The sequence below is a fragment of the Pelodiscus sinensis genome, chromosome 9 (assembly GCF_049634645.1).
Source record: "Pelodiscus sinensis isolate JC-2024 chromosome 9, ASM4963464v1, whole genome shotgun sequence".
NCBI classification, from domain to species: domain Eukaryota; kingdom Metazoa; phylum Chordata; order Testudines; family Trionychidae; genus Pelodiscus; species Pelodiscus sinensis.
The window spans coordinates 23,361,580-23,433,668 of record NC_134719.1 but is presented as its reverse complement, the minus strand read 5'-3'; the positions used below and the strand labels follow the sequence as shown (position 1 = coordinate 23,433,668).

The 72,089-nt window shown below is 40.6% G+C and overlaps 2 protein-coding genes across 10 annotated transcripts; one reads left to right on the top strand and one right to left on the bottom strand.

Moving 5' to 3' along the window:
* Positions 1 to 30,731: 30,731 nt before the first annotated feature.
* On the bottom strand, positions 30,732 to 46,071 carry TYW3 (tRNA-yW synthesizing protein 3 homolog). Of its 2 annotated transcripts, XM_075936271.1 has the most exons (6): positions 45,857 to 46,071; positions 41,625 to 41,705; positions 34,443 to 34,541; positions 33,198 to 33,269; positions 32,828 to 32,961; positions 30,732 to 31,317 (listed from the first exon to the last, which is right to left on the bottom strand). In XM_075936271.1, the coding sequence occupies exons 1-6, from the start codon at positions 46,028 to 46,030 to the stop codon at positions 31,110 to 31,112; spliced, it is 768 nt and encodes a 255-aa protein (XP_075792386.1). In that variant the 5' UTR covers positions 46,031 to 46,071; the 3' UTR covers positions 30,732 to 31,109. The 2 variants fall into 2 exon arrangements, with proteins under 2 accessions (XP_075792386.1, XP_075792387.1); XM_075936272.1 differs by lacking the exon at positions 34,443 to 34,541.
* CRYZ (crystallin zeta) lies at positions 45,520 to 61,463 on the top strand. Of its 8 annotated transcripts, none has more exons than XM_075936264.1 (11): positions 46,179 to 46,261; positions 48,379 to 48,577; positions 50,299 to 50,376; positions 51,894 to 52,010; positions 52,346 to 52,498; positions 55,397 to 55,560; positions 56,586 to 56,637; positions 58,734 to 58,883; positions 59,598 to 59,699; positions 59,799 to 59,894; positions 60,139 to 61,463. In XM_075936264.1, the coding sequence occupies exons 4-11, from the start codon at positions 51,900 to 51,902 to the stop codon at positions 60,298 to 60,300; spliced, it is 990 nt and encodes a 329-aa protein (XP_075792379.1). In that variant the 5' UTR covers positions 46,179 to 46,261; positions 48,379 to 48,577; positions 50,299 to 50,376; positions 51,894 to 51,899; the 3' UTR covers positions 60,301 to 61,463. The 8 variants fall into 8 exon arrangements, with proteins under 8 accessions (XP_075792383.1, XP_075792377.1, XP_075792379.1 ...); XM_075936263.1 differs by having other exon boundaries at positions 50,288 to 50,376; XM_075936267.1 differs by lacking the exon at positions 50,299 to 50,376.
* The last annotated feature ends 10,626 nt before the right edge of the window (positions 61,464 to 72,089 follow it).

Sequence of the window (72,089 nt, the reverse complement as noted above, 5' to 3'; positions counted from 1 at the left end):
GAGTGAGATTCAAAGTAGGAGAAAGCATTCAGAGGAAAAGGTGGAGGCCCCAGCTGCTCCAGGACTGAGATGCACACCTGATTTTCATCTAAGACTGGGTCCCATTGAATTCACAAGAAGTTTCAGTGATCTGTATTTCTCCATCAGTCATCTATTCCTCTGTTACTGCTAGGCTTGATGATAGAAACATGGTCTACTTCCAAATAGCACCTTGCCCTCTTGGGTTTTAGTAGCAATTCAAGTTACTGGTCATGATCTATAAAGATCTGAATGGCCTGGGAGCCTGGTTATCTGAGAGATTGACTCTCATCCTACAATTCCTGCTAGCAATTAAGGCTGACTGAGAAGTGCCTTTTTTTTTTTGCATTGCATTGTACCTGGGTATGCCCAATGAACGCATTGGCCCTTTAAAGGAGACTGTGGGAGAAGCATAGTTCAGTCCTGGTTAAGCATGGAACGAAGGAATTCTGGGGATGTAGTTCAGAGGAATTGAAGAATGGTGTGTTCCAGAATTGTGTGACTAAGGAGGTCAAGTGATAGCAGGATTAGCTAATGCAAGCTGTATGTTCAGTCTGAGCAAGATTAAGGTGGGAGCAAGACCTAGGATTTTTGGTTTATTTCTGTAATGGCCCCTGAAAAGAAATTGAGGATAAGACCCTAAGACAGGGAATGAGAGCAGGAGGGCTTAGCAGAGGCTACCTAGGAAGGGGCTGGGAAAAATACTGAAGAGCTATTTGTTTACTCTAGGTATTGTTGGTTGTCCTGGAAGAGGAACATTTATTGTGTAGCTTGAGGGGAAACAGAGTCATGGTCACACCTGATACTGTAAGAATCTGTTATTCAAGTACCTAAGTTTGGTGTCTGATGATGGGTCTTTCTCTTTCTGCAATTTCTTTCTCTTGTCAGGTCATTGGTGTTGGTGTATGTTGACCTCTACAAGTGTTAAGTTGTTTTGCCTAAAATTGAACTATGTTTGGTTTGGGTTAGTATTTTAATCACTGAACTTCCTTGTTGGCATGATGATAGTTAAGTTCAGTTGTGCTTTGTACAGTTTTCAAAGGGAACAGCTAAGTTAACAGCATGGAACATGAGAGTTGTAGACGCAAGGGAAAATTGGATGACTCCAGTCTCTGTGTTTATTTTTTCACTGTGAGATGCCCATACTTCTCACTACCACCATATTGCACTGCTGCCAGGTCCACTGACTTCCTTATCATCATTCTCATTCAAGATGAAGAACATCATGCTGATGTGTTTAAAACTATCTGCAGCATTCTTAAAGTGCACTGGGACTTGGATCTCTGAGTTACAATGTCAACATCTCCATTGTTTTAGTTTTGTTTAGCAAGCAGAGTTTTCAGAATCCAGATGAGTCAGGTCTGCTTCTGCCTTTGTTATGTATTCTCCAGTGAAGCCTTTCTTGCCCGTGTCTTCATGTTCTTTTTGTTCTTCCCGTGTTTATTTTGAGTCTGTTTCTGAAGCTACCATAGATATGGTTCTGAGGCTTCTTCTGCAGCTGCTCAGACAGTGGCTTTGATGTCATCATTATGATTCTATACTGTCGGTGGTTCAGTGATAATACTTGGTTGATTTATGGATGGATTATAAAGATCAGCTCAAATGGCAGCTGGTGCCTGTCTCTACCCTTTGCACTGATTAATCCGGTTCTTTTTATTTCAGACCATGGTATTTTGTTCTGTCACACTTACGAACCTGAAGTTTGGAGCAGATACCTCATTATTTTTCAGTGATGAGTACTTTTTCTGACACTCCTGGCACATTGCTATGGTGTCTGCTTTCTTACTTTGATTTGTACGTAACATTCATCCTTCCTTGTGTGCCCTTTGAATGATCTTAATTGTTCTTTGTTTTATTTTCAGATTTTTATAAATGTGACCATTAGGCTATTGCCAAGGAAAGATTTTATTTTGCAGAGTTTGTATTTTTGGCCCCTGCCATTTACAGTTATGTCTCCCACCAAACACTATCCTAATTTTACCTGTGGCTTACACAAAAGTATTAACTACTTTCTTTCACTCTGTATGTATAACTTGGACAGGAGCATCAAATGTGAAGGTAGTTCTTGGTCAATTTGTGGGTTTTATTTGTGCAGTCGTGATTGTGCTGTGTCACACCTAAATAACTGTAGTAATCTCCCTTTTATTAATGGGAAAACACCTTTTCCTTTGAAAAGAAGTCAGAGAGATAAGAATAAGTTTTTTTTAATTAAATCATTCATTACTTATGATTAAGCTGCTCAGGATAGGCAGCTAGGCACTTGTGCAAAACCCAGTTGGCCCACAAATATCTTTAAAAATCTGGTCCTTAAACACTCTTGAAAATGTGACTCTTAAAGTTTTATTGATGCAGGATTCCTTATGTATAGAGATAGCTCATGAAGAAGGATGATCTCCAGTGTTAGATGTTTTGATATTCATTGTTTAAAGGTGTCCCCAAAAGTTACCATGGCTTCACATTTCCAGTTCATGTAAATAAACATCAGTGCACATTTGACATCAAATCCAAGTTATTCTGCTACAGTCTCACTGGCTTAACTGGATTGGTCCATTGTACTACAGAAAAATATGTCCCTAGTGATTAAATTGATTTTGTGCAGGGTTTTGGTCAACCATGTAGTTGCCAGTGAGTCAAAGCTTCAGTTAATGAAAGCCAGTTAATGAAAATGGTGTGTGTCAAAATCCGCAGTGATTTCTAATTTAGAGTTATGCCTGAATGAGGACTGCAGGATTTGGTCTTTCAGTTACAGATGAGGCTCATACACCAAGGAAATCATCCAGAGCAGATTGTCAGAGTGGTAGAGCAATATGAACGACATTCATTATTTAATGAATTAACTGGACAGCATTAGCAAATCTAGTTTTCAGTCAGATTTTAGTCCATACATTTGTTTTAAGCTTGCAAAGTAAGATATTGGTAACAAGGATTTGTATTACTGTATTTGAATTACATGCACCATTGCAAATGTTGACTGATTGTAACCCACCACTAAGTGTTTTTGCAACTTAATTTGAAATACAGTAGGATTATAGTGGAAAATTAGGTAATCAACCTTCTGGGAAGCCTTTGCATGTCAACATGTTTAAGGGACCATATTACCTTATCATAAAGTGGTAAAACTTCAGCAATTGATTTCTATGCTGCCGCACTGATATCTCTTCATACCTGCAAGAGGTCTATGAACACACTCCAGAGGGGATACTTCCTGTAACTTGTTCAATCTTCACCCCCTCACCACCACATAACTCCTATTGATTTCAGTGAGAAGGTATGCAACTAAGGCTTCTAATTTCAGCCCTTGTATTATTTCTCAGGTCAATATATGCAATTTTACAAACATGTCCAGGCAGGATGTGTGTTATAACCATTCCAGCTGATGCTGCAAAGATAGAATCTTCCAAATCTTTTGCTAGATTACCAAAACTGTTTCAAACAATACTAAGTCCTACAATAATTTACCCTACTCTTTATATGGCCTCCAGAAGAACAGAAGCTAGTGCAGGTCTGCTGATTGAGCTAGCGGAAGGCAACAACAGGTTAGAGAGAACAAGCACCTCGAAGCAAACCTCAAAGCTTAATTATTAGGCAATTTGTTTTTGCTGCCTGGTTGTTACACTTGGCATACCTTTCATATATCTGATATTTTGAACCTTCTCATTGAATTGCTCTTGCCCTTTAACTTAGACTTGGAAGTACTTGGGTTATTTTTCAAGCCAGCATTGTCCCCATCTGGCATCACTAAACCCTACTACATATTACCCCAGAAGTTTGCATGGTGCTGTACAGATATATAGGATAGCAGGTCCATCCTCCATGAACATATTGAAGCCCTCTGTTATTCAGGGTCACATTTTGTTAGATATTTTGCAGACCTCCATATCAGCAGTGGTTGTGGATCTTATTTGTCAAGGACAGAAGATGCCAAAAAAGAGACCTTTTGTACTGACATTTCACCAGTTTGTTACACTGTCAAAATACCGCCCCCTCACACTGGTATAACTTTAAAATATTGCAGAAAAGAAATATACCTTAATAACCAATAATATCTTACGGAATATGAAAAGACCTAAGTTGTAACTACTCACTACAATGACCTAAAACATGGGCCTATTATATCTAGTTATTAAAACAATTTTTCTCTTTAAAATTAGTACTGCATATTGTAATCTGCTGCAGTTGTATATGTTCTGTTTGAGGTCACTCCAAACCTAAGTCTTTGGGGCTCTGACTCATCATTCAAATGTGTACTACAAGCCCCTCATGGTAAATGGAGAATATAATTTACCTTATGACTTGTTTAAAATATCACATCACTTGACGGATGCTATTGCAGCTAAATTCTCTGCTGAATATATTGCAATAATCACATCCCCTAAAATGTGTGTCCATACTTACTTGTGCCACGGAAATGGATGAGAGTTGGATTGTTGAGCAGGATTGGACCTCTTTTCACAGTTTCAGTTGCTACCGCCTGAGTGCTCCAGCTGGTGTCGGAATACCACTTCTGCTGCAGTCTTTTAAACTGAGTGCTCAAAAGCCCCCTACCGTTTTTCTTTTCCTGTCATAGTCAGAGATCCCCACCCCTGCCTGTCTGTGTAAGGAGTCTGTGCTCAACATCAGGGACTTACACATGCAACTGCACCTGGGGAAGGGGCCAGGTAACATCCCATTTACACTCCAGTGGGACAATGCTCAACTCCTGGACTGAAGATAAAGATGACTCTAGATCTCCTTTGTGCCTAGTGATTCTGGGCTAGATGAGGGACAAAACTAGGCCCTGGCTCAGGTTAGAGCAGCCACAGAGCTGCTCTAACCTGTGGTGACTAGAATGGCCCCCTAAGGACAAGTATCAGAGGGGTAGCCGTGTTAGTCTGAATCTGCAAAAGCGGCGAGGAGTCCTGTGGCACCTTATAGACTAACAGATGTGTTGGAGCATAAGCTTTTGTGGGCAAAGACCCACTTCCTCAGATGCATGTAGTGGAAATTTCCAGAGGTAGGTATAAATATGCAGGCCAGAATCAGGCTGGAGATGACAAGGTGATCCAATCAGGGAGGATGGGGCCCACTTCTAGTAGCTGATCTGGAGGTGTGAATTCCAAGAGAGGAGAAGCTGCTTTTGTAGTTAGCAAGCCATTCAGTCTTTGTTTAATCCAGAGTTGATTGTGTCAAACTTGAAGATGAACTGTAGCTCAGCAGTTTCTCTTTGAAGGCTGGTCCTGAAGTTTTTTTGCTGTGGGATGGCTACCTTGAGATCTGCAATTGTGTGTCCAGGGAGATTGAAGTGTTCCCCTACAGGTTTTTGTATGTTGCTGTTCCTAATATCAGATTTGTGTCCATTGATTCTTTTACGTAGGGACTGTCCAGTTTGGCCGATGAATATAGCAGTGGGGCATTGTTGGCACATGATGGCATATATTACGTTAGTAGATGTGCAGACGAATGAACTAGTGACAGTATGGCTGATCTGGTTAGGTCCTGTGATGGTGTTGCTGGTATATATATGTGGGCAAAGCTGGCACCGAGGTTTGTTGCATGGATTGGTTCCTGAGTTAGAGTTATTATGGTGTGGTATGTAGTTGCTGGTGAGAATATGCTTCAGGTTGGTGGGTCGTCTGTGGGCAAGGACTGTGGGCAAGGACCCAAGGCCTGTGAAAGTGAGGGATCATTGTCCAGGATGGGTTGTAGATCACTAATGATGCGTTGGAGACATTTTAGCTGAGGACTGACTTCACTTCTCTACAGAGGAAAAAGGACTGTAAGCTGTCTAAAATCCTACCTACCACATGGGGCCACAACAGTGGTACCCCTGACTCACCCAGCAATATCGTCAGTGTTTCCACCTACACACTCAGCCCGGCAGAAGAGTCTGTTTTATCTCGGGGACTCTCTTTTTGCCCTGCCACCCCCACTAACATGATACAGTTCTGTGGTGATCTGGAAGCCTACTTTCACCGTCTCCGTCTCAAGGAATACTTCCAACACAACACTGAACAGTGCACTGACACACAGATACCTTCCCACCAACAGCACAAGAAGAAGAACTCCACATGGACTCCTCCTGAGGGCTGAAATGACAGTCTGGACCTCTACGTAGAATGCTTCCGCCGACGTGCACAGGCAGAAATTGTGGAAAAACAGCATCGCTTGCCTGGCAACCTCAGTCGTGCAGAATGCAATGCCATCCATAGCCTCCGGAACAACTCTGACATTATAATCAAAGAGGCTGACAAAGGAGGTGCTGTTGTCATCATGGACAGGCCTGACTACCTAAAGGAGGCAGCCAGACAACTCTCCAATACCAAATTCTACAGGCCTCTTTCCTCAGATCCCACTAAGGAATACACTAAGAAACTGCACCATCTACTCAGGACACTCCCTACACAAGCACAGGAACAAATCGACACACCCTTAGAGCCCCGACCAGGGTTGTTCTATCTATTACCCAAGATCCACAAACCTGGAAATCCCGGACGCCTCATCATCTCGGATATTGGCACTCTCACTGAAGGACTGTCTGGCTATGTGGACTCTCCACTCAGACCCTACACCACCAGCACTCCCAGTTACCTTCGTGACACTACGGATTTCCTAAGAAAACTACAATGCATTGGTGATCTTCCAGAAAACACCATCCTAGCCTCCATGGATGTAGAGGGTCTCTACACAAATATCCCACATGCAGATGGAGTACAAGCTGTCAGGAACAGTATTTCTGATGATGCCACAGCACAACTGGTGGCTGAACTCTGTGAATTCATCCCCACACACAACTATTTCAGATTTGGTGACAATATATACCTCCAGACCAGTGTCACTGCTATGGGCACCCGCATGGCCCCACAATACGCCAACATTTTTATGGCTGACCTGGAACAATGCTTCCTCAGCTCTCGTCCACTTACGCCCCTTCTCTACTTACGCGACATTGATGACATCTTCATCATCTGGACGCATGGGAAGGAGACTCTGGAAGAATTTCACCATGATTTCAACAGCTTCCACCCCACCATCAACCTCAGCATGGACCAGTCTACACGGGAGGTCCATTTCTTGGACACCATGGTGCAAATAAGTGATGCTCACAACAATACCACCCTATACCGAAAGCCTACTGATCGCTATGCTTACCTGCATGTCTCCAGCTTTCATCCTGGACACACCACACGATCCATTGTTTACAGCCAAGCACTGAGGTACAACTGCATATGCTCCAACCCCTCAGACAGAGACCTACACCTACAAGATCTTCAACAAGCATTCTGTAAACTCCGATACCCACACGAGGAAGTGAGGAGACAGATTGACAGAGCCAGACATGTACCCAGAATCCTACTGCTACGGGACAAGCCCAAGAAAGAAACCAACAGAATACCATTGGCCATCACCTACAGTCTTCAGCTAAAACCTCTCCAACGCATCATTAGTGATCTACAACCCATCCTGGACAATGATCCCTCACTTTCACAGGCCTCGGGAGGCAGGCCAGTCCTTGCCCACAGACAACCCATCAACCTGAAGCATATTCTCACCAGCAACTACACACCGCACCATAATAACTCTAACTCAGGAACCAATCCATGCAACAAACCTCGGTGCCAACTCTGCCCACATATATACACCAGCAACACCATCACAGGACCTAACCAGATCAGCCATACTGTCACTGGTTCATTCTTCTGCACATCTACTAACGTAATATATGCCATCATGTGCCAACAATGCCCCACTGCTATATTCATTGGCCAAACTGGACAGTCCCTACATAAAAGAATCAATGGACACAAATCTGATATTAGGAACAGCAACATACAAAAACCTGTAGGGGATCACTTCAATCTCCCTGGACACACAATTGCAGATATCAAGGTAGCCATCCCGCAACAAAAAAACTTCAGGACCAGACTTCAAAGAGAAACTGCTGAGCTACAGTTCATCTTCAAGTTTGACACAATCAACTCAGGATTAAACAAAGACTGTGAATGGCTCGCTAACTACAAAAGCAGCTTCTCCTCTCTTGGAATTCACACCTCCAGATCAGCTACTAGAAGTGGGCCCCATCCTCCCTGATTGGATCCACCTTGTCATCTCCAGCCTGATTCTGGCCTGCATATTTATACCTGCCTCTGAAAATTTCCACTACATGCATCTGACGAAGTGGGTCTTTGCTCACGAAAGCTTATGCTCCTACACTTCAGTTAGTCTATAAGGTGCCACAGGACTCCTTGCCGCCCCTAAGGACAGTCACCCACTGAAGACCAAATGAGTATACTCCAGTCAAGCCTGCCCCTGCCATGCTCCCTCCCTGTGCTGAAACACCTCCACTCTGCTTCTAGAGGTTGCTAGCATGCCTCCTGAACTAAGGGTAGAGAGATGCTAGGGATACCCATTTGAGTTACCTACTCCAGAGAAATCTTTATCGGTCTCAGTTGGTTTAATGGCCCTTGACACTAGCATAGGGTGATGAGACTCACTAAAGTGAAGTCTGACATCACTGGGAAAATTTCTGATATTAGGTTTTAAGCACACATTCTACAGTCCTATTGGAAGACTTCCCAAGTATAGAGTACTGGAAACAAATGTTCTGTGACCTCAGTAAATGGGAATGAGCCAATCTGGCCATCTCATAGAATATATACATACCTTCATCTCTTGCAGTTCTCTTACATACTGGATGAGCAAACAGACATCTCTGTTGTACAATTTCTTTTCAGTATTATGAATCTCTGGTGTCTGGTTTGTATTTTATTACTGTGTATCATTTCCAGATCCAGATTTCCAAGTTTTTTGGTAACTCTCCTCTTCCATAAAGTTGTAATTATCAAGTATGTATGGACTACATTAGATATTTTTTCCATGTGGGTTTTAAACTCTGGAAAGCTCTGCCATTGTTTAATATTCTCATTGTTCTATGGCACATTAATTACATTGTTACAAATTATTTATGGGTAAACATTTTTCAATGTTAACAGTCTCCAGCACAACAGAACCCTCCGAGTTCACACTAACAATTGGGAGACCTACTGTAAATATTTGTGGTACATGCCTTTTCCACCAGCCCTCAAAGATAATTAAGATAAATATTCGAGACTAATTAGCAATGAACACAATGAACAAACCAGGGCTAATGGGTTGCAATAGTTTTCTGATCACATACTTAGCAAGTGTGGTTGGTTTTGTTTATTGTTTGATATTCATGCTTGTGACCAGGTGCCATTAGCAGCACCCTGATCACTGACATTGCTGCAGCTTGGAGAAGGCTGCAAGCCCAGCTGAGGGCAATTTATACACTTTCTATTTCTGTTAGAGGATTAAGAGCTTCGCTGTTCTAGCAGGGTAGTCAGGGGACAATATAAGAGGAGAAAAGAGGACACGAGGAACTTGGAAGGAATTTGGGAGGAATGGGGGAGGAGAGAGGAGTGAGGGCTGCTGGGAAGTCTATCCTTGCTGAAGTCTGCATTGCAGGGTATTACTGTATAATCGAGGAATAAATGCATACCGTGGCAAAAGATGCACTGTCCGGTGTGCGTTTGTGACTGTGAAGCTATCTGAACTAGCCAGGCAGAGAGGTACGCTGGATAATGATGGAGGCTCCCTGTGACAGTGCAGTATGGTGGTTTTTTTGGTATCTTGTGTAGAATAGGAAAGTCTTAGGGTCCCCTGTAGCACATTCAGCTATTAAATCTGTGCTGAGAAATGGAGAGAAAAATGCAAACTCATGAAACTCCCCTATGTCTGCTTCTAAAAAGCCTGGGAGCAACTCCAAGACTATGGCAGATTGGGAGGATTTTACAGAGGTTGTTTGAGTGACTCTTTGGACCCCTAAAGTTTAAGGAAATGGGGGAATCCCAAAGGTGAAGACCTCATTTATTTATAGATCAAATAGATAATCCGCCTCTTCCTGACACCAACACCTCTTCCCAGTGGTGTCGGGGTCGGAGGTGTCTTCTCATTTCAGTACTGATCCTGTAGCTGCTTAATGGGATTTTCACATGTGTGCATGCTGCTGAATCTGGTCTAGATTTTTCCTCTCTTACTAGGCAGTGGCAATGCTTTGTATTAAAGCTGGGCGGGGACCAGAACGCCAGTTCTGTGGGAAATTCTAACCATTTGGATTTTGGTTTTGTTCCAAATCACAAAGTTTTGACACAGAAGGAGATGAGTTCCTGCGAAACACTTGTAGTTTAGAAAAACCTGCATTTTTCTATGGAAAAACGATTCCATCTAAACTTTTGTTAGGTAGCTCTACTGAACTTGTGAGGGGAGGAAGCGGGAGAGAGAGGATGATGGTGGATTGTCTGTTAAATGTACTTAATTAAAAGGACAAACAGTAGTTTAATAAGAACTCTTTTTAACTAGATGAGACAAAGAAAAGGGTTGTCCTAAATAAGACCTCAGACAAGAGCTGACCACAGTCAATGCATTGATATTCTTCACTAACTCCTGTTACCTAAAGTCTGGTCACATAAAGGTATGACTATACTGTGAGCCTCACAGCCTGGGGAGACCAACTCATGCTACTGGGGCACAAGGATGTTGAAGCTTGGACTGCAGCTCAGGCTCTCAGTCCCACCTGTCCCCAAGCTGTTCTGTAGGCATACCCTAATGACCTAGATTATAAAATGTAAATTTGCCACTTCTGATTGGGGAAAGGGTTTGAAATACCTAGAGTTTGATTCTGCTCTGCTACAGTGAGGTGAATTTAGAGTAATTGTGTTGACTAATTGGAGTCCTACTGAGAAAGAATGATTGTAAACGTCAACGGGACAAGGCCGCACCATACTTGGAGTGTCTCTGCAATACCTCATTCACTACAGGAGGGTGGGTGTTATGTGCCAGATTGTACAAATATCTACATGATGTGAGTCATTCCACTAGAAATAGATTCAAACTACCAAATGGTCATTGTACTGTGTTAGGAATAAAAATTGGACAGGAAACTGTATCTTTGGCTTTAAGCATCTGAAACGAACCCCTTGTGAGAAGAATTTGCAAATTCAAGTGGGATGTGTGTGGAGGGAGGGCTATAACAAATGAAGCCAGAAAACAGACTCACTCTTTTTGGCACAAAGAGTAAAGAAGCCTTCTCAATTGATGATAGGGGATGTAAAAACAATGTGGTGGTCAAACATTCAATAAATGGAGTTGCCTGTCTGTTCCGGCCAACAGGGTTTTCAAACAGATCTTGGACAGCCTGCAGTATGTTGCAAAATCCTTCTGCCTGGCTCCAGCAAAACAAAAAGCAGAGTCTGACTTTCTGTCAACCACCATATAGTCATATTTCACTGGTGAAAACAAACAGAACAGCGAGGCTGCTTTTTGAACGTGGTTGTAGGTGTATACAATGAGATCATGTGGGTCCAGGTGCAGTCATTAGGGAAACATTCGATATTGCTCAAAGTTCCTTGAACTTTGAATTTTGGTACCATTGAAAATGTTATAGTTAATGAAAATATAAATATCAGGAATGGGAGCAAGCTGCTTTTATATCTTCTGGAGTTTCGTGTATTCGCAATAATGGGCTGGAACACATACTACTTTTTCACTCCTGCAGAGCAGGGCCCCTCTCAGTGACAAATGGATCTTACTAAGTAGTGAAGTAGCCTTCACTACTCCTAGGCTGAAGGGGAATCTCTGAGAGTAACGTGATTACATCCCATGCGAAGGCAGTGGTATGCATGCATGTTAACCTGTTTATTGCCATTTTATACACTTGTCATACAAATGATTAATTTTAATCAGCCCAAAAGTGCAGAACTTGTTAGATTACTCTAGAATCTGCTGCTAAATAAGATCATGCTGCTACCGGTCTCCTGTGACATCACCAACACTGGCACCTTCATTTCTTTTCTTCTCCCATTTACTACTTTAAATACTGCACTCTGATAAAAGTAAAGCTATCCATACCAGTTCTTCCTTCAGCAGAAAAAAGGACCAGTCCTCCTCCCTTCTTCAATCTCTATACCCTGATATCTGAGCTTTCTTTTCAGAACCGATTTAGAAAAATGTTAAATACATTGCATTTAACCTGCCAACCTTTTTGTCAGTTTTGGCTGACAGGTTTTCAGCACTGTTCTGTTTTGCAGCGGTCACAGATGCTATGGGTGGTCTCTGAAACACTTACTGCTGAAGCTGACAACTAAATTCAGTGCTAGGAAGTGGGGAAGCAAGAGGAGGTTAGATACACTGAGCAAGTGCCTCTCTCCAATAAACAGAGCCATATCAAGGATTAATTTGATCCATTTTATTTCTCATGTTTCTAAATCCTGGGCATAGAGGAGGGGTACAACATACAGTGGGAAAAGGGACTCACTCTATTGACTATGACAATAGGATTTAAATAAGGAACAGGCTTGAGATGTTGAGAAAGAGAGAGAAGTTTATTAATAAAATAACATTATTTTTTCTTGTCATAAGGAAAAAAGGCAGCCGCCTTGATACTTACTTATTTTTCCTCAAGAGTATTCTATTTACTTTCTGAACTGATGACTCTTAGCCCTGGTCTGCACTAGGGACTTATTTCGAAATAACAAGCCGAGCATCCACACTCTTAAGCCTGTTATTTCTAAATAACAAGCTAGTTATTTCGAAATAATAACTCCTGATTTCCACAAGGAATAATGCTTATTTCAAAATGGCAGTAGTGTGGACACTCCACTGCTGCTATTTCATAGAATCATACAATGACCTTGAGAGGTCATCGAGTCCAGTCCTCTGCCCTCATGGCAGGACCCAGTACTGTCTAGACCATCCCTGATAGGCATTTATCTAACCTACTCTTAAATATCTCCAGAGATGGAGATTCTACAACGTCCCTAGGCAATTTACACTCCAGAGTCATTCAAAGTAATTACTCCCTAGCAATTCCTAGGGCTCTAAGTCAAAATAGTGTGTCCACATTAAGGTAACCTGCCTTGGACTAATTTCAAGGCTTCCCCGTAGTGTGGACATGCTATTTTGAAATAGTTATTTTGGAAGTTATTATTTCGCAATAAGTTATTTTGAAATAGTTTCCGAGTGTAGACATGCACTTATGGAGTAGCCTTTTTGCTCCATTGTAAATTAAAGGATGGATAATATTAACTATATTCTGTGCTCAGTACTAGTCACTGATAGGGAAGTAATCTTGGTTAGATCTCAACAAATAAAAAATAACTAAAATGTTAATAAGCCGACTGCAAACATCCATTGATTTCAAAGCGGTAACTCAGGAATTGGTTTTTCTCTTTGGCTACATCTAGACTACATCCCTTTTTCAGAAAAAGGATGTAAATTAGAAGTATCACAATTGCTAATGAAGCGGGGATTTAAATCTCCCGCGCATCATTAGCATAAAAATGGCTGCTGCTTTTTTTCGGCACAGAGCTTTGTTCAGCTGATTATTGTATTCTTAAGGACAAATATTTATTAACAGAATCTTAACTTGAATTAAGCCATCCACAGATATTTACTGTGAAACTATGAGCACAAGATACCTTCAAGTCTGAATATTCCAGTATTCCCCTTCAAAACAATATTTTTCAGTTTTATCAAGTCCTAATATCAAAGACAATCACTCCTAAGTAGGTTTTCTCCTATTTTTATAGATAGGTTTAGATCCCAACATTCATCAGTTGCTTTATAAAGAGCCAGAAATAAATTATCTTAGGTCAAGTTTTGTTTATACAGTGAACTGCTCTTCCAGAATTACCTTCTTGACTTAATAGCTTCCTTTTGGGTGACATTTCTCCCAGAGAGAAGACAAATTGTCTAAGGTCAACCTGCAGAGCAGTTCAGAGTGTAGGAGGAAATTGTATGGGATCAGTTAAATTGCACCAGGTCTACCAACCAGTATTAGGCAGCACGCCACTAGTCAGAGACATACTGAAGGAATACAGTCTCTTTTCCAGAATGCTCTAACGTTCAGCTAAGCACATGAAGGACTCTTGAATTACACTTTGAAAGAGAATAGTGTTTTAGTTTTTCCAGTTCAGGCTATCCTGGAGTCTGATGAACTAACTTATCACAGGCAAGATAAATTAGATCACCAAAGTATCACACCTGCTAATCGTGATGTATGCATTTTTTTCTAGATTTTGCATATAAAACATAGCAATACTTGCATATACGTGAAGGAATTAGATTTCTCTAAAGCTGTTTACATAGTACAGTCTTCTCTGTATCTTCTCTCCCATCACTTCTACTGCTTTTGCAGGAACTGTTGTTTTGTGGATCAGATGGGAAGTAGAGATCTTGGGGCTGATTCAGATCTCAAGTTAGTGGAACTGCAATGATTTCAGTGGAGTTTCTCCTAACTTATCTCCAGAATAGAAGGAAAACCAAGGGTATGAGCTGAAGTCCACTGTCCTTTATCTGTGTGTGGACCTGGCAGTGCTCCTGTTGAAGTCAGTGATGATACATGTATGGGCTTGATTCTCTAGTCATTTAGATTGACCAACCAAGAGTAATTCAGTTGAAGTTAGTGGAATTATAGAGATTTAAAACTTGGGTTAAGAGAAAACAGTCAGGACTGTTGAATACAGTATGAGCAGTAAAAAACCATGTGTATTTTATAAGTTTTCCAGTGGTTTCTATGTTTCTAGTACTAAATAAAGTTGTGTTAGCAGAACTAAGCTAAAACAAAATGCCTATTTGGAAATATTTTAAACCAGTTAAATAAACAGTGACTTATCCACTCTTTGTGTGGAAGGTGTAGAAATAAACAATGCATTATGCTCTCTATGGCACCCCAATATTCCCTATATGAAATAACACAAAGGAACAACTGCTCCATAATTATAAAATCATGAAGGGATTATAAGTATTTGCAAAGAGAAAAGGTATTTTTCCTGCTTTCCAACAAACCAAAACCAAAACCAAAACCCCACAAAAAGTCTGTCTCTTTTTAATTAGGCTTTTTGCCCTTTGAAGTTATTTCTGATTTTTTTCACATTGATGATGTAATTTATGTAAATAATCATCTATCTATGAAAGGAGTGTGTCTGTCAAAAGCTAAAATAAAAAACATCCGTCATTTTGAAGTGATTAACATTCTCCAGATGTTTAAATCATCAGATTTCAGGAGTTTCTCTTTGTTGTGATAATGATATAGTATCCAGAACAAGAATGTTTACTTTTTTGTATGGGTCAAACACAGATTTTTCACAATCCTATTAAAGCATGCAGTTCACTGTAATTGTATGTACAGATGAAAGCGTATGCAGTTATTATTATTCCCCTTAATTGTAAACTGCTGCTGGTAATTTTACTGTAAAGCTGAAACAAAAGGAGCATACTTGAAAGGACCACCACTGCCCACTTATGTAATCAATTTATAGATGTCAAGTTTGTACAAAGATTGTTATCCCTTTCTGTTACCAGACATGTGACATGCTACCTCCCTGCAGCTCTGGGAAACATACACTTGGTCCATCGCTTTCTTTATTTTAGGTTGCTTGAAAATACAGTAGATGTATCTGATAATGTTAAATGACAGCTCAGAACTGCTATACCCAAGTGAGTTTGACCTTAGACTCAAAGGATTCAGAAAAACACATATTCCTCCATAAAGCGGTAGATTTAACTTTTCAGGACTGGGGGGAGTGGGATGGGAGGCAGACTGAGAGAGCTTGTCTCATTCTCTTATTGGCAACTGCTGTGGTAATGAATTCCACAAAAACCTTAGTGAAAATTAGATTTTTCCATTTGTGGAAAATAGCTAAGCACATAAAACATAGCTCTACTCTCATTCCTTTCTATAGTCCTGTTGTGTATTTTAATGAGTAGCCAAAGCTGTCCTAGCTACTTAAAAGGTGAATACAATTTTATTATGCATTAATATACATTGATTAATCATAAGCAAAATACTTCTAACTCAAACTTATTTGTACTATACATAAATAATAGCTGGTTGAAATTATTTGAATTTAATTTTTTGATTTAGCTTCTTCAGAATTTTGACCAAAACACAAAGCAAAAAGGTCAATTTATTTTTATTTTTATTTTTTTAGTTTTATGCCCAGTTATAGAACTGATAGAAAGGTTTTATATATATATATATATATATATATATATATATATATATTTTTTTAAATTGAAAAATTTCCCCTTTGCCTCCTACCATCTCTAAAATATAAATAAATTATACACCCTCCCCTCCTGCCTCCTGGAGGTCTGATAGCTCTCCCAGGATGTAATCTAACATTGTGACTCCTCATCCCATTTAACAGCTTCAAAGACACAAAAATCTTCAAGGGGAATATTTCATCCACTTTCCTGCCAAAACATGGCATTTTTTAAAATGGCACCTGCATGAAATCCTTGAGTGGAAAGGTGCAGCTCTGTGGTGATGACATATTTTCTATATTCCTACTATAAAAATGTCATGGCTTTAAAGTCTGTTATCCCATGTCCTTCCTCATCTTATATTGAAGAAAGATGTTTCTTGTTTCTCTGTAGGATCCTTGTAGCCATGGATGGGCCTGAAATAACAGATAACTATGTACCACAAAGTCACTATAGATAATCTTTAGAAGTTTCTAAAAAAATTTTTGAATCTGCCTTTTCAATTATTCTTATGTTAACTGAGACAGGCTATAGCTACTTTCAGTACAACTTCCAAAAACTCTAAAACATGCCTAAAATAGGTTTATCTGTAACAGGTGACCTATAGAGCACATGACTATGTGGTTCAATGTAAAGATGTCAACATGTTTGTTTGGAATGGCTGGCAGAGTTTACTCACAGCGTGCGTCTAGACTACATAGGGTTTTTTGGAAAAATGGCCGTTTTTCTGGGAAAACTTCACTTATGTCCACATTGCTATTGAGTTCTTTCAAAAGAAAATCGAAAGAACCCGGCGGTTTTCTGACATTGGTAAACCTCATTCCATGAGGAAGAATGCCTTTTCTGAAAAAGCTCTTTTGGAAAAAGGCGTGTGTGGACGTGGAAGAGGGAGGTTTTTTTGAAAGAAGAGGGAAGAAGAAAAAGCACAGGTGCCCTGGTGGCCATTCTGTCCATAGCAATCACTGCTTACATGCAAGATAGCATCCAGGCAGTCTGGACTCTATTTTTCGAAAAAGCGCATCGCTTTTGTGACATGCTTTTGCAGTGTGGACGCTCTCTTTTGAAATAAGTTTTTTTGGAAGATCTCTTCTGAAAAAGCTTCTTTTGAAAGAAGACTTCAGTCTAGACATAACCACAGTCTAAAAGTTTGTGAATAATACACTCAACCTCATTCTGATAAAAAGTATAACAGGGGTATGGATGTAATATCTGTTGGGATAGTGTGGTATAAACATATATACCATGTATTTATTGAGAGGGCTGGTAGTGTTGCCTATTTTTAAGGTTGCCTGGCACTTCCCATTAATGCAGTCTAGTTTTAGTTGCTTATAACTTTGCTGAATCTAACTATTCAGGCTGAAAATTTCCATGCTTAGAGTCTGCCTCAGGCTCAGGGTGAGCTGTTTCTGAGAACAGGCCTTGGAAGAAAACATTGATTTTGCCCCATTTAAAAAAAATTCTGACCTTTTCTTGGATCAGCTCTAGTACCCTTACACTTTTTAGCAGGAACTTGAAATTTGACAGATAGGTGTCTTTTGACTCAGATGTGTCCTTTGCTATTCTGGGCAAATCCACTCAAATATGGCTGAACCACAAACTTTTGACAAATCACCTTTCTCCACTTCTGAGAGAGATTCCATAGGCAATCTTAAATGTTAGGGAATGTCAGTTCTGAGAACTCCGATTTGAATCTTCCACTAACATGTAATTTATTGAGTTTAATACACATGTACGATCTTATTATTATTTTAAAACACACACCAGTAGTTTTTTAATAGACCACTTGAGAGACTCCTGATCTGAAAAGTGCTTCTTTTTTAATTTATTTTTTATTTTTTGTTGGTGAATTCTCTGCCAAAGGTGTTTTGATAGATCAGCTGTCTCAGTTGTTCCCAAGACACGGTGGGTGAGGTAATATCTTTTATTGGACCAACTTCTGCTGGGAGAGAGACAAGCTTTCGAGCTTACACAGAGCACTTCCTCAGGTCTGGGAAACTTAGAGTGTCATAGCTAAGAATAAAGTGGAACAGATTGTTTAGCCTAAGGAGTTAACAACATTTCAAAGGACTGTTCAAGGTGAAGTTGTTCCTGACAGCTGCGGCATAAGGCTGGCACGTTTGTAGTCCATCAGATGGCCTTGCTCACCTCTTGTAAATGAGGCAATAACGGGATTGCACTTTTAAAATTATTCTTGTTGCATCCCAGATGTATTTGGCAGTATATGACATATAAAATGTGCCAAAGGAATAGCAGAAAAGCTGCCCTGAAGACCTTCCAGCCTAAAGGGACATGCTGATACAATACAGAACAATGCAAAGCAGTAAAACACAGGAAATGGCTCAGCTCCTTCCACTTGAGTGCTTCTCAGAACGGCTGGATTTTCAGGAGTATTTTGGAAGAGAAGGAAGGATAGTTGGTGAACACAACTTGGAAGACTGTTCCAAACATAAGCAGCAGCATGAAACAAGGCCTGGAGTTGAGAATGAGCAAAAGAGAAAAAGGGAGAGGGCAAGAGCAGAGTGTGTAGAGCAAATGGGAGGGTAAGAGATTTAGGGCCTTGTCTATATTTAACCAGAGATTGACGCTTCAGAGATCGATCTTCTGGGGGTTGATTTAGCTGGTCTGGTAAGGAATAGGGGTGTTAAATTTAGACTAATTAACTAATCGAATAGTTGATGGGATTTCCATCGACTATTCAATTGGTCTAAAGCCCTGCTGGCTCTTGCTACAGTGCAAAAGTGGAAGCCCTGCAGGGAGTGAAGGGCCAGTGGAGGAGTCCCGCGCTCCCTGTGGTGCCTCAGCCTTTGAAATATACAAGAGCCCCAGTGGGATTCCCCACTGGCCCCATGCTCCCTGTGGGGCTTCTGCTCACCTCTTCTGCTCACCTGCTGGGGCTCTTGTACATTTCAAAAGCAGAACCACAGCAGAAGCTGCAAGAGTGGAGACTGCTTCGGTCCCTGCTTGTACAATTTCCTGCTATGCCTCTACAACTCCAGCCCCCCATGAAGATGGCGCTGGGGGGAACCGGCTCCTGCTCCCTACCCCCTTGCTGCCTCTTTCTGATCACTAGTTGAATAGTCACTTGCATCCCTAGTAAGGACCCACTAAATTGACTACTGGTGGTGTCCCCGTTAACCTTGGTACTCTACAGGGTCACAAGAAGTAAGGGAAGTTAATAGCAGAGTTTCTCTCATTGACTTCCCACAGTGGGAATGCCATGGTAAGTCGAGCTATGGTATGTCAACTCCAGCTATGCTATTCATATAGCTGAAGTTGTGTATCTTAGTTCAACTTTCTCCCTCAGTGTAGACCTGGCCTAGGAGAGATTTGGGTGAGACTAGAGCTGGACAGAGCCTTGAAAGTGAGTGTGAATAACTTGAAAACCTCTCTCTTTTATCCCTACTGTGACAAACTATGTCTAGCCTAGTACTGAGCAGCTAGCCCTTGTTAGATAGATGGCGGTACTACCTCCCCCTTACTCTTCTTGGATGTTGCCAGTCACTTTCCTTTGCCTTAGTGTTGAACAGGGGATATTTTTCCTTCTTCCTTATTCAAAAAACACAGCTAGGAGTATTTGCTCCATAGGCCAAGTCCTACTTGTCTTAATCATGTGAGCATAACTTCCAGCAGGACTACTCATGTGAGTAAAGTGAACTGGATTTGACTCCACATACTGTATATTTGTAAGCATATCAGCAGAACAATACTTCCTGACCACCTCCTTCTATTACTATCCTGGGAGTGCTGTCAGAAGAGCATGTAGATTGGTGTGCTGAGAGAAAATGTCTTTGTGTGATGTTGCTGCTAAGAAAGCTTGTTTATTGCCACATTTTGGCTTTGCTGTGCCTGTCCTGTGTGTCTGTAGAGCAACAATTTTTTCAAGATTGTCCCTGGGTAATGTCGAAATGAATTTCCATGGCCCAGTCATAACACCTAAAGCTAATGGTTTAGCATTTAAATGCTACCAAAACTTTAACAATGGTGTAACAGGTGCCATTCCAAGTTGTGCTGTGTAGTCTAATGCAATATTAGAAGAGTAATATTAAATACTGTAAGCAAAATATTAACTAAAATAGGAATAAGAATGTTTTAGTTTTCAAACTTGTATTTTATTTTCCCTTTGATTTGCATCCTTGAGAACTCGACCCTACAAACACTTATGTTCATGGGTAACTTCATACACATGAGAAGTCCTATTTAACTAAACTGGACTACTCACATGTGTAAAGTGTTTGCAGGTCCAGGCCCTTTGTCCCTACTCTTAGTGGTTCAGGTAATTTACCCACAGCAGTGTGTATGTAGAACTGGAATGTCAGCATTGCATTGTATGAAGTATATAACACAACCTTATTTAAACTTTACACTTGGAATTAAAGTCCACATTAAATATTTTCATGGTTTTTTTTTTTAAAAGCAAACCCAAAAAGCAGTTCTTAAAAATATATTCCTCTTGATGGAGGCTAAAAGGTGGCAGCTGTGCAAAAGTAGTGGACCCTAAATCGCAGAGCAAAAATGAGTGGGGAAAGCTCTGATTGCTCCTAGTACAGTAGTGAATATGCGCTCTCAACCACAAATCAAGAAAGCTTAAAAAAAAAAGACTCAATCAAGGCAATAATGGCCTCCACTTCACAATCAGACAAGTGCTTCTACTTCAGAAATCCTACCATTTATGGCTGATTGCTAACCCTGGCCTCATTTCTAATCTAAAGGGCGACTAATAATTTGGAAAAGGAATTATAACAACTTCCCAACAATTTGGCAAATTGTTATTATTTTAAGGAGGTGTTGTAAAGCAGTTGCCGTTTGTCAGATATTTTTTCTCTGGTGCTCTACCCTTTCCACTAGATTGATTACCATTGATGTCATACTAGAAGGAAAAGTAATGTATGATGAAAATATATAAAAATACAATGAGCTTTAGCATGTTAAAAGTTCTAGGAAAGCCCAGAAAGAGATCTTTTGCAAGAACTGAGCATTCATACTATTACTGCTTATTAATTATTAGTATTTATTTATATTTTAGTAAACCCCAAATCAAGATTAGGGCCTAACTTTGCAAAGATATAGGAAAACAGAGTTTCAATAACAGATTTTGTTTCTGGTAACATCTATAATGTACTAGGAACTTTCCAAACACAAAAGCACGGTTGCTGCTCCAAAAAGCTTGTGAAAGGACAGGTTTTTCTTTTTTTGTGTAAATATCCTCGAGTATTGAATTGAGAGAGAAATTCTACTCCTTTGAGTGAAAGTTTTTATACATCTATATTCTGAAAATTGATACATTTTGTTCTGGCTGTGCGTGGGGTTTCTATAGTCAGATATCTGCTTAGCCTTCTATGGTATGATTGTGTGTTCTTTGAGCACCTAAGGAAGTGAGTTGTAACTCACAAAAGTTTATGCTCTTATATCCCAATAAATTCATTAGTCTTTAAAGTATCACTGGACTCCTGGTGTGATGTTTTTTTTTTTTTTTTTTTTTTTGCTGAAACAGGCTAACATGGCTACCTCTCTGAAACCTTTGAATCGGTATTTTATGCTGTCTGGTAATTTATTTACCTGAAATGGTATTGACCATTTTATTGATAATGCATTCCTATAAGAAATACATTATTTATTTGTCTGTGTTTCTAATATCATAATGATAACTGTTTCGTCCACAAATACTCAAGCGATACAACGTAGTCAGTATATATTCAAAAGTTCTCTGCAAATCATTTCCATTGTTATTTGTGCAGACACTTTCTGGATTTTTTTGTTGAGAAATCAGTCTCAAGATTATAGAAAAAGAATTGCAACCAATCATTGATCTAAGTGCTTCAGGGAGTGTTAAAGGATATCAGTGTAAGATTTAGAATTCTGATTCCCAACTGAAAATATTTTAAAACTCATGTACTGGACAAAGATCAGTTGTGACTTGTGGCAGATCCACCTGGGCAAGATAGTGAAGTAAAAAACATGATACTAGCAGGAATTTCTACTCAGAACACTATTTTAGTTATCTGAGGACAAAACGAGAATTCATAATTTGCCTTGGATTAATGGGAGTTCTGAGATAGAGTAATGATGGAATATGTTTCACAAAAATAAGGAGTAGTACATACATACTGAAGGATGGCAAAATTCCAGTATCTCATGAGATAAACTTGGCAGCTTTAACATGACCTTAAAATAACTTACCTTTACAACACAAACCAGAGATGCAGGATGTAAACCTGATGCTTCAATTTAACTATTCATCTGTAAAATTAAAAACAATTTGGAAAGAGAACTTCCTCTTATATTTCATTGGGTGATTGAACAAATAAATTAGTTTATGCAAGACAGAAAAATAACACTCAAATCAAAATAACTACTTGGAATCTGTGTTATTAAATGAAAAGGTCATCTAATATTACAATAGGGTACTATGGGTTTTGAAAGCATGTTCCTGAATTTAAACGTTCATATCCAGATAAGAAATAATGAAATGAAAATAAACATTCATAAATATTAATGTATTAGGCTGGGCCATACTGTGATTCTGTATGCCACTAACCATAATTTGTATGAACATACATTGAGGAAGTGGTAACATGCCCTCAAATTCTGGTTTATTATTCCTGTCACTGTTATGGCTAATATGGTTACAGGAAACATATGCAAAAACAATCACCGTACAAGAAATTCTGTATTGTCACATTATTTGTCTCACCAGTGCTAGCATATAACATTCTTCTATGAAGTTAGAATCTCTACTGTAGTGAAAAGGAAAATACATTTCAGTCTCTGTGAAACAGAAGAAAATGTGGTGCAAAATATGCAACCAAGAGACTTTGTGCTACAGAGAATAATAATTAGATATACAAAACTCTGACATCACTTCATTTGTAAGTGTACCTTGATTTTTGTCAATGCAGTTATGCAAGATATATTTAAATCAGCAGATTGAAATACAAATAATACCCTTTTATAACACTCAGATATCTAATTGATTGCAGACATAAAAACTTTGTATAAAGCAATGGGATCCATTTACAGCTCTATTAGTGGAAAATTGGTGGTCAGGTCAGTTTTTCCAGTACAGCTGTTTTCTAGGAAATGTTGAATTCTCTTCATGTTTAGTATTTCCCAGCATGACTACAAGTGTAAATGACCCCTAGTGTCAGAAAACAGCATGCTTAAGAGAAATCACAAGAACAGTTTTTTTTCCCCTCTTTTGAACATAGTATTGTGAGTAAAATTAATCGGAACCACATTAATATTCAGGAATAAGAGTAACCTGCTAACTGCTTCACCATTTTTGTAAGGGAACAATGAAAAAGAAGGAAAACACTCTCTCATTATGAAAGAAGAGTCATCCATTTGTCTGTCTTGAGAATTCCTCTGGGTAAAAGGTGCCTTTTCTCTAAATTATCTTAAATAAAAATTGCTTCACAAAACCATGTGGTACACACAAATTCTGTAGCAAGATGAGGCAGGGATATCATACTGTGAGAAGGTTGGCCACTCTGTAAGGGACAGTAGAAAATAGATAATTTTCAGTCTCGTGATAAACATGCTTAGAGAATTAAATTCTAGTGGAGTGTACCAAATGAGAGAAAATGCTTGTTGGTGAGCTGCAAATTCTAAAAGGGTCAATTTAAAGTTCCAGTATAGTTTGTGGAACAAAATAATTATGTAAGAGATTTGGGGTTTTATATTTTTTTTCCATTAAAATTAAATGGAAAATAAATATATTTTTAATTTTCTTAATTGGATATGTATTTGTATGTTTTACTTAAGGGACTCTGATATGAAGAAACAGTTCATGGTGAAATAAAATTAATATCCTATCCTAGATTGTAATATGGAAATTGCAGGCTAGGACACATTCTTTGGAAGACTATCCCCAGGGATAAAGCCACTTCAAAACTCAGAGCTCACACTTTGTGGAGTTTCTGAGGAATTGTGCTAGTGAGACAGTAGTGAAGGACGCCATGGTCTTCCTCTAAAGAAATTATGGAATATTTAGCAAGATTGTAGAATGTTCCCAAGGAAACCAATTCTCATGGGAAACTCATGAAATGTAATAGCAAACAGTAACCTTTCTATGTGTATTTGACTGGGAAAATGAGGTTGTTTTTTTTAAAAGATATCAGTTGTGGAAAGACTAAAATAAATACTACAATTGAGCCCCTCCCAGTAATGGTTAGAGCAGTCCTCTGGGTTCCTTGATATGTGCCCAGCAACCCATGGTCCTGGGGGACTTACAGTAGTTTGTGAAGCCCTAGGAGAGACGGGACCACCGTAGCCACACACCCTCCAACTCCAGAATGTCTGAGAACATTATGGCTGTGTCTAGACTTGCCAGCTGTCTACACTGTCCGCTTGAATTTCCGCAAGAACACTGACTATTTCATGTAAGAAATCAGTGCTTCTTGCGGAAATACTATGCTGCTCCCGTTCGGGCAAAAGTCCTTTTGCACAAAAGCTTTTGCGCAAAAGGGCCAGTGTAGACAGCTCAGATTTGTTTTGCGCAAAAAAGCCCTGATCGTGAAAATGGTGATCGGGGCTTTTTTGCGCAAAAGCGCATCTAGATTGGCACGGACGCTTTTCCGCAAAAAGTGCTTTTGCGGAAAAGCATCCATGCCAATCTAGACACTCTTTTCTGCAAATGCTTTTAACGGAAAACTTTTCAGTTAAAAACATTTGCGGAAAATCATGCCAGTCTAGACGTAGCCCTCATGTCTTGTGTGTATTTTGTGGTCACTTTGTACTGCTGTTAGAGCTGCCATGAATTGAGCCCTTGGAAAGGATACAAGACTTTTCAGAGAAATTTCTATATAAAACTATGAGATTGAAATTCTATAGGACTTTCTTATGAGGGAAAAGGGGAGGAGGAGAAGGGAATGACTGTGAGTTGACAGTACACTAGTGTGGAACAGTTATGTGACCTTCAGAAGTATGGATCACAGAGAAGGAGGCTGCTTCTATTACTGAAGTATGGAGGATACATGGAGTCAATATTAGATCACATACAGAGTTGTAGCATATTTTCTGTTTCCTCTTTGGATAGGATGCATAGAATGGCTGTTGCATAGAATGGCTGTCTCTCAATGTCAGTCCCTAGCCTGGCAGCGTCCCAAAGTCTTTGGAGACCTGACCAATTAGAATTTCTGGGAACCTGCTACTGTGGGTTCAAATGGGAAAGACAAAACCTTTTAGTCTTTTCTTCCATCCTTATGTGCTTAGAGGACCATTTTAGTTTGTCTCTGTTCACCTTTCATCCCCTAACACTCAAAGCCATAAGATGACTGTTGTATTGCAGGTGCAAAGGGTACTATTTTTGTGGGTCATAACTCAGTCAGTTAAAACCTATTTTCGTTCAAAGGCACTTTTCAGTGAAGGACACATCTTCAACTCTATCCAAAGCCATTTCACTACTGAAAGGTCATAATTTTATAAAATGGAGAAAGTGTGTTTTTTGTCATTCTCCTCCTACTTTAAAAAGAGTGGAACCATTTTTGGTCAAACTTTCCAAAAATTTGCTTTTGAAGAGAGACAAAAAACCCATCTGCACTTCCTTAATTTTATATTGATGACTAATCCTGAATTTTAGTTTGAAAGGTGAAATTTTGAAAAGTCACGAGTGACTAAAATAAATGATAAAAACAGTAATCCAACCTTTTTTATACCGGTCACTGCAACTCCTATATTTACTATATATTTGAGAGAGTTTGTGTCCGTCTATCTCTCTCTTTTTCAAGAATGCCTCCTAAATGATGAGCTAGGGCCACCAAATTTGGTATACAGCTTCCTCTTATCATAACCTAAAGCAAGGTGAGGGTTTGGTTTTGCCAGGAAAATGGCAGGTGAAAGGGACTGGCTGAGGGTCATCCCTCCACCACGTGGGACTGCTCCAGCCCTGGACCTCCCACCCCCTAGGCATTGTTTAGGGAAGATTGGGGGGGGGGGGGAAGAAGGCACTGAAGCTCCCCTCCCCATTCCTATGTGTACATTGCTGGCTGTTCCCTTTTGCCAGGAAGCAAGGGGAAGTGCAGAGTTTGCTGCATTCCTCAGTCTGGCTGAGCAACACGGAAGGCAGACAAACCTGGAGCTGCCTCAGTTGGGGGTCATGCATCCCTACTTAGCTATGCCCACTTGGAGCTGTAATGGCCACAGAGAGGCACTTTTCACCTGACACCAAGCTGCTGCAGTGTATGTAAAGAATAAAAGAGCTTATTCTCATTATATGCTTATAGGGAGGGAGCTTCACTGGTGTAAATTATCACAGCTCCATGTGGCAATTGGAGTAGTGACCTCTGCCCTTCCATGCCCCCTATGTGATGACTTAGGATCTGTGAAGGCAGAGCTCCCAACGTCCCCTCCTGTACCTTGCTTCCAGACAAACCTTCTGTGTTATGGGCAGGGGTTGCACCAAGAGGTGCCACATGCATAACTTTATCTGGACTGTATATAGTTTTTTACAGTCTCTGTAATATAGGGTAAATGTCATCTCAGGAGAATTTGTAAAGGCAAATGAACTTTGTAAAAGCAGTACAAGTTTTGGACCGCTAACCCAAATCCACATGTGCTGAAGTACTTTTAATATATAATATAAAATATGAAAACACTTTAAAATGCATTTTAGTAATACAAGCACACCAAGGCTGTGTCTACACTGGGCCACTTATTCCGGAAAAGCAGCCGCTTTTCCGGAATAAGCTGCGAGCTGTCTACACTGGCCCCTTGAATTTCCGGAAAAGCAGTGACGATTTACTGTAAGAAATCAGCTGCTTTTCCGGAAAAACTATGCTGCTCCCACTCGGGCAAAAGTCCTTTTTCCAGAAAACTGTTCCGGAAAAGGGCCAGTGTAGACAGCACAGTAGTCTTTTCCGGAAAAAAGCCCTGATCGCGAAAATGACGATCGGGGCTTTTTTTCCGGAAAAGCGCGTCTACGTTGGCCACGGACGCTTTTCCGGAAAAAGGGCTTTTCCAGAAAAGCATCCTGCCAAAGTAAACGCTCTTTTTCCAGAAATACTGATAACGGAAAACTGTTCCGTTTTAAGCATTTCCGGAAAAGGGTGCCAGTGTAGACACAGCCCAAGTGACTGCAGTTATGAGCAAACACTGGCAACTCATAAGATGCACTGTATTTTGCAAATAGCCTCCCAAGGATTCTCAGGTGTATATAAGTCTTTGGACTAGCATCTAGTCTGATATGGGTTAATTTTAACCCAATCTTTTGCAGGTCTATATTTTGTCTTTCAAATAGGACTGTAAAAAGGTGCTAGATGTACAAAATGTCTGTTTTAGGGCATGTGGAAATGCTATATGTTCATGGCATAGAAACTGATGTAGCTGAAATTTAAGATTTTTTTCAATTTAGAAACTGCATTTAATTTAGAACATGGTCATGGTTTTCACAACATTGTGAGTGCAAGACCATTTTCTAAAGACCTTAAAAAGGGGGGGGGGTGTATAGACCTTGTTTAGGCACAAGCTAGTAGCTACATAAGCAAATAAAACTTCATCTAAGTTCTGAAGCTGAAACACTGTTCAGTGTTGACTATATGTAGCACCCTACCACCTAGTGGCCTGTTGTATAACTCTAACATATAATAGTACAGAGCCTAATCTGTCTTCTGTAGATTTCTATCCAGTCACCAGATATGTGAATTTATAAACATATCCTGTTTTGCTGAAGCACCTGTTTCTGATAGTTGTTAGAACATGCTGGACAGCACATAACTGACTTCAAAGAAGAATGTAGCTGTGCTCCAGTACGGAAACAAAGATTGTATTAATATTGGCATGTTGAATGCTTAAGGCAGAAGACAATTGATATGTAACTATTGTATTGATGGAAGTGGCTTATCTAACAAAACAGTAAAACTCTGGACCTGCACAGAGGAGGCGATAGGGGTGCTGTCCTTTCTTTCTGGAGCTATTTCCATCTCCTTCCTGCATCTTCAGTAATTTCTTGGGCTTTTGTCCCCATTTCCACTAGCACAATATCCACTGAGGGGCTGCTGCTGCTGCTTTTTTTCCCCGCACAATGGAATTTGCAGAGTTGTTAGTTTTCTCCCTTCCTGGTGCAGAGGGAATACCACTGGCCCTAGCAAACTAGCAGTTTGGTGTGGCTGCTCTCCCTCCCCAGTTCCTCTAGCTTGTCAGGGCATATCCTGCCAACCCTCACTCCCACAATTGGCTCATGAAGCTGTTCGTACACTAGGGATGTGAAGGACTAGTCAACTATCCGATAAGCAAATGCTTATACGATAGTCGACAAGGTAGTCGACTAGTCGCTTCTCCCCCACACGCTGCCTCTATCAGAAAGAGGTGGAAACGGGGATGCGGGGGGGGCGGGAAGAGACGGGGTGCTTCGAAGTGGCAGCGCTGCTTGAAGCCCAGGGCCAGACTTCGGGCTCCATGCAGTGTTGCTGCTTTGAAATGCTGCATGTCGCCTGGGGCCAGCTGGGATGTCCCCAGGCTGCACGTGGCATTTCAAAGAGGCAGTACCACCTGGAACCTGGGATCAGCTGGAGGTTCTGTATAGCACCTGGCATCAGGCTCCTCATGGTGTTTCAAAGTTACAGTGCCACGTGGAGCCCGGGATCAGTTGGGGACTCCCCTACTGACCCTGGGCTCTGTGCAGCACTGCCGCTTTGAAACACCTGGGCTCCTCATGGCATTTCAAAGCGGCAGTGCCATGTGTAGCCCAGGATCAGCTGGAGTCCCAAGCTGATCCCAGGCTCCATATGGCGCTTTTGCCTTTGAAGTGTAGCAACAGCACTAAGGCTGTTGCTACACTTCAAAGGCAGAATTGCCCTATCAACTAATCGAATAGTCGATGCAAAATGCATCAACTATTTGATTAGTCAATTAGTCGATATTTAACATCTTTAGTATACACTCTCATTCCTCTAAATCAAGTGTAAGGTGAATAGGAGCTACCAGCTGAAGTCTGTACTGCTACTGATGAATGAATATTGGTCTTGCTATACTTCTGTGATTCAGTCTCTGGTGCCGTGGTTCTAGGACCTTACACTAGAATGCAATGTCCTAAAGCAGTGGTTTTCAAACTGGGATATGAAAACTCATGTCAGGAGGTACATGAGAAAAATCCTGTAATGCTAGACAACATATTTTATTTAATAAGACTTGGTAATCTATTCAGGTAATTATATATTAGTTCAGATGGGAGTATGCAGTGGAAAGAGAAATACAGCCTAAAAAGTTTGAAAACCACTGCCTTAAAAGAAATAATAAAAACAATGCTCTGGACCTTGTCAAATTTGATAGCTATAAAATCCTACCTTCCTAATTTCCCCCTCCAGAGGGCATGAAAACTAAAAAGCTAAAGACCTTGCCAAAAAGAAGGTGCTATTTCTGCATGCAGTCAACCTCTAAGGATAGCATTAGGCCAACTTCCATCTCATCTGGGAGCCCCCAAAGTATGATCAATGGCAATCCTCTGGCAAGAAGGCTGGTAACTGGCTGGCTCCTCTTTTCCCCATTCCAGAAGCAGGTGGTGGGCCAGTATTATTTTTTGTGACTGGGCATTGGGTTTCTATTACACACAGCTGTGGAGATGAGCAAAGTTGTTAGAGGAGCCCAAACATACACATACAGGCTCATATCTATTTTTCTTGGCAATCCTGATACTGAAAACACACCCTAATAGACTTATTTTTAAATCTATTAAAAGACCAGTCTCATTTTACCCCTGGACTGGGACCTAGTATGACAAATTTTAGCTAGAAGCACACTTCTCCAGTCGAATTAAAATCCCCTGAAGACACAGGTTTATGTAACGGAAACAATGACCGCTCCTTAACTACAATGACCTCACAGCACTACCATCCCCAAAATAAACCATTTCCTCAGCACAGCTCTCCTGACAGGGTAATTGATAAGTTTCATAACTGAAGTAATAACTCAGAATTGTTTAATCAATTATCAACTAAAGAACTATAGCTTAATGAAAAACAAGCACCACTTTCCCCGCTCCATGTTCAAATGTATGATCATATAAATTGTAATAGCCTAAGAATCTCTATTTTTATTTAAACATTAAGTATATATTATTAGCCAACATATAACTTAGAAAGTTCATTAATGTCTATTTGTTATGTCAATTTTAAAACCATTTCTGAAAGAGAGCTCCTTCCAGCACCCCGCAAGACAGACAACGGATCTGCATTCTGTAATGGGGGCTCCTTTTGAAACTCAGTGCATTAACTCTGAAGTGCTGTATGTACCACTGGGAGGTTACATACTTTGCTTCAAAATAAGTAAGTTTATTTTTGTTGACTATAACTTCCAAAAGGCATTATTAAATACTAGTAATTTTCTTAAATAATTATTCAGCTGTCTGACAAATCTTTAACAGACTACAGATAGTTGGGGCAAATTACAGAAACTCCTTGGTTGCTTTAACTTAGGCCAAGTCATAGGCCGATTAGTTCAACAGACTCCCTAACAGCATGCTACTTTGCTGCACTACGCACTGAATCTGTCACAGTGGATTAAATTAATCTCTGGCTCGACTGTATTTATTTCAGTAACACACAAAAGCTTTTGCTTCAAGAAGCAGCATTCGGGAGAGAAGTGAAGATGGAAGAACAAAAAATGGACACTTCTCTAAGATAGGGTTTTCATATTCTCAGACTTGGTCTCTTGTGTTTAGTATTTTAGACTAGGAAAATACATATAGAAAATCAATCTTTTATTAGAGATTATCAAACATGGTTTGAGGTACACCTCTGTACACATTAAAGCTGTCAGCTGTTCTGTTCACCGTTAACATATATTTCATAATTTCAATATGCTTCTATATTTCTGTTCTCCATGCTTAGGTGATGTTTTTCTGCAAATCAAAGGACATTTTATAATTCTACTTTCCTGAATTGCTTAAGTGAACACAATCTTCAGGGTAAATTTTCAGGACAGTATAATTTCCTAGAACACAACAGTATAAATAGCTCTTATAAAGAGCAGGACAAGATAAGTACTATTAAAGCTAGCAATCTGTGTTCACAGAACTACACCTATATGAGAAAATAGGTCTCATCCTGTATCAATAGACTTCAGCAAAAAAAATTGAGATTGGTTTCTGGGTCATCTTCGGTTTCTGACTCTTCCTTATTCTCTGGAGAAGTGTATGTCCCAGGATCTTTATCTGGTTTTCTTTTTCTTCTGTGAGTGTACACAGAATGAGCATTTTGTATCATTTCAAGAGGTGAATTACTCATACTGAGTTCATTTTTCAAAGCTAACTGTAGGCAGTTGTAAAACCTAGAAAGGAACAAGTATATATGTATTATGTTTGCTTAAGTTCTGCAGACAGAACATTAACACTTTGACAACACAAAATGTTGCTTATAATGTTTCATGCAATCTTAAACTAAAATCCAAATGCAGCCCCGATCAGTATTGTGAGGGAGATCAGGAATGCCAGCACATGCTCTGTCCATTCTCTAATCTCCGACCTTGTAAGAAACTAATTGGCAGTCGTGCCATAAGGCTAATCAAAGTCCCATTCATATTGCTGAAAACTACACAACAAATGATCTAAAACACTTTTATGGTTTGCATCACATCTTAGTAGCATGTAATGGTCAATCCTATTCATGATCAGATGCACCACCATCACTCTCATTTGCAATTACTTTGATATCCACACAGAAACAAGAGTAACTGATTCAGAAAAAATTGAGAAAATATCTATAAATTTTTAACTGTCACTGGTGCAATGATTTTGTCCTGTAGCCTTTTGCTTTTTATTTCTTGTGACTGCCCTCTCTATTCTGTTTCTCACAACTGAAAATGAGTAGAAAAGCCAGTACTGTGTAACTACAGATTGATCCTTTGTAAACTGGGACTCTTTGGTCCAGCAACATCTGTGGTCTGGCATGACCAAGGATGTTCCAGGACCAGAGAGTCCTGGTGGAATGCTGGTGCCTCGGAGCTCTGTGGACTGGCAGGGTTGCTGGCTGCTGGGAGCAAGCTACCCATGAGTCCAGGAGCCTAGATCCCCACAGCTGAGAAGCTGGGCATGCCCCAGCAGAGCTGCCTAGTGGAGCTGGGAACCCAGGATACTGCAGCCGGGCTGCTCAGCATGCCCTAGCTGAGTTGCTTGGAGGGATAGGAGTCCAGCATGCTGTGAGCTGGGTTGCCTAGCATGGCAGGTGAGTGGCACAGACCCGTCAGGACAATTGGGCCTGTGGCCAGTTTAGCACTGGGGCGAGCCGGGAACAGGGGGGCCAATAAGACATCCCTCATCCAGGTCCAACCTGTAGTCACCTATCCATAGACAACCAGCAAGAGTTCCACAGACCACAGTTTGGGAACCTCAGATTAAATTTTGCACAACAATGTTATAGAGTACATTTTAATCATATGAAACTATGTGTAAATCCCTGTAGAATAAAATGAGATATTCCTGACAATCAAAATACGAATCCTGTCCTTAGACACTGTAAAATCTAATCAAACACAAACCCCACATGAAAGTGCAGCTGTGGAAGTTAATACTCTAAAACTAGAACTCAGTGTGCTATTCATGATATATATCTGGAGCAACAGTTGTTAAGTTATATGAGCTTTAACAAAAATTTACTCTTCACTACCTGATAATGTTGCGTATATTTGGTTAAACGATCCTTTGGGGTCATCCATAATTTAAAACAAAACCAATTACTGTTATTTTTTGTGGCTAGTCTTCCTGGACCACTGTTTAGTGAATACATTTTACACTTCTCTGGATTTAGATGTCGTGTCACAAGATATACATAATCTAACAAACCTATCAATCCTCTTCATGTTCTCTTCCATTTTCCGATTAGCTATCTGTACCAGAAAGTCAATATATTCTTCGGTGACCATCAGTTTCCCCATGTGATTTAATGGAACTTCTAAGCAATGAGTACTCCGGACAGCCTAGAGGTACACACAGATGTATTAATTTGAATTACATTAGGAAGCAGACAATAGGTCTAAATAGTAAGTGCATTTGTTATAGGAAAGCCACCTGAAAAGACCTGATTATATTTCTTTGTGAGGAACGTGATGTGTCACGTCAAAGTGTCATTTAAAAATTATCCAAATATTTAAAAAGTGCTCATGTTAATGAATAATTGCTAAATTATATAGCAAAGTAGAAAAATAGTGCATACCATCATAATTTTACCTCTCTTGCCAACTGTAATACCAGAGTTCCTGAATCCAGAATCTATAGCCACGGAATGCTGTGAAACAAAAACATTTTAAGTGGCAGTTAACACACATTTTGTCAGACTGAAAGCTTACTGTGAATAATATTGCAAATTAAGGCCCCAATTTTTCAAAAACCTAAAGGGCATAGCCCCAACTGACTGCATTAAGAGCTACAATCACTAGTAAGTGTTTACAGGATCAAATGCTAATATCGTAACAAAATATTTTTAAATTAAATTTCAGTGACAAAAACAGATGGTGGTTTGTGTCTGGACCCATTCAATCAACACAAAGAAGAAGTTCATTCCTTTTTTGGCACTATAATGTTCCAGTTTAAATAGCTGCTAGCCAAAGAATACAAGTATGGGATGAATATATTTTTGTTAGTTTCTAAGCCCTGGTCTACATGGGGAGTTATTTTGAAATAAAAAGTAGAGCGTCCATACTATCAAGCCCAATATTTTGAAATAACTCCTACTTTCCATGAGTAATAACGCTTATTTCAAAATAGTGATAGTGTGGATGCTCCACTGCTACAGTTTCAAAGTAATTACTCCCCAGTGCTTCCTAGGGCTCCAGTGGGCTTCCATGTAGCACATCCACATTAAGGGAGCCTGCCTCAGACTCATTTTGAGGCTTCCCTGTAGTGTGAATGAGCTATTTTTAAATAATTATTTCGGAAGGTATTATTTCCTAGTGTAGACATGCCCTAAGGTGCCACAAGATTACTTGATGTTTTGTAGAAAGAATCTAAATAACCATTTCCTCTTCCATATGAACCAAGGTAGAGTGAAGATAGGGAACAAAATCATGTGTAGGCCTACAGAGCCCCTTCTGAAAGGCAGAAGGCACAGCATTATCCACTTACCTAAAATCTGGGAGCAAATGGTCACAGTCAGAAGTGAATTAATTTCTAAAGAACACTGCCATAGGCCAGGGAAAGCAGCACAGATAATTCAGACTCTCTCTAGTCAACTTGCCTCTACTAAGAAGACTGAAGTGCATTTAAGTGATTTCATTTTCTAGAAAGCAAAGCAAAATTTGCAGAAAGAATCTAAATCCCTATTTTCTCATCAAGATACTATTACTACTCCAGTTATTAAACATACAGTGCTCTTGAGCCGATCTCGAACTGTTAAGATAGTCAGGTGCCAATACTTTACTTATATAGCAACAACAACAAAAACATCTAGATCTAATTTTACCAGAAGCTGTGCATCCTGCAACTCTTGACACTGCACATGAAGAATGAATGGTTCAAATTTGAATACAGTGTCACCAGTGGCTTTCTGTAATGCTGTCATCTGGAAAATACAATGAATGTCAATATATTAATACTACAAAGGTGAACTGCTTATTACAATATTAACATTTTGAAATAAAACAGCTAATTTATGAAATGGTTTAAAGGTACCAGAAATGACTGGGCTCAAAAAATCATGCTTTATTATTTAATTGCTTTTAACTTCCCATTGATCATAATGCTCAAAATCTCCAGTGATTTTTAACCTAAGTATTAAACAGATTTTCTTCCCTGTTTCATTATTTTGGACATAAAAACACCCAATGATGTTGGCACTGCATAGAGAATGGTGTTTAACTGCAGTCAGCAGAGAAAACTTGAGCGCACAAAATATTAATACTACTGTTTTTTATTTCTTATGTTATTGGATACGAACAGGGACATACTGATACTGAAGTACATTCCTCTTAAAAAGGTACATAAGGCTAAACTTGTGTCCTGAACTACTTGACCTTATTTTAATCTAGGTTTCATAGAATACTAGGACTGGAAGGGACCTTGAGAGGTCATCGAGTCCAGTCCCCTGCCCTCATAGCAGGACCAAGTACTGACTACACCATCCCTGATAGACAGGGATCATCTATCAGGTTTCATAACTGATTCATTATGTACAGCTGATAATGTTAAAATAAGAAAAAATAAAAAGATGTATAAACTAAAGTTAAACTCATGAGGGACACAAAGGGGGAAAAACAGGTATCAGTTACATTGCTTTAATAATTTCTAAAGGATGAATTTCATCCTATGGTCCCAGTTTTGCCTTAGGGCTCTAAGTGGAAAATTTTCCTGCAGCATTTTTCATGTTAGGCAAGTATGAACATAGAACAATTAAACAAAATGCTGCATAGTATTCAATTATGATTTATTATTGTACGTTATGTTTAGGTAAAATAAACTTAAGGATTGATATTATTGGGTTTAGTTTATAACAGCTAAGTTGAAAAAGCTACATTTTTCATTGCCTACATTCTACTATTAGAATACTATCTCTTCTATTATCATCTAGTGTCCTTGTATCTAATCAAATTGCCTCCCCAAATCCAAGAAAATACTACTAGCTACCAATTTGCTATACTTATATTTAGGAAAAAAATTGAACTGTTGCACTGTGCGGTTTATGTGGGGAAGGGAAGGCTAACATCCTTCCCTAATACTTCCTCTAAACTCAAATTGTTTCTTTAATCCTTTTTATAATTTGAAACTGAAAAATGCAACTGTTAGTTTAAGATACCAGTAATAGTGGTGAAAAATAAAACTGTTGAGGAGCCTATTTTTCCCCTTAGAATATTGTACAAGATTGAAATGTTCTTGTGTTGCATTCTCTTTTGGTAACTAGTCTTGTTATTAAGGTATAAATCTTACAAGTACGGGTGCCTAAAGTTAGGCACCTAAATACATCACTTCATTTTTAGATGTCCTAAGCACCCATTAATACTATTGGAGCCAATGGGAAGTGGGGATACGCAATACTTAACAACTAGATGCCCCAAACCTGCATTTTATAGCACACAGGTTAACTGCTGTGCCTGCATGAGCTCCACTGGCTTCCATGGGGCTTCAAGTGGGCTTACATATGGATTTTTCCATGACTGAAAATTCAGTTCTACCCCACCCCCCCAGTTATATAAACAATATGCTGCATTGGCACAATTGACTAGTGTTCAATGTATTAGGAAGCCAAGGTAGACAGACTTGTCTCAGAGACAAGTGTTATAACAGAATCTAATTTTAACTGTGATCAGAGTATGTAATGTTGGTGGGTGTATTACTCTAGGGCAGGAGTGTCCAAACTTTTTTCAAAGAGGGCCAGATTTGATGAAGTGAACATGTGTGAGGGCCGACCATTTTGCCTGACATTCTTTGAACCATTAAAATTAAATGCAAATTAACTATTTTATGCAAAGTTTATTGCAAACGGCATACTTTTCATTTCGTCACATGGATGACAAATCTAAACAGGTGTTAAATCACTCTGCCTTTCATATCTGAAGGCCAGATGAAAAAAAAAATCCAGGAAGCTGAAATATGTGTCAGGAACATGGTAAAGTACATTACATATTATTGGTAATAAAGGTTGTCTGTCAACTTTTAAGTTAAAAAAATATGAACAGGAACATAACACCAAGTATACATGTTGTGTCCAAATATATTTATAACTGATTTAGACCAACTGACATTAACTGAGATTTTACAATGTATTCATCTCAATACATATGGATTCGTTGGGGGCCATAAAAGATAGATATTGCCAAATTACCTGTGGGGCCGTATTAAACCGGAACACGGGCCGCAATTGGCCCGCGGGCCGGACTTTGGACATGCCTGCTCTAGGGACATTGTTTTCAGTGATAGTTAAGAGGCAAAAAAGTCATACTGACTGAAATGGTCTGTGTATGCTAGCATGCCCCAAGGCTGCAGTGAGTTACTTGCATTCCCTGTTGCACCAAAATGCTTACTAAATGAAATAATTGTGACCAAAGGATTTTACCTTATTACTTTTAGACCACCAATTTCTTGCGAAAGGTTCAGAATGTAATAAGGAAATACTGAAAGTAATTTTCTATTAAGCCTACAAAGTCTGAGACTCAGCCCTGCTCCAAATGGAGTCAATGGCAAAACTCCCAGTGGAAGTTGGATCAGACCCATAGCCAGTAAACCGTGAAAGTACAACTGCTGTGTCTAATAAATGATTATCACTGATAAGAGATGAGAGTGATACAGAAAAAACTTCCCTTACATCTTATATGGTAAAGTTCCATAAAGATTTGCAAAGAAAAATTTTGTCATGTTTTACTGAGCATGAAGAGTGTAGCTCACTGCCTCAGAGACCATGATGCAGTCTCTGCTCCAAGAAACTTGCATTCTAAGGGTACGTCTAGACTACATGCCTCTGTCGCCAGAGGCATGTAGATTAGGCTACCGGACATAGGAAAATGAAGCGGCGATTTAAATAATCGCCGCTTCATTTAAATTTACATGGCTGCCGCGCTGAGCCGACAAACAGCTGAGCAGCTGTTTGTCGGCTCAGCGCGATAGTCTGGACAAGCGGGTGTCGACATCAAAGGCATTTGTCGACCACCCAGATATGCCTCCTGGGATGAGGTTTACCTGGGTGGTCGACAAATGCCTTTGATGTCGACACCCGCGTGTCCAGACTATCGCGCTGAGCCGACAAACAGCTGCTCAGCTGTTTGTCGGCTCAGCGTGGCAGCCATGTAAATTTAAATGAAGCGGCGATTATTTAAATAGCCGCTTCATTTTCCTATGTCCGGTAGCCTAATCTACATGCCTCTGGCGACAGAGGCATGTAGTCTAGACGTACCCTTAGAATGCAAGTTTCTTGGAGCAGAGACTGCATCATGGTCACTGAGGCAGTGAGCTACACTCTTCATGCTCAGTAAAACATGACAAAATTTTTCTTTGCAAATCTTTATGGAACTTTACCATATAAGATGTAAGGGAAGTTTTTTCTGTATCACTCTCATCTCTGATCAGTGATAATCATTTATTAGACACAGCAGTTGTACTTTCACGGTTTACTGGCTATGGGTCAGCTGATCAGCTGTTTGTCGGCTCAGCGCAGCAGCCATGTAAATTTAAATGAAGCGGCGATTATTTAAATCGCCGCTTCATTTTCCTATGTCCGGTAGCCTAATCTACATGCCTCTGGCGACAGAGGCATGTAGTCTAGACGTACCCTCTGTCTCAAACTACAGATGCTAGCGGGAGGACCTTTTGTATGCACAGATATCTAGTGCCCTTGTACAGATACAAAATGTATATGCATATTCATATCCACAAAATGAGCTGTGGATATGGATACCTAAGGATAGAAACCTGCAGATTTGTGGGTATCCACTTTATAGACACAATCTGTATTCATATCTGCATCCATACCTGCGAAAATGAGCTGCGGATAACCGCATCCACAGATAAAAAGCGGATTATCTGTGGATTTGAAGGGCTCTACATATATCTGTGGATTCTAACAGGAATCTGTGAGTGTGCAAGAGCCTTCCCATGCACATCTTACAGTACTCCCATAGGCGTCCTATAAATAAGAATATAACTGCTAACCTTTTTCTGTATATTCTTCAAAGAACAGAGATGACAAATCAATGCAAGTTTACTTTCACAGTCGATTAGGGAAAAATTGTACACTACTTGAACATTTTTATATAATACTTCATGCAATTTTAAAAGATTATTATATTTTAATTGTTTTCTTTTGTTGAATAAGGCCCAGAAATCTTTTGTGAAGGAATGCTTTATAAAGTAATAAAACACGTTTCTTCAAAGGATGTTAAAAAGAGCTATAAACTCATCAAATCTCCTATACCCATTTTAACAGTGACAGATACATACTGAGGCATAGTAGCATTAAGTAGCTTGTCTACTGAAAATACAACAGGAAATCTAGGAGTTCTGACTTCCAGTCTTATTTTGCACACTTTGTACGTTTGAAAATATAATTTAAAAAGTCATCGGGTAAAGATTTCTCACACATTTAATGGATGCACGAATGAACATTTTTACCATATCTACCAGAAGTCAATACAAAAATTGAGAGGGTTGCTAATGGCCGCTGCCTAGTACCTGAGACTCACTCAACTCCTGGCAGATGGCAATTAAGAGGCTGCTGAGATTTCTATGAAGGTGATATCAAGTAAAGTAAGAAAAAATAAGGTAGAGGGATTTTTTTTCATTCAAATCTACTTTATATTTTAGAGAGTTTGTCTGCTGGATCAAGAACTCCTTCTAAATGGTATACCAGTTCCTCTTACCATAGCTTAAAACAAGGTAAGAGAAATATTAACAATCCCTTTTATTAAGAAATAAAAAATAACTTCATAAAATAACATTGCATTTAAAATATATATATATATATATATATAAAACATTACATTTTCCTTTTATTAAAAACTGAGTTAAGAACCTAGCAACACTGGGTAAATCTGTTAGCATATGTATAATATTGTTATGTATTTTTTACAGTTAACTTTTTTACAGAATAACTAGTTTCATTTTGGGGGGTAAAATGTAAAGAGGAGAATGTAGAGAGCAAAGAGCAATTCTGGAAGCATGAAGTAGTTTGTGCATCTTTACATTGTTCAATAGTTTCTTAAGCTAATTTGATTTTAGGTTTCACAACTCATTTTAGGATATAATTGAATTTAAACTGCATAAGAAAACCATTGTCTTTTTGCATTAGTTCACAGGTGTAGTTGTAAGTTATGGTATTTCATTCTTAAAATGAAAGTTAAAATAACTCACAATAGAGTTTCTGCTGCATACAAAATAACAAACATGCTTTTTCAAGACACATGCCTGCCTCTTAATGAAAATGACAGAAGTCCACTTGTGTTTTGCTTCCTTATCTGCCCCATGGTTAGAGCATGGATAGAAATTAGTATCCACTGATCTGCAGGGGTCTACTCCCAAGAACCACAGTGGCTAAATGCGAATGTGGTGCCACTACTCCCAGGAGCCAGTTCCCCGTGCCGGCAGCTCCTCCCAGCCATAAGGCTGTACATCTCCCCCACTCCCTGCCCACTTCCAGTGGGGTTATACAACCCCAGTCAGGAGATGCCACAAAGCTGGGAGGAATTGCCAGCCTGGGGTGCTGGCTCCTGGGAGTAGTGGCATCATATCTGGCCACTGTGGTTCTTGGGAGTAGAGCCCTGCAGAACAGAGGATACTCATTTCTAGCCGCAGGCATGGGTGGCCCGTGCATACAGGTAGATTCGGCAGTCGCCTAGGGCGCCGTGTTAAACGGGGTGCCCAATGATGACGCATCGCCACTGAGGGCTTTGTAGGCGGGGACGCTGATTGCGCATTCCGCCTAGGGCTCCGGTTGCCGGCAGCTCGTCTCGGAGGCACTGAACATGCATTCCACCTGGGGCGCCAGTTGCTGACAGCTAGTCTCGGAGGCGGGAGTGCTGATCGCGCATTCCACCTGGGGTGCCAGTTGCTGGCAGCTTGTGTCGGGCTGCCCCTGGCGGCAGGTAGAAATATGTATCCACACAGGGCTCTATGGATAGCCAATCATTCATGACAGAATATCCACAGTTCAGGATATGTAACTCTTGCAAGGATTATTACATGGATAACATAAATATCCAGTTATTGTAATTAATAACAAAATTGTAAGGGACATTAAGCTTCGTGCTTCAGGGCTTTACACAATCTCTGATTATTAGGTTTTATGATGAAACCTAATGAAGGAGCCAGATTAGCTCACATATGCATACTTTGGGGCTCTTGCACCTTCCTCTGTAGCATCTGATGCTGGCAAGATACAAACTAGATATACTCTAGGTATGATTCAACTGGCAACTCCTCTGTTCCTTTGAGAGGGATGTTTTATATTTCATTACTCTACCATTCGATTTAAACTGCTAATGACAAAGTCGTTAACATTTGAAGACTGTCCAGTCTATGGAAAGTGAGTTTATGGAGTCAGTCTAATTCCTATTGGAGGTGTCTGCACCAGTCACTCTACAGCTGACATGTATATTTCTTGCCATAGTGGAGACAGCCAGGATTAAATGAATGGTCATAGATGCAAAAATACATTTTTTTTTCTACCACAGTGATAGTTCAATACAGAACTGAGGCACACTTACCAGAAACTTGATTTTATTCTGTGGATAAGAAAAGGACTTCACAAGCACTAAATAAGCTTTTTTTCTTCTTAAAATATTAATGTAGACTCAGCACAAAATGCTGGTCCTGGGGCAAGCCATGCAAAATGTCTAACCAATAGCCACTGAAAATGGTGAATTCTGTAATCTGCTGATATTGTACTCTAGTTCAAAATTTTAAGAGAGCCCAAAGTTTGATACTAGCCTGTTTACAGTGAGCCATTTTACCAGCTTAAAGCATGGTCTTGCTAAAAAGTTGCCAAGTTTCGCTAACATAGGTAGAATTTTGTCCTAACAAAAATGAACATATTTACCCCAGTAATATGAAGGAAAAATGTAAATAGTTTTCTAGTTCCTATTTGAAATTGAGTTTTTCGAGGGTTGGGATGAGGGGAGGACAAGTACTTATGCATAAACATTGTAAATTATTGACATCTTACCACATCCTCTTTTGCACAGAGTTGATGTGTTACCAAGAGCCAAGAACAGTTTTGCTTCTGTACTTCATAGCCATGGAAACCCTAATGAAAATCAAATTAAAATAGCACTATAATTATATAAACAAATCTCCTTTGCATTCTCTGCTTGCTACACAAGGATGCACAAAAATATTCTCTAATCAATAATCAAACTATATCAATAATTTGAAAGGATCTTTGAAATAACTTTTGTGGTGTTGCACTGATTAATATGAAAAAATCCAGTTAGATGTATCTAAAAATGAATCTTATGTTTGGAAGCAACAAAATACAATCATATATGCTTTAGGGATGTGAACTAGTTAATTAATCAACTATCTGATAAGCAAATACTTATCAGTTAGTTGACACACTAGTCAACTAGTTGCTTCCCTCCTTGCTGCCACTATTAGAAAGAGACAGCGGGGGGCGGAGAGCAAGTACTTCCAAGCGGCAGTGACACATGGAGTCCGGGGTCTGCTACTTTGAAAAGACGCGTGCAGCCTGGCACCAGCTGACCCTGAGTTCCTGAATTCCATGCGGTGCTGCTGCTTTGAAATGCCATGCCTGCAGCACTTTCGCCTTTGAACTGTTGCAATAGGCCTAGGACTGTTGCTACACTTCAAAGGCGGAGGCGCCTTTATCGACTAATCAAATAGTTGATGCAAAATGCATCAACTATTCGGTTAGCAAATTAATTGAAATTCAACATTCCTAATATGTTTTCCTCATACCACCTGTCACTGCGAATGTTTTCTATTAATATGTATTTATGATTTTGGAGTTTGAGTTATGCACACATCTAATCTAAGGACCTGTTTACAGTGGGGACATTTCTACTGATGTCACTACACTACCACCAAACTGTAAGGCTATGTCTATACTTGCAGCTTCTTGCGCGAGTAATATGCAAATGAGGCTAAGCGTGGAATACCGCTGAGCCTCATTTGCATACCTAATGAGCCACCATTTTTTTTCAGAAGAGGCTCTTGTGCAAGGAGCATCTACACTGCCCCTTCTTGCGCAAGAAAAACCCTCTTGCGCAATGCCGTTCTTCCTGAAAAGTAATAGGTTTAACGGCATTGCGTAAGAGGGTTTTTCTTGCGCAAGAAGGGGCAGTGTAGATGCTCCATCTTGCGCAAGAGCCTCTTGTGAAAAAAAATGGTGGCTCACTAGGTATGCAAATGAGGCTCAGCGATATTCCACGCTTAGCCTCATTTGCATATTACTCACGCAAGAAGCCGCGAGTGTAGACATAGCCTAAATGTGCTGCACTGGTTTATTATGTGATCTTAAATTCCACACCTCTAACATGTAAAATAGCATGTTGTCCAGTGTAATCTAATCTGTACTTTGCATACAAAACTTGGGCTATGTCTACATTGGCACGATCTTAAACTTGCTGCCTGTCTACTTGTGCAAGAACTCGCAGCCAGTGTACCCTGATGTTCTAATGTATGAAATCAGGGCTTCTTGCGCCAGAACTCTGACGCTCCTGCTCAGGAATAAGCCCTCTTGCACAAGAGCTTTTCCAGAAGAGGCCAGTATAGACAGGCAAACATGAATTTCTTGTGCAAGAAAGCCCTATGGTTAAAATGGCCATCAGAACTTTCTTGCGCAAGAGAGCATCAACACTGGAATGGATGCTCTTGTGCAAAAGCACATGCCAGTGTAGATGCTCTCTTGTGGAAGAGTTTTTGCGCAAGAACTCTTCTGCAAAAGAGTTCTTGCGCAAGAAGCTACCAGTGTAGACGTAGCCTTATTGTTTTGATAAGTTTGTCAAGACTGCATGATGGAAAATTAAGTTCATGAAAAGTCATGTAGTATGTTTTGTTAAAGGAGATTGGTTGTAATCATCATTATTACAAATAAGCGTGTCAAGACTTATTCTTTTGCCACTGTCAAGCCATGGATTGGCAGCTCTGACAAGTTCCTGATGATAATTTAAAACTCTATCCCCTAGAGAAACTCAGTGATGGACAACCAAAGCTAGTGAGTGGGCCGCATGAGAGGCCCTCCATTCCACTGGGCTGCAAGACTGTCATAGTCAAGACAGTATCCCTGGATAGGGTAGTTTTGTTAACTGCATTTGTATCTCTAGAATTTGCAAGGTGTGCGGATTGAATTGTGCAAGTGTTTTGTTTGGATGCAGAGGGAGCACATGGCAGTGTACGTGCAATCAACACGTTTCATTTCACATTCCCTCTATGCTTCTCACTTTAGTAAAACCAGTAGGAAAAAATTATGCAGACAAACTCTGCATGTGGACAGTGGTAAACAAAATGTCTTGTAGGCCACACAAGGAACCCCAGTGGGCCACATAAACCTCTTGAACTGCACGTTGCTCACCACTGCTGACTGTACCATATTTTTATGCAGATCTCAAAATAGTGGGTTACCAGACTAAAAACCCTAGATGGATCAAATATCATATGTTGATTGTGTCAATTCTACCTTTTAAAATATTTTAGTGTTTTCTGAGCTCTTAGCTTACATTAAATAGACACCCACCAATGAGAAAGATCATATAAATTAAAGGGAGCAGGGACTGATGCTAAGTCTCCATACAGCACAACTGAAAGAACAAATAGCCTTCAGTAAAATTCTCTTATACCTTAGTGCTGCTATAGAGCCCTGCAAATTTACATATCCACACATGGATGCTAACATGCATAGTTCCTTTTTGCAGATACAAGCTGAGTAACTAGTACCCTGCATAGCTGCGGATATCCACAGCTCATTTTGGTGGCTATGGATAAAAATTTTGTATCCATGCGCGGCTCTAGCTACAAACACCAAGTTAAATTTGCTAGAACCATCAATAACTTGAACTGCACTATTGAAAAAATTAAATAAGGGACAAAGGTAGAGCGGGACATGCTTTAATGTACAGGCAGAACAGAAAAAACCCACAAGAGCATGGTTTTGTAACTAGGTGTAACCTGGGCTGGGATGGCCTCATGCCATTGTGGGCTGTTGAGCTTGGTGTGTGTTTGAGAGCCGATTACTGCGTTTCTGGTAGGGATACAATAGTGCAGACAACTAAATGATTAACCAATAAGCGGGTACTTACTGGTTAACATTATTGACTACAAGCAGTCCCTGACTTACGCGGATCCGACTTACGAACGGGGCTTTTCTCGCTCTGGAGCTCACAGGCGGCGGGTCGCCACCCGTGTCCTCCAGGGCGAGAAAAGCTTCTCCCGGTTTCCCTGGGCTGCTGGGGGGGGGGGGGGGGGGGAATCCAACAAAGCCGCTGGACCCCCCCAGCAGACCAGGGACACCCGAGCAAAGCCGCCACCTGGGCGGCTTTGCTCCTGGGCAAACGAGCAAAGCCGCCCAGGCAGTGGCTTTGCTCTGGTGTCCCTGGTCTGCTTGGGGGGGGTGTGGGGGGGGTGCAGCTAGTGCCCCCCCTCCCCCAGCAGACCAGGTTTTTCTTGCCTACCCCTGGGGTAGAGCAGCTGGGGGCTGCCGGGTTGGTCCCGCAGCGCCGCTCCAGACCAACCCAGTAGCACCCCAGCTGCTCTGCCCCAGGCATCCTGGAATCAGCCGCTAATCAGTTTCAGCAGCAGCTGACTGGGGGACGCCTGGGTTTCTTAAGCTGAATCTGTATGTAAGTCAGAACTGGCATCCAGATTCAGCCGCGGTTGAAACTGATCAGTTTCAGCAGCGGCTGACGCCAGTTCTGACTTACATACAGATTCAACTTAAGAACAAACCTACAGTCCCTATCTTGTACGTAACCCGGGGCCTGCCTGTACACGCTGCACTCCTCCCTCCCCCGCAAGAGCCCTCTTGAATGGATTAGCTGAAAGGCTGGCTCAGCCCCAGCTCGTGCCAGTACCCGGCGTGTGGTACAGCCGAGCCGCAGCGGGGGCAGCTGACGGCGCGGGCTGGAGCAGGTAGCTACCCCCTGTCCATTAATCGCGTACTCGACAATGACTAATGAATCACACACTCAACACCCCTAGTTTCTGGGCCTGTGGCCTCTCGGGACCTGCAGCGGGACCCCGGGGGGCGCCAGAGGGGATCCCAGCGTCGCTCGGGAGGCGGGGATGCCAGGAGCGCAGCGCGGGCAATGCGAACCCGGCCCGCGCGCCAGGGCTGTTATCTCCCCCCTCCCGGGCCAGCCCGTTCCTCAGGCCGCGTCAGCACAGCCCGGGAGCCCCAGTGGGGGCGGGGTCCGTGCCGCGGCCCCAGGCAGCCGCACTCACGGGGGCGGGAGCCTGCGCGAGCAGCAGGCGGCCGGCGCACGAGCTGGTGGTGCAGAACCGCTCCTGCCCGTTGATGAACTGCACGAGCTCCGCGATAGCCGCGTCCACGCTGCCCTTCCGGCTCCCGTCCCCACGCGCCAGGCGCTGCTCCTTCCAACGCCGGAAGGCGGCCATGGGCCCGCGGCAACAGCAAGCCGGCAAGTCACTGCCCTAGACGGCAGCCTGGTTGGGCCAAACCTAGCGGCGAGGTTACAGAGCGCGCTAGGCACTTCCGGGCCGAGGGAGGAGCTTTGCGCGGCACCTGAACGTACGCGCCGGAAGAGGCGGGGCGAGGGAGTGTGCGGGGCTAAGGTGCACCTGTGGGCGGGGCTATTGCTGCTACCTGAGGCGGTCGCTGCCTGGCAGGTGAGGTGGCCTCAGGCTGCGGGAGCTGGGAAGCGGGGCGGCCGCAGGGCCCTAGGGAGACCCGCGTTCCTGCGTCTCGCTCCCCGCGTCCGGCCGAGTCAGGCCCCGCAGCCGCTTGGCGGGGAACGGGCGAGCCTGCCCCTGAGTAGCTGGCTCCTGCGCCCGGATAGGTCCTGGCATCGCCTCTGAGCGCGGTCAGCTCCGCAGCCCTGTCCAGCCCGAGGCCAGCGGGGTGAGCAGTGGGGCCGCGATACAGGCTCCGGGCGTCCCTCCCCGGCACGACTCGCCCGCCGCTGCGGTCCGACCCAGAGCTCAGAGCCAGGGTAACCCGGACAGTCGTTCATGTGGGTTGAGTTGACCAGTCATGGGATCCGGCGCTTTGGGCTCTGCTGGCCGTGCGCAAATCAGAGAGAGAATTTGCGTGTCTAAAATTAGGCATCAAAATGTGGGTTTAGACACGAAAAGGAAACTAGGAAAAGGCTTTGGAATCCACTCACCGCTCCACTGGGAGAGAAGCATTGTACAAAGGGAGAAACTAACATACAGGGACACCATTTAGTTATTTTGAGTGTCGTGTTTCTGGTTTTCAGAGTAGGGCTGACAATCAGAATAACTCTGACCCTTGCACTTTGGAAGGCACTTTCGTTTGAAAGTACAAGAAATATGCTTCCAACAGGGTACAAATAAAATCTGTGTATAATCATGGAGTCATAGATTTTCGTCTACCTTACATGGAGTGAGTAAAATTGGAGTTATGGTTACAATTTTGCACGCATATTGTTATCTCAGGAAATATAAACTTTGCAGTGTTCTCACACTGCAGAAGAGACACAGTGAGCGCAAAGGTAATACTTTAAATTCTCTGAAGTCTGCTAGGGAACTCAATGTGCTGTTTTAATTTCTCTGGAAGAAGTGTAAATAGGCACTATAGAAAATTTTTTAGGCTACATATGAAAATTATTCTACATTAGGTGGGGTGTGAATTTAAAGCACAATAGCTAATCCTGAATTAGGGCTGAACAGAGAAAGAGATGACCGATTACCCATTTGTTTCCTCAATAACACTATGTACTGACATTTGTATGTGTGTGTGTCTTTCTTTCTTTTAGTTCCAAAGGGGATTAATCTAGTTTGGAAAAAGACACTTTTATTCTTAAATAGCTGCATGTATAGATAAACTCTCAGTACAGAGAAAGCACAATGAGAACTAGAAATTCTCAAACTGCTAAACTGATAAATGCATTTTGCAGTAACTATAGAAGCAAAAGAGGGTCTCCAATATCCTAGACTATGCTTTCAAATAAAAAATTAAATTATTTGACAATTTTTTTTAGTCTTGTTCATTCTTTTAGGTTTAGAAGATTACAAAGCATGGAGAGAAGCCTGTTTAAAAAAATAATGTAAGATCTTAGAGTTATGAACACCAGCGTAATGAACTGACCAGTCAACTACATATCTCACTTGGAACTGGAAGTATTTAGGCAGAAGAGACAAAACAAATTAAGGATGTAAAAATGTATAAAAAATATTAACCATGTAACTGATCAAAACTTGATCGGTTACACAGTTAAATGTGTTACCTGAGGGTGTAGGAGTAGGGAGGAAAGGGTGCTAGAGGACTCCCTAGCCTCACAGGGATTTTCTGGCTGCCAGCCTGGTAGGCCTGGCTGCCAGTCACATGGGCTCCTGGCCCCATGTTGCCTAACAGAGTTTTAGTGTTTAACTGTTAACAGGAATGTATAAGCATCGGCTTTATTGGTTAACTGATTAACCAGTTAAACTCTTACATCCCCAAAACGAACAAAAACTCACCAAAACAAATACTGTACAAAACTGTTAAAGTACTTAAAAAGGGAAAGTTTTTTTTTTGTTTTTTTTAAAGTTTGACAGGGTATGGAAACTTTCTGGTCTTGTTTAATTTAAATTAAGATAGTTAAAAGCAGCATTTTTCTTCTGCACTGTAAAGTTTCAAAGCTGCATTGATTCAATGTTCAGTTTTAAATTGCTTTGAAAGAAATGTAATATTTTGTTCAGAGTTACAAAAACCTCCATTCCTGAGGTGTTTGTAATTCTGAGGTTCTACTACATCTGTCATTTAACTTCTGTTTTATCACCAGAGTTTGTGTGTGTTGTAGAAAGTTTTTGCTACATGGACAGCAAGGAAAGTTTAGAACTTAGAGGTAGTATGGAGAAAGAAGTAGCAGTGTCCTACGAGAGCAGTTCACTCGGCAAGATAGTGAACTCATAACCTCAGACATCGTTGAGCCTAATGGTCAGCATGTGCAGAAACAGGCCCAATAGTTCTGCATTGATAGTGTAAGTGAACAACTATTTAAGAAAATGTGGTCACTTTTTTAGATTACTTTTTTTATACATTTGCTTTTCCCTTATTCATAACTCCCAAATTACCCTGTGCTTTGAAATATCATGGTACAGAATATATTAAAGCAGTTGCATCTTTATTTTGCTGGCAGTTTTAATGTACAGGCAGTCCCCGGGTTACGTACAAGATAGGGACTGTAGGTTTGTTCTTAAGTTGAATCTGTATGTAAGTCGGAATTGGCATCCAGATTCAGCCGCTGCTGAAACTGACCAGCGGCTGACTACAGGAAGCCCAAGGAAGAGTTGCTCTGCCCCGGGCTTCCTGGAATCAGCCGCTGATCAGTTTCAACAGGCTGAATCTGGACGCCAGTTCTTACATACAGATTCAACTTAAGAACCCCAAGTGTCCCCAAGTCAGCTGCTGCTGAAACTGATCAGCGGCTGATTCCAGGAAGCCCGGGGCAGAGCAACTCTGCCTCGGGCTTCCTGTAGTCAGCGCTGGTCAGTTTCAGCAGCGGCTGACTTGGGGACGCCTGGGGCAGAGCAGCTTGGGTGCTGCCGGGTTGGTCCAGTAGCGCCCAGAGTGGCGCTACGGGACCAACCGGCAGCGCCCCAGCTGCTGTACCACAGGTGTCTGGAGCAAAGCCGCGGAGCACGGGGGCAGCGGGACAGCCCAGACGCGCCGCAGCTGTCCCGCTGCCCTCGTGCTCCGCGGCTTTGCTCCCCGTCTCCCTGGTCTGCTGGAGACCAACAGACCAGGAAGACGGGGAGCAAAGCGGAGCAAAGCCGCGGAGCACTCCGGCAGCGGGACAGCCGCGGGGCGTCTGGGCTTCCCGCGTGCTCCGCGTCTTTGCTCTCCGTCTCCCTGGTCTGTTGGTCTCCAGCAGACCAGGGAGACAGGGAGGAAAGCCGCGGAACACGCCGGCAGCGGGACAGCTGCGACGCGTCTGGGCTGTCTGCTGCCCGCGTGCTCCGCGGCTTTGCTCCACGTCTCCCCAGACCAGGGGGACCGGGAGCAAAGCCGGGAAGCACACGGGCAGCGGGCAGCCCAGACGCGCCGCGGCTGTCCCGCTGCCAGCGTCCTCAGAGGCTTTGCTTCCCGTCTCCCTGGTCTGCTGGTCTCCAGCAGACCAGGAAGATGGGCAGCAAACCCCGTTCATAACTGCGGATCCGACGTAAGTCGGATGCACGTAACTCGGGGACTGCCTGTAAACCAGTATGATGAGACATAGTATGAAAAAGATGACTGCTTCAAAGAGAAATTTTAATTTAATGTTTTTTCTATTGTGTGAGAGATGTTTGGGAACCTTTTGAGATGAAAAATCTGAACAGTAATGGAACTGAGACAGTTCTGATAAAATAGCATATATTTGGCAAATAAAAGGTTATTTCTTACATACACATACAACTATAAGATTAATTAAATAATATCTATGCCATAACTTGAGCTGGCCAGAATTTTTTCAGCAGAATTGTTTTGAGTCAGTAGTACTGACTAATCGCCTAAATTAAAACATTTAGTGGGAGTATGTCGATTTTGGCATCTTTTGATGTGGAAAATGTCTGTTTCACTTCTGTAATGTTGAAATGTTTTGATTCATTTAGTTTTGATTTATATTAAAATGTTAATAATTGACATTAGGTAATATTTATATATATTTAATATAAGCCAAAAGTAAAATGTTTGTAATTTGAACCATTTAGTTTCCTTTTAGGAATTTCTTTTCTGTGGGAAATTCCAATCTGCAACCACCTCTAAACCATGTCTATTTCCTGAGCTGTGCTCAATAGAGGTAATACTTCTGGCTTAGGCACTGATTCTGCAATCAGATTTGGGTAGATGGATAATGGAATACTATGCAGCTGCAAGAGTTTGCTGTCATACCTCCAGTTACAAAACTGGGGCCTTGGTTCACATTTTGCGGCTGAACTTATCCTTTCTGATTAGGGTAGAAACAGGATGTTTAGACATGACTATATTTTATGCATTTGCGTAGTAAACAGAAAATATGGGAGTGTAAATTACCCTTCGGTAAATTGATGTAACTTATATGTGGAGGAGGCGGTGTGGGGGAAAGTGTAAGATTGAATCGTCCTCTAACACTTGGCCCTTTGTCATCATCCAAAGGAAGAACTGTTTTAGCTCCATGTCTTTGTGACTAATGTATATTTGCCCTATTTTTCCCACATTCCTGTCAGTGTATGCCTTTCTTGATGGCCTTAAAATAATTCACAAACATGCATAGTCAATCTAGCTTTTACATGTATTAACTGCACTCCTCCCAGGGTACATATATATTCCATTTTTCTGGTTTCCTCCAATATATTTTAATATCTCCATTTTATTTTATTTTTTGATGGCTGATGAGCAAGGAGATTTTTGTTATCTTAAATGACAAGCAAGAAGAGAAGCTGGAAATCTACTTTTTAGACCCTTGCTGAACATGCTGCACACAATAGGGATATTAAATATCAGTTAATTGAAGAGTTGGTTAACTTCATGGATTCTTATTGATTATTCTATAGTCCCCGGGAGTTGGGCCGGAAGCAGGGCGGGGTGCCAGGGTGGGAGTTGGTCTGCAAGCAGAGCCAATTTAGAAACCAGCTCCCCTCATGAACTGGCTGCCTGTTGCCCCAAGCTGCTGCTGCCTCTGTATCAGAGGCAGGAGTGTGAGGTGGCAGCAGCAGTCCGTGGGTTGGGGCGGGGGGCCTAAGCTCCCAGACCTGGCATGAGCTGGAACTGAGCTGGGCTACCTGCCCGCCTGGCTCCTAATACACTTTAAATGCTGAGCTGCAATTGTGAACCCAGCATGAGCCAGGCTGCTGGCCAGCCTGCTACAACATTTATTGGTGCGGAGGGTGACATGCGTGTAGTCTATAGCATTAACCTATAAGCTTTTGCTTATCGGTTAATTGACTACACTATTACATCCCTAGTATATGACCCGGTTTTTTTTATCAGTGAAATTCAAAATTCATTTTGTAAGATGCAACCATGGGTCCCAAAGTACAGTTCATTTCCTTTAAGCTGTAATGGTGTAATATGAGAACTACTACACTCATACTTTTGTAATGTAGTTATTTACATGTTTGATTCACTTTAAAGTCCGCACATCTCCACACAGGAGATGGTGGTAATTCTCTTTGCCAAATTTGTAAGACGAAAGACCATTTTTTTCTATGAAAAGAAATCAGTAGTTAGCTCTGGATTTAAACTGGTATCTAAAAGTAGGGTGTTTGAGCCCTTGTCTGTGAGGTGAAAACTGGATTCTGTAGATAATGCAACATTTACTCATCTTCTTATATTCAGATCACTATGGCAACTGGAAGAAATGTGATGAGAGCTGTCAGAGTTTCTGAATTTGGTGGACCTGAAGTGCTTAAGCTCCTGTCAGATGTCTTATTGCCAAGTCCCAAAGAAAATCAGGTGGAAATGATAACTGTAAACTAAGAGATAATTGCACTGAATGGTAATGATTTGAATATAAACTGACTGAGAGTCCAAAGCAGAGCCATCTTAATTCTGAATATGAATAGGATGAGTAGCATATACATAAATAAAGTCACAGGCATCCGATTTAACTAATTAGTTTTGTTATTTAAATGAAGTTTACATATTGAATACAAAAGACTTTCCCAAATTGTTTCACATTAATACTAAGGACTCTTTAATAGGCAAGTAAAGGGTTTTAATAGTACTAAGCTGTTGATACAAAATTATGGTGATGCAATGACATGTAACAAATAACATTTTCTTTTCAGGTCTTAATCAAAGTCCATGCGTGTGGCATAAACCCAGTGGAGACATATATTCGCTCTGGTACTCATGCTAGAAAACCAGCTTTACCTTACACTCCTGGCACAGATGTTGCTGGAGTAATTGAAGCTGTTGGGGAGCATGTAACTGTATTCAAGGTATTATATTATTTTTCTTTTTAAAGTGAATGTTTATTCTTTCCCTACATTATTGTTGCAGTACTTATAGCTACCTCTAAAATTGATGATCTGTCAGAATTTCCTTTGTTTTGGGGGATCTCTAATTGGCCATTAAAAGCATAAAATGAGTCAAATTATTGACCCTAATCCTGCAAGCTGTTCTGCCAAGCAATCCCTTACATCTGTACAGAGCCCCATATAGTTCTGTAGAGTTCAGCACAAGTGCAGGAGCTTAACTCTATGGATTGGGGTCTTGTTTACACATTGTTGTTCCAGAAATATTTTAAAGAATTGTAGGTATATTTAAGGATGTCATCATGTAGACCACTGCATGATTAACTGATAAGGCTAGTCTTATCAGTTAATCTTGTCAGCTGCATGCATCGCCCCCTTGCTGCCTCTGTGTCAGAGGCAGCAACCTAGGGGGAGAGGGAGCCGGTTCTTGTGAGGAGCTGACTTAAAAGCTGGCTCCCCACAAGCACCAGATCCGCCTGCATCCTCAGCCCTGCACTGCTGCCTCTGATAGGCAACAGCGTGGAGAGTGTGGGGGATAGGCTGAAGCCAGTATGTGAAGGGAGCTGGTTTTCAAGCAGGCTCCCCTCACGTAAAGGTATGCAGATCTGCTTGCCTCCCACTTTGCTGCCTCCTACAGAGGTGAGGGGAGGGACAGGCAGGAGCCAGTGCTGGGGGAGCCAGCTTAAAAGCTCTGCAGTGCTGCCTGCTTCCCCTATCAAAGACAGCAGCACAGGGGCAGGAGAGGCTGCTACAAAGCAGCCTCAGTCTGCAGGGGACCCAAGCTCAGACCTCCTCCCCCAACAGAGGCTGCTGCCATCCCCCACTGCTGCCTCTCTATCAGCAGCAGGTGAGGAGGCAGGCGGGGAGCCAGCTTTTAAGTCAGCTTCTCACAAGCACCGACTCCCTCTCAGCCTAGGTTTGCTGCCTCTGATACAGAGGCAGAAGGGGGTGATGTGTGTCGCTGACAAGATTAACTGATAAGACTAGGATTATCAGTTAATCGTGTAATTGTCTACATGATGACATCCTTAAATATAGCGAGATAAATTGATAGAGCGGCGGCAGGGGAATCCCTGGGAATGGGGCCAAGAGTGCGCTGGCTGCTGGCTCCACCCCTGGGGACTATTGAATAATCATGTGACTGCTAAGATTTAATGTGTTTACACAACTGTCAGTGGTATGGCCAGGGGTGGGGAGGGCAGTTGTCCCTGGGAGCCATGCTAGAGAGGCACCAATTTAGCAGCAGAGGTGAGGATGGAGCTAGGACCCTGTGAGCGCTGGCCACTTTCGATTTCCTGCAGGTGCGAAAGTGAGCGCAAACAGCCTAGCGGGAGCTGAGCACAGGACGGGGTTCAGGCTGAGCATGTGCAGAATGCAGCTGGTGCACAGGCCCTGTCTGCAACTACAATCCTTTTCACTGCCAGTCAGTCCAAGGTACTGCCCATTGGCCCACAGCATCCGGGTCCTCACCTATAACTCACCCCTCTGAGAAACCGCAGCCACTGATTGGCCAAAGGGCACATCAGTCTGGCTGGAAGTCGAACAGCCCTGTGCGCCGAAGAGAGCCTCATGTGGGGAGTCCAGCTGGGGGCTGGGCAGTGCAAATTTTGCCTTTGTCCCTGGGTGCATAACTCCCTCGCTATGCCATGATGGCTTTTCAATTACACAATATCTAACATCCCTAGCATATTATAGATATCAAGAGTGCTGTATTGACCCATTGTTATTGTGATTATTTCCATTATTATTATCATTATTATCACCCTCATCCTGAGGACCCTGAGGTTATTTTGTTATTTTTAATCACACTTAAAATTAAAGGAAAAATGCAAGGTGTATCTTTATGATGTATGTTATGATGATCATAACAATGTTTAAATACTCAGCTGCTGTCTCATAATGGTTATATTTTACCTGCTGCTCTTTGTTTAAATTATTTCTTCTTGGGGAGGGGAAAAGTTGATCTATTAAAGATAAATGTTTGAAAAGATTTCAGTGGCTTTTCCCTTCTCTTTTATTTCTTTATAGGACTGTAAGATTCTTGGTCAAAGACTATCTACACAATATGAATTGTGAGAAAACTGTATTGTGGTAGAGAGCTGGGACTCTCCTATTCTGAACTCAGAATGGCAGTTATTGGGGAGACAAGAGCCTTGTTGGCCTGGAGATGGAAAATAAGGCTGAGGTGTTAACTTAAAAAAACAACTTGCTTCAGCTGTTGTTTGACAGCTCTATTTTCTTTGCTTTTAGTTTTTCATGTAAATTTTGGCATTTTCTGCTTAAACTGAAGGTAAAGAAAATCAGAGTAGTAATGGTGGCAGACAAACAGCATGAAAGGGCTGAATAGAGGAGGCAATCAAGAGAGATTTGCATATTGATGTTATGTAAGAAATAGCCACACAGCAATTATGAAGATCTTGGCACTCTGACTAATAATAGGTGCCAGCAAATCAGAGCTCAGGGATTTACATACTATGCAGGTATTGAGATCATACAGTGATTCTCATAGTTAGACACTCACAGTTCATCAGAACATAAAATTACAGTGTTCTAACAACTGGAATGTGCTATATTAAGGTCACAACCTGAACTAAAGCAGTTGGTGCTCCATAGCTGCCAGGCTGGAAATAAGTATTAAACACACACCATGTGTTGGAATGTATATTGTTCCCTGTTTCTCACACAGTCCACTTGGTGATTATGTGAAGGTTGTGAATTTTATCCAGTTGAAGGATTCGAACAATAATCCTTACCAATTACTATTCCTGTTAAGAATGTATAGTTTTCAGAAATATTACATAATAAGCTTTGATTGAAGTACTTGAAACTTGTGTCTAAAGCCTTTTTATTTTTTCCTGCCAGAAAGGTGACAGGGTTTTTACTAATGGTACCATCTCTGGTGGTTATGCAGAGTATACAGTTGCTGCAGCTGATACAGTCTTCCCTTTGTCAGATAAATTAGACTTCAAGCAAGGTGCTGCCATTGGAATCCCGTATTTCACTGCTTATCGTGCACTCTTCCAAAAGTAAGATGCTAAGCACTCTATCATCTGCTTTTGAAGATTTAAAATACAAACTATACAGTAGACACCCATCCATAATAGTCAGCTCCATGGCTTAACTTTTCAGGGGACACTGCAAGTTATCTTACCTTTTTCATAAAGAGATGGGAGACTTCTTTGTCAGGGTACTGATGGGAGGAGAATTTTGGTGGGGATTCTGTTGGAGGATTAAATTTAATTTGTTGCCTATATTAGTATTAGGGAGGTGTGATCTGGAGGTAATTGACAGTCTTTTCGTTTTGAAGAATGTATTTTTAAAAGTTTATTTAAGGCACCCAGAAGTGGGATGGTCACTATAATAAAAAAGTATATAGACTGAAATAAATGAATAATTGTTTTCCTCCTCCTACCCCTCTTTATCTCACTACTATTCTCACCATATTGATTGAACTGAGTGGTTGTAGTTGCAAGATCTACGTCTTTCTATCATTTCTATCATCGGAGGGTGTTGGCAGAACTCAAACTGTAGCTCTTCTAATTTTTTATTCCTGCCAATCGCTATGGTATTGATTAGTGACTCTGTACTATAGTGATAGACAAAAGTGCCTTGTCAGCTGGGGAGGAGAAATCAGGACTGGTAATCCAGCCTAAATTAATGAGCAGAACAAAACATCGGGGCATCTCATTTATCCTTTGAAACAGTATGGGTAGATTATTTTATAGCATTGAAGACTAAAATTGAAGACAATGTTGTTCATATGCCTATACCCACCATGAAACCGGTTCTCCTATTGTAGCTTACACCCATGTTTAACAGAGCTTTTAATGGACAGGAATTATTAAAGATGTAGACTAGATTCTCCTCTCTACTCCCAGAGTAAATCCGGATGAACTCAATGCAAAACTTGAGGGAAGAAAATTAGAATATTGAATGCGATCTAAAAGATTGATTAATATAATCCAACTACATACTATGCTGGACAATGCAGTAGAATTTGCTAAAGGTATAATGTGTTCAGTAGTTCAATATCTGTTGTTTTGTTTTCTAGAGGTTGTGCCAAACCAGGGGAAACTGTGCTAGTTCATGGGGCAAGTGGAGGAGTAAGTATTTTGAAAAGACTTAAGCTAGGAAGTATTTTGTGTATTTTTGTGATTGATTCTAAGGCAAAGTGATTCTCTGTCTTGAAGGCTCTTTTCACATACAGTTAAACCCTGTCATCCAGAATGTAACAGCCTGAAACTGCCCAAGTGACCAGATACAGCCCCAAATGCTGATGTCATATGAACTTTATTAGATAATATGTATGGAGCCCCCTGGTGTAATCACAAAGTAGAGAAAGGTCGGAAGCTGGTTCAAGAGCTGTATGACAAGTCTGCACCAAGAAAAGGTTAAGGAAAAGTTGTATTTTTAAAAGTTAAAGTAAACTGTCCCTAGTTGTGCGGGAAATGCTCACTGGCTGGATTGGGATTTTCTGTGCTATTTCTCACCCTCACTAGCAAGTGGGAGATTTTGGAAGAGATAATCTCATACCTGAATGGACTTTGTTTTCCCACTAGCTTGTGCATTTACCTTTTGCTCTGCTGAATAAACAAGGAGGCTGAATGGTGTAAGAGAACAGTTAAACTTTAAGTGGCCCCTGCCCTCCCCCTTTCCAGAGGCTGGAAAAAACTATGATGAGCTGGCCAAATTTTGCCGAGTTACTCAGTTGGCTGCAAAAGGCTGATTATAAAAGTGTCTCATAAGAGAAAACTCAGATCCTTTGTCATGTACAAGGACATTCATCAATATGTTCTTTATTTCATAAATTGAAGTTTGATATTTTATTCCCACTTCTTTCATACGCTTCTGGGAACTCTCAGGTTTTTGCTTTATAGTGGCACAGTCTACACATACAATTATCCTCTATGTATTTGCAGACGTTACGAAAACATTTGCAAGTATAGTGAGAAGAGAGAGTAGTAGGCAAAGGGACACATGCTGTAGTGATGATGGATGTTTGTGGTACGTCTTTCATGACATACACTTCCACTTTGATTCTTAAATCTTGCTTCCTTTTCAGGTTGTTCAGCGAACAACTTTTGGATGTTGAAATAAGCTAGTTATGCTATATGTTGATTTGAAACGTAAATGTCAGAGGTGACTTTGGTTTTTCAATTGGTCAGTTGATAAACATCTGGGAGGAGTGATTATCATGAGGATTTTTCAGTGAGGAAGGCAGTTTGTTTATATAAGGTGCAGGTCTCATTGGCAGAGCCATAAATAGCAGCAGATGGAGTTCTGTTGATTAAAGGAATGGAATAAGGTAATTTTGTAACTAAAAGAAGAGAATAACGGCACTTAATTAGCCAAAGAAGTGTCTGCAGGACTAGTCCCAATAGGTTGTACCAGGTTGGGAGTAACCCCAAAAGTGAGTCAGAGTTTTGTGCATGCTTGTTCCTCTTTCACGTTTCCCACACCATTTTTGTAGTTAGTGTGATCCAGCTGAACGTGAGATGTGCCTTAGTGACTTGAATGACTTGTGTCCTCAGGCACTAACAAGACTTTACTTCTGCTTGGCATTAATATAACACTTCTCATACCACCTTACATATAAAATGTATTGGTGGTATAAAAAGTATATGGTAGTAGGGAATGCAGATGTTTGGTTGGCAGGATCAGCATCTCACTAGGGTTCAAGAGGCTTTACTTGCTGCCTAAGGCCAGGTCTATACTAGGGGGCAATGTCGAACTAAGGTACGCAACTCTAGCTACTGGGTAATATAGCCGGAGTTGATGTACTTTTTTTTTAGTTTAGTTGAATACCACAGCATCCCCATTGCAGGAGGTTGATGGGAGAAACTCTTTCATCAACTCCCCTTACTCTTCTTGACCCAGTAGAGTATCCGAGTCGATGGGAGCACAATCAGTGATTGATATAAATCAACCCTCAAGGGTCGCAGTGCTCATCTCCCAGTAAGCATAGACAAAGCCTAAGAATGGAGGCCCCCTCCAAAAGCTGCTGCTTCTTAGGCTTCCCTGCTTGAGTGTTTTCACTGTGTCCTTGGTTTGTGTTGTATATGTATACTCTTCAAATGATGTTATGGATAAAAACATATATTAAATTAATTTGACACAGAAAATATTGAGACTGATACATGGTATTTATATTAAAAGTAGGAAAATAAATGGTAAAGGGAAATGTAACTCCTTTTTCCAGGTCGGAATAGCAGCATGCCAGATTGCCAGAGCTTATGGTTTAAAAGTTTTAGGTACAGCTGGAACTAAAGAAGGAATGAACATAGTTTTGAGAAATGGTGCCCACAAAATGTTTAATCACAGAGAAGCTGATTATGCTGATAAGATACAGGTAATTTATTGCCAGATTGAAGATTTCATAGATCTTCAAGCTTTTCTCTTCTTCCATTATAATATGCAAAATCCCTGTTGGTTTCTATTAATTATCTTCCTTTTAATTGGCTAGAAAATGTACTTTATATGGCAATTCTGTGCTGGCAGCCAGTTGAACTAGATATTGTCTTTTCATAATTTTTATGAAATGAAACATTCTTTAAGCAGCTCTTTATATTTTTCTTTTGAATCAAGATTAGGGTTCTATAGGAGCTCAAATACTACACAATCTTTTAATTTCTGCTCAAAGAAGAATTGTTCATTTTAAATATATGGATATCAAGAGTATTAAATCATAAACTTTAATAAACAAACTTTTTCACTGTTCACTATTTGTAGCCAAGTAATGGTGACTCTGTGAATGTGACACTTCTCATTCTCCTGTTTAGTCTCATTAGCAATCATACTGGAACATGGATGATGATAGTCTTTGCAATAGCAAGATAACTTTCCTGATGCTGGGTCTCCTATTTGCTTTACTTTCTCATGAAGGAAAGGAACATTTAGAAACTCAGATCCTAATAAGTCACAATATAATGAAGATAGACTTTCAGAATTGCCTTAGATACATCAGGTGTAATGTGGAAATCTCAAGTTACCTACAGCCTGTGAAATATACACAGACGCTCAAATGTAAGCTTTTCTCATTTAGCTCTTTTTATATTCTGCACAGGAATTCGCTGGTGTGCAGGGAGTCGATGTGATAATAGAAATGCTAGCTAATGTTAATCTTGCCACTGACTTAAAATTACTGTCCTCTGGAGGAAGGGTGATGGTAAGTGTTTTTTCTATCATTGCCTTCAAACTAAATTTATAAATGTGGAAAGATGTTTGGATTAAGTATCTCTTTTTATTTTAAACCTTTGTATATCAGATTGTGGGGAGTAGAGGTCCTATTGAAATAAACCCCAGAGACACAATGATGAAAGAATCCAGCATAATAGGGGTTAGTCTGTTTTGTGCAACTAAGGTAAGGCATTTTTATTTCAAAGGATTTGCTTAGATGAGCTATTCTAATAACTTGTAAACTTGTAGTTATTTATTTAAATGACATTTTTTATTCTAAATGGACACACAGAAGAATTAAGATACACCTGAGAAATGTAATAAAATGAATTTGAATTGTGAAACTTTGATTAAAACTTTGTATAAATGATCTAATATACTTTTTAAAGTGCACATGATTTACAGTATATACTGTCTTCAATATACAGAAGTTGATGCATGAATGTGAAGCAGTGCTTCTTGCTGGTATCGAAGCGGACTGGCTTAAACCTGTGGTTGGCCCTGAATATCCATTGGAAAAAGTTGCTAAGGCTCATGAAAACCTCATTAACAGCAGTGGTGCTTTGGGAAAGATGGTGCTCCTTATATAATAAGTCATGTAATAAAAGTTTTTTCACTTAAATTATGGTTGTTCTAATTACATCCAGTCTTATATGGCCCATTTAGCATGTTTTACATAAGGCTGATCACATATTTTATAGTAATAGCAAGCACTAATTTAGACAGGGAAGATATCTTAAATGAAAATACTTTTTTATGTAATGAAAAACAAAGAGTTAATCTGTATAAGTACTTTTCCAGGTCAGCTAAATGAAAATAAAATGTATCTTTTCTTTCTGTGGTAGCCTTGTCACTGATATTGGTTCTGTCCTATCCAGATTGTACTAAACTGTACTTACTGCTTCCCTTGAATATTACAGGAAAGTTTTTGCTAGTGTAGAATATGGCTTTCAGCCTGCCTTTTTTTAAGTAGATCAACAAGTACGGCCCCATGTGTTCTGTAGCCACAAAATATGATGCTATTCACCATCTGCCACAGAAATCCAGACTTTGGTTTTAAAACCATTAACTTTCTGGCCTTTATGATAGCTGAGAGCCTTCCAGATGTGAATATGCCCCCGGCAATATTCTGAGAGGTGTAATTGCCCAAGTTATCCCCAATGCGATGGTGACTCTGAAGTCCAGTGTCATCAATTCATTATTTTACTACTGACTCTTTTACCAAAAATAGCAAGTTAATGTACTGATTCCATGTTGCTCAATCCCATTCCTCTTTCTTTTGAGTTGAATGTCAGTTCCATCCCTTTCCTTAATGGGAGGAAGAGGAGTGGCTCCCTTTCACCCTTGCATGCCAAGAACTCAAATGGTTTTTCCCCAATCATCAGTCCCCTTCATAAAAGTATGCAGCATATAGAAAATACAGTCCCTCTGTAAAACAAATGTATGTACAATAAATTGTGGTCTCTGTACTGACTGTATTACTCTTAATATCTAATACTGTAGAAATGTTAGAATTTGTTAATCTGCAGCAGAAATTTTCATGTCACACCAGAATGTATGGAAACCAGGGATCTTGCAGAAGAATCCATGTCTGCCTTGCTTTCATTTTGTAGTCCTATTTGACTGTCATTTCATGAATTAATTTAATCTCTTAACTTTGTGACTAGTAATCAAATATAGCTATTTTGGTTTAACTGCTAATCAGTGTTCTTGGTTGGCAATATCAATAAACAATAAATACATTGTAATAAGAGTGTGGATTTGTTTTTGCTTGCTTACATTTTTGTTGAGTTATTTTCCTTTACACATTCTGTATTTTATTGAACTAGAAAACAGAGTGAAGAATCATCCTCCCCATTTCTCTAGGACAAGACAATGATAAGCGCATGTGTTTTGGTTCAAAACACTATCTTGGTAGTGAAGTTGGTAGTAACATGGTGTCCATACTCTCTCATGTGCAGATATGAAATATTTTGGTCGCTGATTCTAAATACCAACAGATCTTGACATGGATTCCGATAGTATTATCTAATTCTTGTTATTCCAGAAGAGAACCTTACTTTAAAATCTGTGCTATTTTCTAACATTTGGTGTGTAATCTGTTTTGAATTTCATAGAGGTGAAAGTAGCAACATTTGTTTTATGTATATAATATACAATTATTCAAGTGACTGTAAAAACATTTGTTACAGTGTATTAAAATGGAACTTTGCCAGTTGAAAACTATCACTGCAATGATATCATGGCTCACCAAAAACCCTTTCTTAGTTGAGGCACCTATATAAAGTACAGTTAGCTGACATTAATCATTTATCCATGTTATTTGGTTCAGTGCTCTTCCATTTTTAAATGAATTCCCTGCCAGTGTATATATGTAGGCTTTCCAGATAGCCTACTGTGAAACAAATAACTTTCATATCCAAAAGCTGCTTCCTACATTTGTAACTTTGAATCAAGAAAAGAGCTTGTGATCATTAAAACACTGGGTAAAACGTGCTGTTACATGAACATTTTATTGAAGACACAAGCCAATAACAAACTAGTCCATATCACTTCATTTGTTCTCACATCCTTTTAACTATTTATAGGCTGGTGAAGTCATTCAGCAAAATCCTACTGGGTTAATAATTTGTTAACCTGTGTATCTCTGGGCATGTTTTGGGCTATATACATCTATGTAAAACAACGTTTCCCAGCTTATGTAACTCAGAAATGTGACCCTGAGGTCATTGTACTGCTTTCTGGGCATATTTTCCTACCTGATCCTGTTTGTAGACCTAATTTAGGGAATTTACCTGATCCTGTTTGTAGGGATTTACTAGGGGAAAAAGAAGAGCATCTGTACCCTTTCAGTACTTCATATGACTTTCTGGCTTTCTTATTAATTTCAGCTAAACAAGAAGTAGAAGACACTCCTTATATAATTAAGGTTATTTAATCCAATTTATATAAAACATAGCATTTGTGATTTGTGGACATTCACAGCTTAGACTAAAGCACTGTTTGATATTACAGGAGCTTCGCTTAAGGAAATGATTTTCCAGTGTACATCAGATTGTGCTCACCTATGGTGTGTCTACACTGCACCAATAGCTCGAAATAAGTTACACAATTTAAACTGTGCAAATTGTGTGTAGCTTATTTTGAGTTAATTTCAAAATAGCTTATTTTGAAATTTGGTGCTGCCTACACAGCACTTATTTAGAAATAAATTGCAATTCCGAAACATCTTTTTACTCCTCGTGGAATGAGGTTTACAGAGATGTTAGAATAGCAAGACCATTATATTTCAAAATAACGTGCACTCAAAAGGCACGGAGCTATTTCTGGATACTTCTGGTATCCTGAAATAGCGCTGCAGTGCAGATGTAGCCCTATATCAGAACATTTCTACCAAGGTTGAGAGAGTTCTCACAATTACTAGTTTGCTAGTCTGTACAGCTGTGAATATCGAAAGGCCTCCAATAGAAGGTAATTTGTAGCAATTCCATTGTACAAATATTCACCTATTATATTGGCTATATAGTCTGTATTTGTCTGGTTCAGCCCATTTTGATTTATACATCCTTCAAATCATGCACGTTTTTTTCTGAAAAGCTTAGTGTAGTACGTCCCTTTACATTTTTGTTTTGTACTTTCTTTGAATAACCACTCATTCCTACTGAAATGTAACTTTAATGTAGAAAACACAGTGAAACTGAATCTTCTAAAATTTCCCCTGCTTTTGGAAGTACTGATAGAAATGTTTTATTGGCTTGTCCTCACAGTTCACTAAAATACCATATGTTTTATAAAACTATATTACTTTCCAACATCTTGATTTATAGTTAACAGGTGCTAAAATTAGTGATCTATAGTTATCTTATGGTGCACAATTGGGAAAAGGAAGCCTCTGACATTTAAGTTTCTAAGGGCACATCTACACAGCAGGGCTAACGCCGAAATAAACTACGCAATTTGAGCTACTTCAATTGCATAGCTTAAGTCAAAACAGCTTATTTCAGCTTTTGATGCTGTCTACGCAAGAGGAAGTCCAAGAAAGAGCACTCTTCCAACTTCTCTTACTTCTTGTAAAATGAGGGTTACGGGAGTCAGAGTAAGAAGTCCTCCAGCTTGACGTTATTTCAACATTGTCGAAATAACTGCTTGTAATGTAAACGTGGACTATGTTATTTTGGAATAACATCGGTTATTCCGAAATAATACTGCTGTTCAGACATACCCTGAGGCATGGAAACATTTAGCTGTCTTATCTCTGCCTTGTGAAGGAACAGTTGCTCTTATCTCAGGAAGTCAGGCATTATTAGTATTGAGCTGTTAAAAATTCAAATATATCTCATTGAACTGCTGAGAACACCTGTTTTTTGTTTTGTTTTTTAAAATCTCACCAAATGTTTTTTCAGTCTTGCTCTAAGTAAATGGAATCAAGATTTATTTGCGAAGCTCGCAGTGGTATCAATGGTTCAGAAGAATACTGGATATGTAAGTACACAAGTCATTTGAGTGCTTGGCCCTTCTGTGCTTAGGAATGTTACGAATTATAATAGCTGTCAATCCTAGGACGACTCTGCACCATCCTCTATTCCAGGGGTCTCCAAACTTTTCAGCCCGAGGGCTGCATTAACTATCAAACAGCAGTTCGGGGGCCAACTACACACTTGAGGTCCAAATAAAAAACAATCAAAACATGGATGTTGTTTTTAATTATTTATTTAATATTATTTTATTCAGTTATTATTTAATAACACATTGATACACTACACATGAACACCTCTATTAGTGTGAATGGTGAAATTGTTTCCCGGATGCCAAAATAGCAGACATTTCTGGCTTTAGATTTGTTGTCCCTAACATCAACAGTGACCTGAGATTATCATCGGACAAGTTTGTTCTCAAATTGTTCTTCACGTATTTCATTGTTGAAAATGTTTGTTCACACAGGTATGTTGTTCCAAAGATTGAAAGGTACCTTGATGCAAAAGTTTTGACATTAGGAAAGTCTTCCTTGGGCAAAAACTGGTAAAAAACCACCAGTCCTATTTTGAACTTGTCCCTAAGGAGGTCATTTGCTTGCAACTCAATGACTTCCAGCTGCAGTTCATCTGGGCAACTGGCCACATCTGCTTCAAATGGGTTTTGAAACAATCTCACTTCTTCTGCCTTTGAATCCAAGTCAGAAAACCGCTGCTGAAACTGCAGCTGGAGGTCTTTGATGATCTCGCATGCAAATGACGTGGGGAACTCAGCTGTTGCTTCAGCCATGAAGACCTTGCACTGCTGAAAGTGCGTCAAGTTGTTGGCCTGTACTTGTTCCAAAAACAAGACAAGTTTGGATCTGAAGGCCTTTAGGTGGGTGTATAGATCAGAAACTAGATTTTGATCTCCTTGTAGTTTTAGGTTCAGAAAATTTAAATGACTAGTTATGTCTGCAGCAAAAGCCAATTTCCATACCCACTCTTCATCAGACAGTAATGGCTGTGGCTTGCCTTTACTTTCCAGGAAGTCACCTATTTCCTTTCTTAACTTAAATACTCTGCTCAGAACTTTCTCACAACTTAGCCATCTTACTGCTGTGTAATATGGTAAATCTTGCGATTCTGTGTCTGTATCTTTCAATATGTCTCTGAACTGTCTATGGTTGAGCCCATGTGACCTTATTAAATTCACCATCTTCACCACAGGATTCAGTACACTGCTAATGTCCACATATTTAGCACACAAAGCTTGCTGGTGAATAATACAGTGCAGGAACATTGGTTGTATAATGTTTTTCTCATTACACATCTGCTTCACTTGTCCAACCAAGCCTTTCTTTATGCCACTCATGTTCTTTCCTCCATCAACAGTCAGGCAACTGAGGTTAGTCCAGTCCAAGTTATAATCAGCAAATGTTTTTTTCAACTCATTGAATATATCCTCTCCGGTAACAGTGCCATACATGCTATGTAGGGAAGCCAGCTCTTGTGTTATGTTCCTGTCTTCATCCACACCTCTAATGAACACAAGCAGTTGAGAGGTGGAGCAGCTGTCCAGCGATTCATCCATTGCAATTGAAAAATGGCGAAACTTGCTTGCATTTTTCGCTATTTGAGTCACAATGTTTTCACCCATGTCTGCAACACGGCGGGCAATGGTATTCGCACCCAAAGCTACATTTTCAAATTGTTTTGACTTTTCTGGGCAAAGTTCCTCAGCCACTTCCAACAAACATTCCTTCACTACTTCACCATCTGTAAAGGGTTTGCCACTTTTAGCCAGGACGTAGGCAACTTTATAACTGACCTTAGTTAAGGATTCATTTTCATTTGAGGATTTACTGAACAATGTCCTCTGAGATGTGAGTTGATTTTGTAATTTAGAAAATTTTTCGGCACGGACTTTACCCTCCAACTGTACATATTTCTCCTGATGTTTGTTTTGATGATGACGGCGCAGGTTGTATTCTTTCATCACAGCCACGGTTTCGTTGCAAATCACACACAATGCTTTCTCGCCGGATTTGATGAAGAAGTATTTCAAACTCCATTCTTCTTGAAATTGCCGACACTCATCGTCTATTTTTCTTTTCCTCTTCTCGGCCATCGCTGGGCACTAAAATAAAGTGAATTCAACATGAATAAATAATGAAACTGAAAGTATCTTGCACACAATATCGCTCAAAAAACCTGATTATGCGAACTAATTTCGTCGCAATAATAGCTGCAAATGACCCGAAACAATTTTTAAAAATTCTTATGATTTCTTAAGTTAAACTTACCTGAATATAGTGTGCAAATATATCCACTTATGGTAGAGAGATTGTTGCTTTTAATGTTTCCTCTTCAGAATATTCGAAAAATTCTTACTAAACTAACGACATTCCCAATACTTTAAACACACTGATAAGTAATTACGCGAAGGAAATTATCACTAAATAAAATAGAGTGCAACATGTTTCGAAATCAGACGCTAATTGACACCCACACCTCCTCATCGCAACAGTCAACCGCAACTGGCAAACTGTGATCAAAATAATCAAGTCTTGAACCAGCAGCAAACCATTTAAAAACTCCGCCACTAGATGGCGTTATATCATCTCATTGACTGTGAACGGAAGTAGAAAAAGTAAGCAGCGAATAAGGTTTTGCAATGTAATGATCGGTTGGAAAACATAACGCACTACTGCGTGCCTCTATTTTAATTCGGTAAAAACATAACGTCCACGTAAGCGGCGGCTGATCTTGGCAGGATACATGTAAATTTCCATAATTTTTTTTCCGTAGACAAAAAGGTCTCCACGGGCCGGATGAGAGGGCCTCGCGGGCCGCATCCGGCCCGCGGGCCGTAGTTTGGAGACCCCTGCTCTATTCAAATGAGATTTGAAACAACTTGGTCATTAGATTTTGTGAGTAGGTGCCTGGGATGAATTACACTGAGTATGTCATCTCAGGGCAGACGATCCCCACAACCTTGTTTATTCTATAATGAGTCACCAAACCAGTAGGAAAAGAGCTTTTCTAGCATCATACTGGTTTATAAGATGCCTAACACAGTCCCTTTTACACATTCCAGCCTAGGCTGTCATCCAGACAATTCTAATATAGTGAGAGCGTAGTAAAAGCCTAATTTACCGCAATTCTACTCATCTCAAAGTATCAGAGGACCCTTACCCCGAGTCAGTATGCATCTCAGATCTTACCCAAATATCATGCTGTCAGACAACCCTTAGTAAACTAACTGAAGATTTATTAACAAAAATAGTTATAAATGGTTCATAGATAATATGCATACAAATGATTGCAAAGTCCTTATACAGGTTGTACCTCCCTTAACTGGGACTCTGGTCCAGCAACATCTGTGGCACATGTTCCTGGACATCAGAGCACAGGTATAGGGAGACTGGCCTGTGGGGCAGGAGTGGCAGGTGGGGAGGAGGTTGCCACTCAGCTGGGAGACCGTTGTGTAGACAGGCTCAGAGGAGCAGCAGCAGCTGTGGAGCTCAGGGGGGCTGGCAGTGGCAGCTGCAATGCTCTGGCCCTGGGTGCAGAGTCTGGGAGTTGGCAGCAGCAGCTGCGGAGCTCCGGCCCCGGCTGTGAAGTTCAGGGGTGGCAGCAGTAGCTGTGGAGCTCTGGCCCTGGTGGCAGCCACAGAGCTCCAGCCTGAGGGGCCATGGCCATTCAGGCAGCAGCAGGGCTGGGTTGGAGCCCTAGTAAGGGACCTCCCCTTGTCTGGCAAATCCCCTTGTTCGGGGCAAGTCTGGTCCCGAAGGTGCTGGACGATGGAGGGCCAACCTATATCAGGTTTGTAGTAGTGATGGAATAGACTGCTGACTTGCAAAAGTCTCTGGTAACTTCAAAAAGATTTGAAAGGTCTCAATTCATTGTTCAAAATACTTATTTTAGGTGTAAATTAACAGTCTAGAGAACTGGTGTAGGCATGAGGCAAAATTGAGTTTTCTCAGGTGTCTTTTATAGCCTCAGCCATGTACATGGAAATCCACTGTCCGAGCGCCCTTTCATGTGAAAAGTTACTGACAAAGATTGAGTCTGAGTTCACATGTCCACATCATATAATCTTACATCTTTTGCTGAATATCGGAGGTGGCTCTTGGCTCCTTGCTGCCTGAGGCAGCTGCAGGAAGCCTCATTGAAAAGCTGATCTCTCTGAATGGTCCATCCACAATTGAATGGTTCATCAATATGGGGCTGGCTGCATGGGATGTAAGAAAACTACCTTGTGGGTGGGTCACCCAGGAACAAAGCACATTTGCATACAAAACTACAGCAACTATTCATTACTTCACATACAAAGATGAACATGGATATAAGCAGGATTAATATATTTAGTAGCTTACAGCTTTTCCTTTGATATCTTACATGACATACTTTATATAAGATTTGCTGCAACTGTGTAACCCTAGTAACAACAATAATATAAATGATTATCTTCAATCATACTACACCACAGGGTTGGGGGGCCGAATTACAGGTTGAACCTCTGTGGTCCGAGACTCTCTGGTCCAGCAATATCAGGATCACAGATGTTGGAGGACTAGAGAGCCCTAGCAGCAGAGGTTGCTGGCAGCTTGGAATGGAGCCAGCCAGCAGGGCTGGCAGGACAGTGGATCTTGAGGGGCACCAGAATATGCAGCTGATGGGGCAGGGAAGCCAGTGGCAGGGGAAGGGAGAGTACATAGCTCCGGGACAGTGGAGCCCGCAGCTGGCAGGATCTCCATGAGCTCCGGTGGGGTGGTGGGGTCACTGAGAGCTCCGGCAGGGAGGCAAGGCTGCTGCGGGGCTGACGGGGCAGTGGGACCACAGAGATCTCCGGCAGGGATGCTGCAGCTTGAGGGACTGGGAGGCTGGGGAGAGGAGCCCAGCGAGGAGGTTGACACCATCTCCCTTTCCCCTGGTCTGGAAAACTCTCTTGTGCAGGACTGTTCAGGACCCTAGGGTGCCGGACCAGGGAGGTCCAACTGTATTTTAAACATCACATTAAAAATGGTTTATTTGATTTTTTTTCTAATATTTATTTAAATTTTCTTTCTTTTATATAGGAATTAGAGTCAGAGTGCCTGTCAGATAATTGCTAATTTATCTGCCAAAAAAAGTCCTAGAATTCCAGTATTTTATTAGCCCTAGAAAGGGGTGATATGTGTGTGGGGGGTGGGCAAATGGAATTGGTTAACCCCTCTACCCCGAATTTGCAATTTGGCTTGTACTGAGCATGCTCAATAACACTGTTGAAAACACTGCTGAAGCCGCTATCCGACTCCAATGATTTAATTGTTGCTCCCCTTTACATTGGACTGAATTTGACTCAGTGCTTGTAACAGACTGAACTAATTAGACAGTGCTAGCTAGTTTAGTCAGAACATAAGTTAAAGTACAGTAACCCCTGTGAATCAGTAACACTGTAATAGTAGGTTCCTTGTAACAGATGGAATTACATCTGTCAAGATTTTATATTTGTTACAGGATAGAAATTATTGGCAAAATACAATTATTGGAACATCTGGATTATGTATCATTTAATTCTGAGTCTTGCCAGGATGTGATAAATTACTTCAGGTACTGTCCAAAATCAACTCAATGGAAAGTAAATTCTCATTCAGAGGACATCAGTCAAGAAAGACTATTCATGATTATTTAGATTCACTTTTCTGAATTTGGGGTAGAGATCTTTTCATATGGTTGAGTCTGTGTTTGTCTAAATTTCTTTTATTTCCCAATTAACACCATTTATTTGAGATCATTGTGCACCTGATTTCTTCATGATAGATTGACACACAGCCATCCTGGAGAGGGACTCAAACCTTTAGCTTCTGAGGAGGTTTAATGCAGAAGACTTACATCTGAGGGCTAAAGAGATTTAGTGAGAGAGAGTGTGTGTGTTTGTGTTTGCCATTTTGTGGAGCACTGATCTGAAAAGATGGAGATCATGTGAGTTCATTGGAAAGGCAGCTGGTGCTGTTTGGCTGGGGCACCCAGCTCCAGGACTTAGGCAGCACTATTATAAGGGGTTGCAAAACTGGCTTCATTGTCCCTTGCTTTCCTTGCCCCAGAACTGAGCCCTGTGTTTAGGAGCAAGGTGAGACAGAGGAAATGCTGGGGCATAAATACTGCCCCAGTTCTAGTTACCTGGGAATTTTGCTGCTCTCAGGTGGATGGTTACAGTAAATACAGTGAAATAACATCAATAGAAATAATGAATTAATTCAGCAGTAGGGTGACAACTTGAAAGACCTGATTCAACTATAAAGGAAGTCAAATACATAAGTTCAGTATTTAAAGTGTTTGATTAATTTAAATCTATGTGCACATTTTGCTGTGCCAATGTAATTTTATAGACATATATCAATGGGCTACATACCCAGGTGTCCTAGTGTACTTGGAAATGTTAATTTATGGGTTATGCTGGTGACATGATCTTATTGAAATGTACTGTGATTATTTTGTAACATGGCAGTGAATTTTTCTGCCTGCCTTATTTTTGGAATAATGTTTACTACACTTGTAGTGCTTTACAGGTTCAAAGCATGATACATACATTAACTGAGTACTCCTCACAACACTCCTGGGTACAAATAATTATCATCCCCATTTTACAGAGAGGGAAACTGATATAGAAAGGTGAACTGACTTCTCCAGGTCTATATAGTGAGTCAGCAGCAAGCCTGGGAGTAGAATTTGAGGGCTTATCATTCCCAGCCCTGCTGTTTTCTCTGCATTACACTGGTTTGTGAGTATTTTTGATTTGTAGGAAAAATGAAAAATAGCTTACTGATACTAGCACAGAACTTCTCTTATGGGTAAAATTCCATGTGAAACTCGACTTGTTTCAGAATATATGATAAATGGGAAATGTAGCTCTTAGGCAATCATGTTTTGTCTGGCAATATCTCCTAAATTAGATTTTAATCAGCTATTTTTATCTTTGTATCTATCCTTTTTATGCCACTCATGTTGTGCGATTATAAGATTTTTCACACTGAAGTGACTTTCTGTTTTGATTACAGCTCATATTTTTATGTACAAGCATTAGGTTCACCTTATCATATATAACTTATCTAAGTCAATTTGCATAATAATTTCATATAATTATTAACTTGTGAAAAGTAATGTTCTAGGTTAATAAGTTAAGATTTTATTTGGATTAAGTTTGTGTGTTATTTCATGTCCTGCTCTTAAAAAACCATAAGGATAAATGGCTTAAATCTGTTATGGCTATGGTAGAGTTCATGCACTTTAAGCAGTTTCTTTTACAATGTGGTCGGTGCAATATGTTGGACACTATTGGTTTGTTAAGCCATCAGCTGAGTTCACTGCATCTACTGTGCAATAGTTCTAATACCTGGATAAAGGATAAAGGGTCTTCTTAGAGTTAATGATTTCAGACTAAGGCCAGGTCTACACTAAAGGGGAAGGTCGAATTAAAATACACAACTTCATCTACATTAATTATGTAGCTGGAGTCAACGTACCTTAATTCAACTTTCCCTGTTGTCCCCACAGTGGGAGGCTGACGAGAACAAACACTCCCATCAGCTTTCCTTACTCCTTGCAGGAGCAGGAGCAGGAGCACAGGCTGCTGACGGGGATGTCTTTAGAGTTTGATTTAGCAGGTCTTTACTAGACCTGCTAAATTGAACTCTGGAAGATCGATCTTCATTCCTACTTTTAGGAAATGCTTCAGAGGAGGATAGCTGGAGGTTCCAGTTCATATTCCGCAAAGATATAGTATGTCACTTTCCCCATTTTACGTTCTTTGTGTTGTTTAAGAATGCTGTGCAGATGCCAACAGGAATAAAAGGCAACTCATTCTATTTTGCTTGCCACAGCAATGGGAAGCTTCTGCTCTACTCAGTCTGAATTGGAAGGCATAAGAAAAATGATCAATT

Bases quoted from the DNA above. Each gene is read 5' to 3' on its own strand.
- TYW3 (XM_075936271.1), bottom strand. From the start codon at position 46,030: ATGGCCGCCTTCCGGCGTTGGAAGGAGCAGCGCCTGGCGCGTGGGGAC. The intron at 32,962-33,197 runs GTATGCACTATT...GTGTACCTCTAG, and splicing joins AGAGAGGTAAAATTATGATG to GCTGTCCGGAGTACTCATTG. The intron at 31,318-32,827 runs GTTTGTTAGATT...GTTCCTTTCTAG, and splicing joins AACATGAAGAGGATTGATAG to GTTTTACAACTGCCTACAGT.
- CRYZ (XM_075936268.1), top strand. From the start codon at position 51,900: ATGGCAACTGGAAGAAATGTGATGAGAGCTGTCAGAGTTTCTGAATTT. The intron at 52,499-55,396 runs GTATTATATTAT...TTTTCCTGCCAG, and splicing joins AGCATGTAACTGTATTCAAG to AAAGGTGACAGGGTTTTTAC. The intron at 59,700-59,798 runs GTAAGTGTTTTT...TTTGTATATCAG, and splicing joins CCTCTGGAGGAAGGGTGATG to ATTGTGGGGAGTAGAGGTCC.